At 42.2% G+C, this 70,499-nt stretch overlaps 8 protein-coding genes and 2 pseudogenes across 10 annotated transcripts in view; all 10 read right to left on the bottom strand.

Moving 5' to 3' along the window:
* Window positions 1–15,995: 15,995 nt before the first annotated feature.
* On the bottom strand, window positions 15,996–17,227 carry LOC147974253 (uncharacterized). Its single transcript, XM_087519410.1, has 3 exons — window positions 17,165–17,227; window positions 16,921–17,067; window positions 15,996–16,520 (listed from the first exon to the last, which is right to left on the bottom strand). The coding sequence occupies exons 1-3, from the start codon at window positions 17,225–17,227 to the stop codon at window positions 15,996–15,998; spliced, it is 735 nt and encodes a 244-aa protein (XP_087375536.1).
* A 1,051-nt stretch (window positions 17,228–18,278) lies between these two features.
* On the bottom strand, window positions 18,279–18,692 carry LOC147974254 (ethylene-responsive transcription factor ERF043-like). The gene has a single exon (XM_087519411.1). It carries the CDS (start codon window positions 18,690–18,692, stop codon window positions 18,279–18,281), a length of 414 nt encoding a protein of 137 aa, XP_087375537.1.
* A 3,369-nt stretch (window positions 18,693–22,061) lies between these two features.
* Window positions 22,062–23,446, bottom strand: LOC147974255 (senescence-specific cysteine protease SAG39-like; annotated as a pseudogene). The gene is made up of 2 exons (XR_015600077.1): window positions 22,931–23,446; window positions 22,062–22,833 (listed from the first exon to the last, which is right to left on the bottom strand). The product of XR_015600077.1 is annotated as a senescence-specific cysteine protease SAG39-like (transcript).
* Window positions 23,447–30,941: 7,495 nt separating this feature from the next.
* On the bottom strand, window positions 30,942–32,316 carry LOC147974256 (senescence-specific cysteine protease SAG39-like). The gene is made up of 2 exons (XM_087517371.1): window positions 31,802–32,316; window positions 30,942–31,704 (listed from the first exon to the last, which is right to left on the bottom strand). The coding sequence occupies exons 1-2, from the start codon at window positions 32,247–32,249 to the stop codon at window positions 31,130–31,132; spliced, it is 1,023 nt and encodes a 340-aa protein (XP_087373497.1). The 5' UTR covers window positions 32,250–32,316; the 3' UTR covers window positions 30,942–31,129.
* Window positions 32,317–39,813: 7,497 nt separating this feature from the next.
* On the bottom strand, window positions 39,814–41,195 carry LOC125526768 (senescence-specific cysteine protease SAG39-like; annotated as a pseudogene). The gene is made up of 2 exons (XR_015600078.1): window positions 40,679–41,195; window positions 39,814–40,578 (listed from the first exon to the last, which is right to left on the bottom strand). The product of XR_015600078.1 is annotated as a senescence-specific cysteine protease SAG39-like (transcript).
* A 7,494-nt stretch (window positions 41,196–48,689) lies between these two features.
* LOC147974257 (senescence-specific cysteine protease SAG39-like) lies at window positions 48,690–50,015 on the bottom strand. Its single transcript, XM_087519431.1, has 2 exons — window positions 49,553–50,015; window positions 48,690–49,452 (listed from the first exon to the last, which is right to left on the bottom strand). The coding sequence occupies exons 1-2, from the start codon at window positions 49,998–50,000 to the stop codon at window positions 48,944–48,946; spliced, it is 957 nt and encodes a 318-aa protein (XP_087375557.1). The 5' UTR covers window positions 50,001–50,015; the 3' UTR covers window positions 48,690–48,943.
* A 4,176-nt stretch (window positions 50,016–54,191) lies between these two features.
* Window positions 54,192–55,423, bottom strand: LOC147974258 (uncharacterized). Its single transcript, XM_087519412.1, has 3 exons — window positions 55,361–55,423; window positions 55,117–55,263; window positions 54,192–54,716 (listed from the first exon to the last, which is right to left on the bottom strand). Exons 1-3 carry the CDS (start codon window positions 55,421–55,423, stop codon window positions 54,192–54,194), a joined length of 735 nt encoding a protein of 244 aa, XP_087375538.1.
* A 1,051-nt stretch (window positions 55,424–56,474) lies between these two features.
* On the bottom strand, window positions 56,475–56,888 carry LOC147974259 (ethylene-responsive transcription factor ERF043-like). The gene has a single exon (XM_087519413.1). The coding sequence runs from the start codon at window positions 56,886–56,888 to the stop codon at window positions 56,475–56,477; it is 414 nt and encodes a 137-aa protein (XP_087375539.1).
* A 3,396-nt stretch (window positions 56,889–60,284) lies between these two features.
* LOC147974260 (senescence-specific cysteine protease SAG39-like) lies at window positions 60,285–61,659 on the bottom strand. Its single transcript, XM_087517372.1, has 2 exons — window positions 61,144–61,659; window positions 60,285–61,043 (listed from the first exon to the last, which is right to left on the bottom strand). Exons 1-2 carry the CDS (start codon window positions 61,589–61,591, stop codon window positions 60,469–60,471), a joined length of 1,023 nt encoding a protein of 340 aa, XP_087373498.1. The 5' UTR covers window positions 61,592–61,659; the 3' UTR covers window positions 60,285–60,468.
* Window positions 61,660–69,146: 7,487 nt separating this feature from the next.
* The window catches only part of LOC125527158 (senescence-specific cysteine protease SAG39-like), a 1,389-nt gene continuing 36 nt past the window's right edge, over window positions 69,147–70,499 (bottom strand). The window contains exons 1-2 of the mRNA XM_087517373.1: window positions 70,019–70,499; window positions 69,147–69,918 (exon numbers count right to left, since the gene is read on the bottom strand). The exon at window positions 70,019–70,499 is cut by the window's right edge and continues 36 nt beyond it. Coding sequence (XP_087373499.1) covers window positions 69,344–69,918; window positions 70,019–70,466 — 1,023 coding nt within the window. The 5' untranslated portion in view covers window positions 70,467–70,499 and the 3' untranslated portion in view covers window positions 69,147–69,343. The remainder of the gene's footprint in view (window positions 69,919–70,018) is intronic.

The raw sequence follows: 70,499 nt of genomic DNA on the forward strand, positions 1-70,499 counted from the left end.
CATAGGTACTGCTTGAGGCACATTTATGCCAACTTTCAGACACTAGTGCAGAACCGGGCAATAGCACTGGTTCGTAAGGCCCTTTAGTGCCGGTTTAGGAACCGGCACTAAAGTTTCGGCACTAAAGGCCCCCCTTTAGTACCGATTCAGCACGAACCGGTGCTAAAGGGAAACCACGTGGCACGAGCCAGCTCCGGGGGCCGGGAGCCCTTTAGTACCGGTTGGTAACACCAACCGGTACTAAATGGTTGTGGGTTTTTGTTTTATTTTGTATTTTTCAATTAAATTTGTGTTATCAATTTAATTTAGGATTGTTTTACGTTATAATGAGTTGTAGTCGTCGTCATCATCATCATCATCATCATCGCATATTAATAAATAAATAAACTCTAGCTAGCTAAAAATCATCATAGTCGTCTAATTACCACTATTTAATCATCATAGTCATTACCGCTAGCTATCTAATCATCATCAACGCTGGCTAGCTTAAAGAGGAAACATTCACTTTGTAACAGAAGCAAAGATATCATCAAGTTCAACATAATCATCACCAACATCGAAGTTCAGGACACGGACATGAGACAAGTACTAATTAAGAGCATGAACTAGTAGCTACTGATCCTGCTGCTCCCTCTCAGGTAGAATAGCATAGAACATGTATAGCTCCCCTGATTCATCATACTGGAGCATGCAGATGAATCTGTCTCCTAATCTTGGGTTGCGCTTCTCCTTGCTGCCCCCTAGTACTTCTCTGCGATCGTTAACAATTTTGCTCCAATCTTTCACTATTAAGCATTCTTCGCTTTCAGAAATCCTGAATGCACTCATGTGCAATATAGGAAATCTTGGTCGTAAGCTAACCATTGACATGCGACCTTTTGTCTCGATCCACTGAGGCACAACTGTCATCGGAAGTCCCTGTTGAAGAACATCGTATAGTAATTAATATACTAAGCAATGAAAGTTTAGCTTCAAAAATAATGTATGCAAAAGATGCACTAATTAAGGACAAATATTTAAAATCTTACCATCTTTCGATTATAGATGTGATCGTAGTTCAATACGATCACCATTGGTCGCACGTTTTGAGTACTAACATTTCTAAGTCCAGGAAAAAAATTTGTCTTGACAGTATTAAGATCCTCAAGCCATGAAACATAATGACTTATCTCCTCGCAGTTTAGTTGAGCCCCGGGGCAGTAGTAGGTCCTGTCTACCAAGCGCCGGACATGTTTACTTGAACCGAAATAAGCTGACAATACAAATTAGTTGTCAACTATTTTTGAATAAACTCTATCAAAGACATAAACACATATGCATGCATGGTTGAGAAAAACTCACCAAATGGTAGAACTGGAGGCGTTTGCACATCGACCCAGATGTCTATATTACCTTCAATATCATCTTCCGGACGAATATCAAAGGTGATAACCATATCAGGCTCAAATGCATAAGCCTTGCATAGTGTTTGCCAAGTTTTGCATTCAAAATGGGTGTATGTGTCTCCATTATATAATTTGACGTTGAAAGTATACCCATGCTCCGTCTTCAAGTAAACTCTCTTTACCTCCATATCATCTATAGCACTAAAACCTATCTTATCCAAGATAAAAATTCTTGCATGGCAGGGGATGCGCTAGTAGAATAGTGAAAATTTAAAATTATAAGTTGAAGCAAATGAAGCATAAGTTCTGCATTCAAATAATAATTGACAAAGTGACTTACTGTATCAACTTCGAATGTCTCATCCAGCTTGATGCTGAAGCGCCTACCATCAACAAGGAATTTTTTGTCGCACAGGCCGCGCTGGTCTTCACAGTGTTCGCACATAATGAAATCTTTTTCGTCGTCAGATGACATTTTCTATGTTCATATAGGTGAAACATTAAACACCTATATCTAGCCAAAAATATATTCATCTAACATTTGACATTAATATATCTAACTATATTCATCTCTAACAATTGACATTACTTTTCTATCTAATTCATCTAACATTCGACATTAATCTAACATTTATATAAACTCAAATTATATATAAAAAATTAAATGAACAGAAAAACGCGTTAACAAATAATATTTTACTTAGATCATCAAATCTTAGATACCTAAATTTTCTTACTAAAAATAAACTAGTTATATTAATTATTGAATTAGTTCAAATCTCATATACCTAAATAAACTAGTTCGACAATTTTCTTACTAAAAATAAACTAGTTATATTATTTATTCAAGTAGTTCAAATCTCATATACCTAAATAAACTAGTTCGACAATTTTCTTACTAAAAATAAACTAGTTATATTAATTATTCAACTAGTTCAAATCTCTAGTTCGATAATTTTCTATCTATAGCTAATTCATCTAACATTCGATCATCTAATTAACTTGTCTAAAAAACAGAAAATAAGTAAAAAAATGTGTGTGTGTGTATGTGTGTGTACGTATATATGTGTGTACGTATGTGTGTGTGTGTATGTGTGCATGTACATGTACGTATATATGTGTGTGTATATGTGTGTGTGCCCCCGTACGCCGCCGCACCGTACGTACGAGCGGGGGTGCCGGCGTACGGGGCGGGGGCGGCGTACGTACGGGCGGGGGCGTACGGGGCGGCGGCGTACGTGTGCGACGACGACGGTCGACGACGGCGGGGAGAGCGCGAGAGACGTACCGCGAACGACGACGGACGGCGGCGCGCGGCGATCGGGGCGGCGGCGCGAGACGGCAACGACGACGGGCGGCGGCGGGGACGACGACGACGACGATGGACGACGGGCGCGCGCGAGAGGTTGAGACGAAAGAAGTGGAGATCTAACTGAATTTCGCAAGTGTTGTATATATAGGAGATGCCTTTAGTACCGGTTGGAGCCACCAACCGGTACTAAAGGCCAACTTTGGCCAGACAAAGAGGCGGGAAGAGCAGGCCTTTAGTATCGGTTGGTGGCTCCAACCGATACTAAAGGGTAGTCTTTAGTACCGGTTGGAGCCACCAACCGGTACTAAAGGCCTCGCGCTGCCACCCCAAAGTTTAGTCCCACCTCGCCCGGCGAAGGGCAGCCGCACTGGTTTATAAACCCAGCCACGGCTACCTCTTCGAACTCCTCTATATAGCAGGCTTCTGGGCCTAATTAATTAGGGCGCGCTGCCCTGTGAGTCTGCTGGCCCTTCTAGGCCTGCATTTGCACACCCTAAGTCTGGCAGGCCCACTGGGCAGCGCGCCAACAAATTTTTTATATAGTTTTTTCTTTTCTGCATTACTTATTTTCTTCTATTTATTTTTGAGTAGTTTTTTATATAGTTTTTTCTTTTCTGCATTATTTATTTTCTTTTATTTATTTTTGAGTAATTTTTTTGTATAGTTTTTTTATTTTCTACATTATTTATTTTCTTCTATTTATTTTCTTCTGGAAATTGAATGCTGCATACTGAACAATTAGGTAAATGACCGAAAAACAACAAATGATGTCAGAACATGTTGAAATTGATGACATCGCTTTAAATGCTGCATACTGAACACAAAAGAAGCCCGGAGTTCAAATAAGTTTAAAAAACATTGAAGTGGCCATGTAACAGATGAGTTCTCGTCCGAAACCCTGATACTCCGAAAGAGTTTGTCCAGTTTGTACACGAAGTGCGTCCAGCTTTTGCCTGTTGGGGAACGTAGCAGAAATTCAAAATTTTCTACGCATCACCAAGATCAATCTATGGAGTAATCTAGCAACGAGGGGAAGGAGAGTGCATCTACATACCCTTGTAGATCGCTATGCGGAAGCATTCAAGAGAACGGGGTTGATGGAGTCGTACTCGTCGTGATCCAAATCACCGATGATCCTAGTGCCGAACGGACGGCACCTCGCGTTCAACACACGTACAGCCCGATGACGTCTCCCATGCCTTGATCCAGCAAGGAGAGAGGGAGAGGTTGAGGAAGACTCCATCCAGCAGCAGCACAACGGCGTGGTGGTGATGGAGGAGCCTGGCAATCCTGCAGGGCTTCGCCAAGCACCGCGAGATATGAGGAGAAAGAGAGGGAGGGCTGCACCAACAGGCAGAGATCAGATCGCGTGTTATGGGCAGCCCCAGGCCTCACTATATATAGGGGAGAGGGAGGAGGGTGCGCCCCCTCTAGGGTTCCCACCCCTAGGGGGGGCGGCAGCCCTAGATGGGAAAGGGGAGGCGGCCAAGAGGGGGAGAGAGGGAGGCGCCCCCTAGGGTGGGCCTTAGGCCCATCTAAGCCTAGGGTTTCCCCCTTTTTTCTTCTAGCTGCCCCTTGGGCCTTGTGGGAGGCGCACCAGCCCACTCAGGGGCTGGTCCCTTACCACTCTTGGCCCATGCAAGCCTCCGGGGCTTGTGGCCCCACTTGGTGGACCCCCGGGACCCTCCCGGTGGTCCCGGTACGTTACCGATAAACCCCGAAACTTTTCCGGTGACCAAAACAGGACTTCCCATATATAAATCTTTACCTCCGGACCATTCCGGAACTCCTCGTGACGTCCGGGATCTCATCCGGGACTCCGAACAACATTCGGTAACCACATACAAACTTCCTTTATAACCCTAGCGTCATCGAACCTTAAGTGTGTAGACCCTACGGGTTCGGGAGACATGCAGACATGACCGAGACGTTCTCCGGTCAATAACCAACAGTGGGATCTGGATACCCATGTTAGCTCCCACATGTTCCACGATGATCTAATCGGATGAACCACGATGTCAAGGACTTAATCAATCCCGTATACAATTCCCTTTGTCTATCGGTACGATACTTGCCCGAGATTCGATCGTCGGTATCCCAATACCTTGTTCAATCTCGTTACCGGCAAGTCTCTTTACTCGTTCCGTAACACATCATCCCGTGATCAACTCCTTGATCACATTGTGCACATTATGATGATGTCCTACCGAGTGGGCCCAGAGATACCTCTCTGTTTACACGGAGTGACAAATCCCAGTCTCGATTCGTGCCAACCCAACAGACACTTTCGGAGATACCTGTAATATACCTTTATAGCCACCCAGTTACGTTGTGACGTTTGGCACACCCAAAGCATTCCTACGGTATCCGGGAGTTGCACAATCTCATGGTCTAAGGAAATGATACTTAACATTAGAAAAGCTTTAGCATACGAACTACACGATCTTTGTGCTAGGCTTAGGATTGGGTCTTGTCCATCACATCATTCTCCTAATGATGTGATCCCGTTATCAATGACATCCAATGTCCATGGTCAGGAAACCGTGACCATCTATTGATCAACGAGCTAGTCAACTAGAGGCTTACTAGGGACATGGTGTTGTCTATGTATCCACACATGTATTTGAGTTTCCTATCAATACAATTCTAGCATGGATAATAAACGATTATCATGAACAAGGAAATATAATAATAACTAATTTATTATTGCCTCTAGGGCATATTTCCAACAGTCTCCCACTTGCACTAGAGTCAATAATCTAGTTCACATCGCCATGTGATTAACACTCACAGGTCACATCGCCATGTGACCAACATCCAAAGAGTTTACTAGAGTCAATAATCTAGTTCACATCACTATGTGATTAACACTCAAAGAGTTCTGGGTTTGATCATGTTGCTTGTGAGAGAGGTTTTAGTCAACGGGTCTGAACCTTTCAGATCCGTGTGTGCTTTACAAATCTTTATGTCATCTCCTAGATGCAGCTACCACGCTCTATTTAGAGCCATTTCAAATAACTGTTCTACTTGGAGTTATTCTAAATTGTTGCTCCATTATACGTATCCGGTATCTCTACTCAGAGCTATCCGGATAGGTGTTAAGCTTGCATCATCGTAACTCTTTACGTCGAACTCTTCATCACCTCCATAACCGAGAAAATTCCTTAGTCCACTGGTTACTAAGGATAACTTTGACCGCTGTACTGTGATCCATTCTTGGATCACTCTTGTACCCCTTGACTGACTCATGGCAAGGCACACTTCAGGTGCGGTACACAGCATAGCATACTGTAGAGCCTATGTCTTAAGCATAGGGGACGACCTTCGTCCTTTCTCTCTATTCTGCCGTGGTCGAGCTTTAAGTCTTAACTTCATACCTTACAACTCAGGCAAGAACTCCTTCTTTGACTGATCCATCTTGAACACCTTCAAGATCATGTCAAGGTATGTGCTCATTTGAAAGTACCATTAAGCGTTTTGATCTATCCTTATAGATCTTGATGCTCAATGTTCAAGTAGCTTAATCCAGGCTTTCCATTGAAAAACACTTTCCAAATAACTCTATATGCTTTCCAGAAATTCTACATCATTTCTGATCCATAACATATACTCATCAGGAATTCTATAGTGCTCCCACTCACTTCTTTGGAAATACAAGTTTCTCATAAACTTTGTATACACCCAAAATCTTTGATCATCATCAAAGCATACATTCCAACTCCGAGATGCTTACTCCAGTCCTTAGAAGGATTGCTGGAGCTTTGCATACTTATTAGCATCTTTCAGGATTGACAAAACCTTCCGGTTGTATCACATATAACCTTTCCTCAATAAAATCGTCGAGGAAACAATGTTTTGACATCCTATCTGCAAGATTTCATAAATAAAGCAGTAATCGCTAATATAATTCCAACAGACTCTTAGCATCGCTACGAGTGAGAAAGTCTCATCATAGTCAACTCCTTGAACTTGTCGGAAAACATCTTAACGACAAGTCGAGCTTTCTTAATGGTGATACTTACCATCATTGTCCGTCTTCCTTTTAAAATCCATATGTACTTAACAGCCTTACGACCATCAAGTAGTTCTTCCAAAGTCTACACTTTGTTTCCATACATGGATCCTCTCTCGGATTTTATGGCCTCGAGCCATTTATCGGAATCCGGGCCCACCATCGCTTCTCCATGGCTCGTAGGTTCATTGTTGTCTAGCAACATGACTTCCAAAACAGGATTACGTACCACTCTGAAGTAGTGTGCATCCTTGTCATCCTATGAGGTTTGGTAGTGACTTGATCTGAAGTTTCATGATCACTATCATAAGCTTCCACTTCAATTGGTGTAGGTGCCACAGGAACAACTCCCTGTGCTCTGCCACACACTAGTTGAAGAGACGGTTCAATAACCTCATCAAGTCTCCACCACCCTCCCACTCAATTCTTTCGAGAGAAACTTTTCCTCGAGAAAGGACCCGATTCTAGAAACAATCCCTTATTGCTTTCGGATCTGAGATAGGAGGTATACCCAACTATTTTGGGTGTCCTATGAAGATGCATTTATCCGCTTTGGGTTCGAGCTTATCAGCCTGAAACTTTTTCACATAAGCGTTGCAGCCCCAAACTTCTAAGAAATGACAGCTTAGGTTTCTCTAAACCATAGTTCATATGGTGTCATCTCATCGAAATTAGGTGGTGCCCTATTTAAAGTGAATGTGGTTGTCTTTAATGCCTAACCCATAAACTATCGTGGTAATTCGACAAGAGACATCATGGTATGCATCATATCCAATAGGGTGCAGTTATGATGTTCGGACACACCATCACACTATGGTGTTCCAGGCTGTATTAGTTGTGAAACAATTTCCACAATGTCTTAATTCTGTGCCAAATTCGTAATTCAGATATTCATCTCTATGATCATATCATAGATATTTTATCCTCTTGTCACGACGATCTTTCAACTTCACCCTGAAATTACTTGAACCTTTCAATAATTCAGACTCGTGATTCATCAAGTAAATATACTCAACATCTACTCAAATCATCTGTGAAGTAAGAACATAACGATATCCACTACACGCCTCAGCACTCATTGGATTGCACACATCAAAATGTATTACTTCCAACAAGTTGCTTTCTAGTTCCATTTTACTGAAAACGAGGCTTTCAGTTATCTTGCCCATGTGGTATGATTTGCATGTCTCAAGTGATTCAAAATCAAGTGAGTCCAAATGGTCCATTTGCATGGAGTTTCTTCATGCATATACACCAATAGACATGGTTCGCATGTCTCAAACTTTTCAAAAATGAATGAGCCCAAAGATCCATCAAAATGGAGCTTCTTCATGCGTTTTATACCGATATGACTTACGTGGCAGTGCCACAAGTAGGTGGTACTATCATTACTATCTTTTGGCATGAACATGTATATCACTACGATCGAGATTCAATGAACCATTCATTTTAGGTGCAAGACCATTGAAGGTATTATTCAAATAAACAGAGTAACCGTTATTCTCCTTAAATGAATAACCGTATTGCCATAGACATAATCCAATCATATCTATGCTCAACGCAAACACCAATCTCGATGGTAGAGGGAGCGTGCGATGCTTGATCATATCAACATTCGAAACACTTCCAACACATATCGTCAGCTCACCTTTAGCTAGTCTCCGTTTATTCCGTAGCTTTTATTTCGAGTTACTAACACTTAGCAACCGAACCGGTATCTAATACCCTGGTGCTACTAGGAGTACTAGTAAAGTACACATCAACACAATGTATATCCAATAACTTCTATCGACAGTCTTCTCATCTACCAAGTATCTAGGGTAATTCTGCTCCAGTGGCTGTTCCCCTTTATTACAGAAGCACTTAGTCTCGGGTTTGGGTTCAACTTTGGGTTTCTTCACCAGAGCAACAGCTGATTTGCCGTTTCATGAAGTATCCCTTCTTGCCCTTGCCCTTCTTGAAACTAGTGGTTTCACCAACCATCAACAATTGATGCTCCTTCTTGATTTCTACTTTTGTGGTGTCAAACATCGCGAATATCTCAAGGATCATCATATATGTCCCTGATATATTATAGTTCATCACGAAGCTCAAGCAGCTTGGTGGTAATGACTTCGGAGAAACATCACTATCTTATCTGGAAGATCAACTCCCACTCGATTCAAATGATTGTTGTACTCAGACAATCTGAGCACAAGCTCAACAATTGAGCTTTTCTCCTTAGTTTGTAGGCTAAGAAAATCGTCGGAGGTCTTATACCTCTTGACGTGGGCACGAGCCTGAAATCCCAATTTCAGCCCTCAAAACATCTCATATGTTTTGCGACGTTTCAAAAACTGTCTTTGGTGCCTCAATTCTAAACCATTTAGCATTACGCACTGAACTATCATGTAGTCATCAAAACGTGTATGTCAGATGTTCGCAACATCCACAGACGACGTTCGAGGTTCAGCACACTGAGCGGTGCATTAAGGACATAAGCCTTCTAAGAAGCAATGAGGACAATCCTCAATTTACGGACCTAGTCCGCATAATTGCTACTATCAACTTTCAACTAATTTTTCTCTAGGAACATATCTAAACAGTAGAACAGAAGCGCGAGCTACGACATAATTTGCGAAGACCTTTTGACTATGTTCAGGATAATTAAGTTCATCTTATGAACTCCCACTCAGATAGACATCCCTCTAGTCATCTAAGTGATTACATGATCCGAGTCAACTAGGCCGTGTCCGATCATCACGTGAGACGGACTAGTCATCATCGGCGAACATCTTCATGTTGATCGTATCTACCATACGACTCATGCTCGACCTTTCGGTCTTCTGTGTTCCGAGGCCATGTCTATGCACATGCTAGGCTCGTCAAGTTAACCCTAAGTGTTTTGCATGTGTAAAACTGTCTTACACCCGTTGTATGTGAACGTAAGGATCTATCACACCCGATCATCACGTGGTGCTTCGAAACGACGAACTTTAGCAACGGTGCACAGTTAGGGGAGAACACTTCTTGAAATTGTTATGAGGGATCATCTTATTTACTACCGTCGTTCTAAGCAAATAAGATGTATAAACATGATAAACATCACATGCAATCAAATAATAGTGACATGATATGGCCAATATCATATAGCTCCTTTGATCACCATCTTGGGGCTCCATGATCATATTGTCACCGGCATGACACCATGATCTCCATCATCGTGTCTTCTTGAAGTTGTCTCGTCATCTATTACTTCTACTACTATGGCTAACGCTTTAGCAATAAAGTAAAGTAATTACATGACGTTTAAGTTGACACGCAGGTCAAAATAAATAAAGACAACTCCTATGGCTCCTGCCGGTTGTCATACTCATCGACATGCAAGTCGTGATACCTATTACAAGAACATGATCAATCTCATACATCACATATATCATTCATCACATCCTTTTGGCCATATCACATCACATAGCATACCCTGCAAAAACAAGTTAGACGTCCTCTAATTGTTGTTTGCATGTTTTACGTGGCTGCTATGGGTTTCTAGCAAGAACGTTTCTTACCTACGCAAGAACCACAACGTGATATGCCAATTGCTATTTACCCTTCATAAGGACCCTCTTCATCGAATCCGATCCGACTAAAGTGGGAGAGACAGACACCCGCTAGCCACCTTATGCAACTAGTGCATGTCAGTCGGTGGAACCAGTCTCACGTAAGAGTACGTGTAAGGTCGGTCCGGGCCGCTTCATCCCACGATGCCGCCGAATCAAGATAAGACTAGTAACGGCAAGCATATTGAACAAAATCAACGCCCACAACTACTTTGTGTTCTACTCGTGTATAGAAACTACGCATAGACCTAACTCATGATGCCACTGTTGGGGAACGTAGCAGAAATTCAAAATTTTCTACGCATCACCAAGATCAATCTATGGAGTAATCTAGCAACGAGGGGAAGGAGAGTGCATCTACATACCCTTGTAGATCGCTATGCGGAAGCGTTCAAGAGAACGGGGTTGATGGAGTCATACTCGTCGTGATCCAAATCACCGATGATCCTAGTGCCGAACGGACGGCACCTCGCGTTCAACACACGTACAGCCCGATGACGTCTCCCATGCCTTGATCCAGCAAGGAGAGAGGGAGAGGTTGAGGAAGACTCCATCCAGCAGCAGCACAACGGCGTGGTGGTGATGGAGGAGCGTGGCAATCCTGCAGGGCTTCGCCAAGCACCGCGAGATATGAGGAGAAAGAGAGGGAGGGCTGCACCAACAGGCAGAGATCAGATCGCGTGTTATGGGCAGCCCCAGGCCTCACTATATATACGGGAGAGGGAGGAGGGTGCGCCCCCTCTAGGGTTCCCACCCCTAGGGGGGGCGGCAGCCCTAGATGGGAAAGGGGAGGCGGCCAAGAGGGGGAGAGAGGGAGGCGCCCCCTAGGGTGGGCCTTAGGCCCATCTAAGCCTAGGGTTTCCCCCTTTTTTCTTCTAGCTGCCCCTTGGGCCTTGTGGGAGGCGCACCAGCCCACTCAGGGGCTGGTCCCTCACCACTCTTGGCCCATGCAAGCCTCCGGGGCTTGTGGCCCCACTTGGTGGACCCCCGAGACCCTCCCGGTGGTCCCGGTACGTTACCGATAAACCCCGAAACTTTTCCGGTGACCAAAACAGGACTTCCCATATATAAATCTTTACCTCCGGACCATTCCGGAACTCCTCATGACGTCCGGGATCTCATCCGGGACTCCGAACAACATTCGGTAACCACATACAAACTTCCTTTATAACCCTAGCGTCATCGAACCTTAAGTGTGTAGACCCTACGGGTTCGGGAGACATGCAGACATGACCGAGACGTTCTCCGGTCAATAACCAACAGCGGGATCTGGATACCCATGTTAGCTCCCACATGTTCCACGATGATCTCATCGGATGAACCACGATGTCAAGGACTTAATCAATCCCGTATACAATTCCCTTTGTCTATCGGTACGATACTTGCCCGAGATTCGATCGTCGGTATCCCAATACCTTGTTCAATCTCGTTACTGGCAAGTCTCTTTACTCGTTCCGTAACACATCATCCCGTGATCAACTCCTTGATCACATTGTGCACATTATGATGATGTCCTACCGAGTGGGCCTAGAGATACCTCTTTGTTTACACGGAGTGACAAATCCCAGTCTCGATTCGTGCCAACCCAACAGACACTTTCGGAGATACCTGTAATGTACCTTTATAGCCACCCAGTTACGTTGTGACGTTTGGCACACCCAAAGCATTCCTACGGTATCCGGGAGTTGCACAATCTCATGGTCTAAGGAAATGATTCTTGACATTAGAAAAGCTTTAGCATACGAACTACACGATCTTTGTGCTAGGCTTAGGATTGGGTCTTGTCCATCACATCATTCTCCTAATGATGTGATCCCGTTATCAACGACATCCAATGTCCATGGTCAGGAAACCGTGACCATCTATTGATCAACGAGCTAGTCAACTAGAGGCTTACTAGGGACATGGTGTTGTCTATGTATCCACACATGTATCTGAGTTTCCTATCAATACAATTCTAGCATGGATAATAAACGATTATCATGAACAAGGAAATATAATAATAACTAATTTATTATTGCCTCTAGGGCATATTTCCAACATTGCCGTGACCCTCTCTACTCTTTCACGTATGCTATGCAGATGATATGATGATACCATGCAAAGTTTCAACATTTTCAGGATTCATTTTGTAGTGATTTTCAATTTCACGGTCATTTAGCTCTCTAAACAATTAGGTAAATGACCGAAAAACAACAAATGATGTCAGAACATGTTGGAAATTGATGACGTCGCTTTAAATGCTGCATACTGAACACAAACGAAGTCCGGAGTTCAAATAAGTTTAAAAAACATTGAAGTGGCCATGTAACAGATGAGTTCTTGTCCGAAACCCTGATACTCCGAAAGAGTATGTCCAGTTTGTACACGAAGTGCGTCCAGTTTTTGCCGTGACCCTCTCTACTCTTTCGCGCATGCTATGCGGGTGATATGATGATACCATGCCAAGTTTCAACATTTTCAGGATTCATTTTGTAGTGATTTTCAATTTCACGGTCATTTAGCTCTCTAAACAATTAGGTAAATGACCGAAAAACAACAAATGATGTCAGAACATGTTGGAAATTGATGATGTCGCTTTAAATGCTGCATACTGAACACAAAAGAAGTCCGGAGTTCAAATAAGTTTAAAAAACATTGAAGTGGCCATGTAACAGATGAGTTCTCGTCCGAAACCCTGATACTCCGAAAGAGTTTGTCCAGTTTGTACACGAAGTGCGTCTAGTTTTTGCCGTGACCCTCTCTACTCTTTCGCGCATGCTATGCGGGTGATATGATGATACCATGCCAAGTTTCAACATTTTCAGGATTCATTTTGTAGTGATTTTCAATTTTACGGTCATTTAGCTCTCTAAACAATTAGGTAAATGACCGAAAAACAACAAATGATGTCAGAACATGTTGGAAATTGATGACGTCGCTTTAAATGCTGCATACTGAACACAAAAGAAGTCCGGAGTTCAAATAAGTTTAAAAAACATTGAAGTGGCCATGTAACAGATGAGTTCTCGTCCGAAACCCTGATACTCGGAAAGAGTTTGTCCAGTTTGTACACGAAGTGCGTCCAGTTTTTGCCGTGACCCTCTCTACTCTTTCGCGCATGCTATGCGGGTGATATGATGATACCATGCCAAGTTTCAACATTTTCAGGATTCATTTTGTAGTGATTTTCAATTTCACGGTCATTTAGCTCTCTAAACAATTAGGTAAATGACCGAAAAACAACAAATGATGTCAGAACATGTTGGAAATTGATGATGTTGCTTTGAATGCTGCATATTGAACACAAAAGAAGTCCGGAGTTTAAATAAGTTATTAAAAATAAAAAAGAGGTGCAATGCTGGTTAATTTGCTTCAAGCCATTCGGAATAGTGTAGACTGCACTGCACATAGCTCAGTGCAATCTATGCTATTCCGCAAGGCTTGAAGCTAATCAACATGTAGGTGAGCATTGCAACTCTTCGTCATTGTCTGTGCACTAACGGCTTATAAACCACTCATACTGCCTCTCTCTTGGCGAGGTGGGACTAAAAACATCTTGCCATAACCTCATTAGTACTGGTTCGTGGTACGAACCGGCACTAAATGGTGATGGTGGGGCCATAGCCTGACCGCAGGCTGACACAGCCTCTTTAGTACCGGTTTCGTGGCATGAACCGGTACTAAAGGTTCGCCACGAACCGGTACTATTGATCGCCGCCACGAACCGGCACTAATGTGCTTCACGTTTGACCCTTTTTCTACTAGTGAGAGAGCAGGATTCAGAGGAGAAGACTTGAAGAAATGCATGGATGAAGCTGCATATGCTTACACTGAACATGACTTTCAGTTGGCAATGGAGAGCATGAAGGCTGAGTGTAAGGAAGCTTGGGAGTGGATGTCAAGGATTCCTGCAAAAGCTTGGTCAAGACATGCAATGGATACTAACTGCAAAACTGATCTGGTGGTCAATAACTTAAGTGAAGTTTTTAATAAGTACATACTTGATGTAAGGAACAAGCCAATTGTCACCATGATCAATGGGATCAAGGACAAACTTCTGGTAAGGTGTCAGCAAAAGAGAGAGGGTGGACTAGTTGCAAGATGGGAAATTGCACCAACTTATGTTGAGAAGTTAGAGATGAACAAGAGATTTGCAAGGGACTGCAAATCATTGATAGCTAGACCAGGTCTTTTCCAAGTGAGTAGTGGGGACAAGACCTACTCTGTTGACACTAACCTGAAAACATGTGGCTGTAAGAAGTGGGACATCTCTGGAATTCCTTGCAACCATGGTTGTTCTGCCATCTACAGGTCCAAACAACTACCAGAGGACCATGTAAATGTGTTCTTCAAAAAGGCTATGTACTTGGAGTCATACAAGCCTATAATTTACCCAGTTCCTGGTCCTGATTGTTGGGTGAAAACTGCAACTCCTGACATTGACCCACCTCAGTTCAAAGAAGACAAGAAGGGACCAGCAGAAGAAAAAAGGAAGAAAGGCAGGTTTGAGCCTCCTCAAGCAAAGCAGACATCAAGGATGGCTACAATAACTTGTAGTAACTGCAAGTTGCAGGGCCACAAATACACAAGTTGTGCAAAGCCATTGAGGCCAGATCTGCAAATCAGGAAGAACAAACACATGGTATGTTCTTTTTGACTTCCTTCTCTGTCTCCTCATTCATTAAGTATCACTGAAATTTATGCAACAAAAATGATTGCAGGAAAATAGGACAGCCCCTGCATGGCAGTAAGGTGGAAGCTCAACATCTGGTACAACAACTCCTAGGGGTGCAAGCTATGCATCTGCTTCAAGGGGTTCTTCTGCTGCTGCTTCAAGGGGCAAATCTGGTAGAGTTGCTGCTACATCTGCTAGAGCTGCTGCTACAGGCACTAGAGCTACTGGTTCATCTGCTAGAGCTGCAAATTCTTCTCCTTCTGGTGTTGGTACTGCTGCTGCTTCAACAGGTGCAAGAAGAGGTGCAAGAACAGGTGCAAGAAGCTTCAATCCTCCAAGAACTACTGCAGAAGCTTCAACTAGCCAGCCAACAGGAAATAGGTCCAAAAGGACAAGATACATGAGCAAAAGGATGGAGGGGTACTTCTATGCCAGTGGGAACTACTGAGAGTTCTTGTTTGACTATGTATCCAAGTGCATTTGTGCTCCATCAGGCACTAGAGCACTTTATCTATGCCAAGACTAAATTTGAACTTATGTAATGCTATGTTGAACCTATGTGTGGCACTAAGAACTACTGCTGTGTAATGCTATGTTGAACCTATGTGTGGCACTTTATCTATAATTCTGTGCTTGCACTGCTATATTTACTTTGTCCTGCTATGTTGATTGCACTCCCTGATCATCACATTATGTGCATAATAATAATGCCAGAAAGTTCCTGGTATACTCATGGCATAAGTTACTAGTATATCAAATTTTTCTGTGCACAAAAATTTGACTATCACACCAGTTTCACCTGGAGTGAGGTAATTATAATAGAGTACTCAATATAATACAAGAGATAGTACTGCAAATTAAGTTCAAATTCATGCCATAAGTTCAAATTCTAGACTTGCATAATTCAGTACAAATTTAACCATTACAATACCAGTAGAATACCACATTACAATACCATTACAAACTTGTAGTTAGGTCTGGTTATTCAGTGCAACAGAGCACAACTACACCAGTACAATACCACATTACATAATTATAATTCATCACATATCTCCTTCAACTTCTTGATCTTGTCCTTGTAGCCATGCTTCTGTTTCAGCAAATCAGAGATGATGTACTCTAGCTTTTTCTTCTCTTCCTTTAGTTGGTCTCTCTCTGTCAGCACTTGGTCTCTCTCTACCACAAGCTTGTCCCTCTCCTTCTCTGCCTTTGCCCTGAGTAACTGATGTAGGTTTGTGCAACCATGGTCTGCCAGCTTCTTCTTCTCCATCTCCTCTTTCAGATCATTGAGAGCCAACCTAGTTTTGCCCAGCTCAGTAATAGCATCCTCCTTGTCAGCCACCATTTTTGCAAAATCAAGTTTGAAAAATCTCAGCTCTTCTTCCATCTTCCTCTTTTCTCCAACTACTTTGTAATTGTGTTCAGCAAGCTGAACATTGTCTCTCAGTCTGTCCTTGTTTTCTTTGTCATACATGCTCCACAATTCAGTTAGGCAAAACTGCAAAACCAGTGACCACTCAGGGTCTATCCACTTCAGATAGTTGCACTTTAGTTCAGCCTATAATTTAGAAAAAATATTGTCAATCATACTACACAATAAATTGTGTTCATTGAAATGCACAAACAATTAAGAAAGCCTATGAAATTAATATGTGTTGTCAATAAGAATTTTTTGTCACTTTTAACAACATATAAACTAAATATATGTTGTCACTCATTATAACAACAATTGTATTATTTCCACCAAATTATTTAACATAGCATAATTTCCTACTGGCACTAACAATGTTGTACACTACTAAATTATTTGGAACAAATTACACTGTAAGAGCATAATTATATCCAACTGTGGGCAGTGACAATTCTTCACACTAATAAGCAGAGCAAAATTTCCTTCTGGCATTTGAATGGAGCAAAAACTAACAAAGATTAACTAAAGACAGTACTAACCAACATACCTTCTCCTCAGCACAAGCAAGAAAGCGTCGGCTAGTGTCCGTAGAGTCAAATGCTACTAGCCTGAGGCAAGGCTCGCGATGCAGACAGCGAGAGGAGAGCTCATGAGCAATGCCACTCCATTCATAGCATGGGATGGTCCTAGGAAGCTTAAAACCAAAGAGATTGAACAAATGAGCGAGTTGGTAAGAAATCCCCAACTCAAGAACCCTAACCCTAAATGCTGGAATCCCCAAATGAACGTACCTGGCTAGTCACTGACTCGTCATCGGAAGAAGAAGAGCTTGAACCCTCGCTCCAGGAAACCATGGCGTACCGGCGGACGGCGGCGAGACGACGGTGGCGGCGGCGGCGGCGGTCGTCGAGGTCGAGACAGAGTGGTCGGATGTGGATGAGTGCTCTGGTGCGGTCTGGTCGGACCAGCGACCCGCGCGGCTCCTAATACACGTGCGCGGAAACGGCCGTCAACCCTCGTCTAACGTCGTCTGTTAGCCCGCGCCACATCGACCCGACAGGTGGGCCCGACCTGTCGGATTCGCTGTTTCCGCGGCTAAAACGGCCAGTCAGTGCTTCGCGTTACCGATTAGTCCCAGAGTTGGTGGTTTTTTGTGACATGGCTCAAATGTGGTACTGACCTGTTACCCTAGCCCCAAGTGTGGTGGTTTTGGGTAAATAACTCGTCCTCCTGCAATGACGGCGGCTGGGTGGAGAGGATCCGGAGGATCTCAGCCGGAATGTTGCAGCCCGTGTACTACTCGACGAGGCAGCGTCCGGAGGATATCGAATTACATCTTTGATTTTCTATGTACAATATTAAATCACTACATGAACTCATTGGTTACTAACTTGGATCACTTTCGAGATACATCTTCTGTTAGAGGAATAAGAAATAAATACTTTGGTAGCTTTTTGTGTGAGAGAAAGACAATTTGGTAGCTCATGTGGTACTCTTTCAATTATATGATGAATGGATGTAGGGTCATATAGACCAAATATGTGTAGCATAGACATTAGGTAAAGTCAGATGGTTCTTGAGTGGATAAAAGAAATAACAAATACCACTATTAGCGATTAAACATTTCAAATTTGATCCACCGGGGGTGCCCCTCATTACCATAGAATTCCTCGCTGAGGTTCTGGCTCCTCCCTCTCTAGCTAGTTCTCCACGAATAGCCTCTCCGAAGGGCTGCTCTTGCCTGTAGATCTTCTCTGCTACGGCCTAGCTCTGGACGGCGAAGCCCTTGCATTTGAATGTGTGAAATCAGACAGAGGAGGCAGAGTCGCTGGAGCAAAGGACGATGACCTCCCCACCAGACAGCCCCGCCTCGTCAATAGCCCCCTTCTTGTATTACTCGAGACATCAAGAGTCCTTGGTGACAAACCCTTGATGATTCAAGCAGAGCTTGGCCAGGTACTCATCATGGGTGTGCGCCACGTCGAGCCGCTTGAAGGCATCCCAATTCTCCTGCTCCTCGCCGCGGGAGACCACTCGAGGGTCAATGGTGATGAACTCCGGGACCTCCCGGTTGCTGAGGGGGAAGTTGATATTGGTCCAGTTGCCATAGACACCCACTGCCTTCACATTGTACGCCCTCACCGCTAGCTCCTCCGTCTGGAAGGAAACAATCCAGTAACGTTGGATCGTGTCCCTATCCTTGATTTCTGACACCAGCATCCCCCACAGCCACCGCCGCATGTCACGGTTCTTCCTCTTAGGTGGCGGCATGTTGATGAAGCAGTTGGAGGAGGCTGCGCCGCCACGTTTGTGCAGCATGATGCGCACGATGCGTGTCCACGCTTCTAAGTGGCGGCGGGGACCTCAAACGGCTGAATCCCGCCATTTCGGGGGCAACGCCGGTCTATTGAAAGTGCTGGCGTGGGAGCGGTGTGGCTGCGGTGCTGGCGTGCCACGTCAATGCGGTGAGAGAGAGAGAGAGAGAGAGAGAGGCGGCACAGGGGGGGTATTTATCCTCAGATTCAGCCGCATCTCGGTAAATATTAGCGATGGTCAATGGGAGGAATATAACTTTTTAGGTGCTAAACCAGATAAGTGTTTGGCTAGGTCTGGTTTAGCTCCCTAAAACATAATTTTTACTCCTTTAACAGGTTTTGAGGGATCGGGTAGAGATGCTCTTACATTGCTAGTGGTACATGTAGCCATGTCTACGTTAGTTTTCTTGAGTGTGAATGCCATTCATAATTATACCATATATATTCTTGCGCAGTTCACCACGATCTACTTATTATTTGCACTTAAAGTCAAAATCAGTAGCTCAACTTTCATTATAATATATAATTGCACAGCTACTACTACACAATGATCCATCATCCCTAGTTGAACAGTTTCCCTCTTGCCCTTTGTGTGCTCCATCCCGGATGAACTTCTCTTGTCGAGTTGTAACGGTTAGTAGGGACAGAAGAGAGACTAGCTTCCTGGATATACGAGGATGATGGTCATTGGGGTGTATCCATGTGGTTCATGGTGGGATTCAATATTACAGACTGTGAATAGGATGCATCGGCCGGGAATATAGGTCCCAGCCTGAAAAAGAGACTCTGTATGCCTTGGGAGTATGAGTTGAAGCCATAACTGTGGTGTTTCGTGTGCATTGTATATCTTGAGTTTGTATGTGGGATGGAGTTTGTATGTGGGCTTCTTGAGTTTGTATGCGGGCATATTTATATTGTTATCTGCAGCATGGGCGTCTTGTCCGCCTCCATGAAGAATTCATCCTCAATCCACAAGATAAGTGTTGGGTTAAGCTCATCAACTGCTGGGCTGTGTAGTTTAGGGTCATTTTGCTTTTCTGTTTTTGTTGTAATAATGTGTGTGCATGGACATGACATGCGCATGCACGTAGATGGCAGAGTGTGGCGTGCTCGCCCACTCCCCAACTCCTTCCTACTTTCTCTCCCGGTGGACTTGGTGCTTTGGTTCGTGGTCGTGGGATGGCGTGGCCGGCTCGGATCATGGCATTTCCACCGGGAGTTGGTTAGCTAGGCTGTTGTATCTAGCATATAGGAAGGAAGAGAAATAACAGAAAAGCTGTGAGGTTTGACAGCGCAATACTCTCTCTCACTCGCGAGTTCTCCTTCCCCTCTCCCTCAAGCTCGATCCGGCAACGACAATAAGTATGCCCGCATCAGTTGGTCGATGAGCCATCGCTAGTCACTCCTTGCACCTACTTGCATGACTGGAGTTTATACAGGCTCATCTCAACTACTTCTCTACAACGTGAATAGACAATAAAAAATGTCTTATCATTCCCGACGTTCTTTCCACGCTGAAGTTGACATTTCCTAACAAACGGAACAGGGGACTCGGGCAAGACCATGATGTTCTGGCGAAAGATCGTCTAGAATATGCTGAGACGATATTTTTTTTGTAGTGAACTCACATGTACAAAGCTGTCCCTTTGTTATATTACTTGAAACATATAGTACAGTGTCGAAGGTGGCTAGAATATATGGTACAAATAATTGGTCATTCATGGTTCATACTAGATAGTAAAACAATCTCATATTATATCTAGGAGTTCATCAGGCTGTGTTTATTCTATATATAGGAGTAGCATTGACTACTACTAATGATATATATTTTTAATAATTAATTAATGGATCTTGTGCTTCCGTAGGTTCATGCGACAGGGTAAGATGCCAGCTTGTTAACGCCGCAGGCGCCCTTGCCTCTCTGGAGCTTCATGCTGTTAAACACAATATGGTGTAGCGTGACAGCCTTGGCGAGAATATAGACTTGTGCGGCATAATTAGGTAGTTAGATGAGATAACTCAACTATGTAACCATATATTCTTATCTCTATCTTTTCTTCTCCCTCAAGTTGTAATCTCTAACTGTATGCGCTATCCAGGGAGGTGCGCCCCTGTCTATAAACACGCAGCGCGTCCCCTCTCGCTGAGGTAAGACGCTTTCGCCTAAAGCACACATGTAACCTTCTTCTCCCCAGTTTTGGCCCCATGAGTTCCTGATGAGCCAGTAGCTTGTCCCATCCAGCTCGACACCGTAGCCCACCACGGTCACCGCGTGATTTGGTGGGTCTTTCTCGATGTGATTCTGTTGTATCCGCTAAGAAACCCATATTTATATGGGGAAATTTCTGCGTTGGTACTTGTATGTACTATATTAGTGCTACAATATCACATGGTGGCATTTCTTTTTTGTAGGTGGTGGGAGAGATGCGGAAGATTGATATGTTTTTATAGGCCGGTTGCTGTTGATTGATTTGAAAAAGGATTGGCTCTATAATTGAATACCTCAATCGAATTGAAGAGCTTCAAAATTAGGTAAATAGTGACTTAAAATAATTGAATGGGAGAGCTCCTTGAGCAATTGTTGACCCAGTAAAAATTGAGTGACTTAATTTAAATTGAAGACCTTAATTAACTGTGAGGCCTAAAAAATTAGAAAGTACTTCCTCCATTCCAAAATAGATGACCCAACTTTGTACTATAGTTAGTATAAAGTTGAGTCATCTATTTTGGAACGGAGGGAGTAGTGTGTAGTATAAAATAATTGAATGTGAGCGCTTTGAAAAATTGTTGATGGTCAAAATCGGGCGACCCAATTTCAATTGGAGACCTTAATTGATTGTGAGCCCTTTAAAATTAGGGAGCTTAGTGTTATAGAAGATATTAATATTCTCTCCATTTCCGCCCTTCAGATATGGCCTCTTTCAAAGTCTGAATAGCGGACAATACGCTTTGCCATGTGTAAGAGCTTCCCTTTTTCAACTCACAGCTTAAGAGATCACCTTATGGATAGTACTTAGTCCTTAGAACTTGAGCACCAATAGAATCAGGTTCCAAAAGTAAACGCCAACATTGTTTCGATAACATTGGTATATTAAAAGTGAGGGCCCGTATGCGGGTAGTTGGGGATGAGGCATTCCGTCTGATCATTCATGGAATTTTTGCCTGACGGAATTGACATTTTTCATGACGGACCGTGGGTAGTTTGGGTCTGGGGCATCCTATCTTAATTATCATTCCTGATGTTCTTAATTTCCACACTGAAATTGACATTTCCTAGCAAACGGAAGAGGGGCGAAAAATCACCTAGAATATGTTGAGACAATATTTTTTTTTGTAGTGACCTCACATGAAACATACAGTACAGTGTCGAAGGTGGCCAGAATGGATTGTACAAATAATTGCTCATTCATAGTACATATTAGATAGTAAAACAATCTCATGTTACATCAAGGAGTGCCCCTTAATAATCTCTTCAAAGCAAGCACATGCGGTTAATCAGGTTGTGTTTATTCTATATATAGGAGTAGCGTAGTAATAATTTTAATTAATGTATCTTGTGCTTTGGTAGGTTCACGCGACAGGGTAAGATGCCAGCATGTCAACGCCGCAGGCGCCCGTGCCTCTCTGGAGCTTCATGTAGCCTCCTTCTCCCCAGTTTTGGCCCCACGAGTTCTTGATGAGCCAGTAGCTTGTCCCATCCTGCTCGACACCGTAGCCCACCAGGGTGACCGCGTGGTTAATTTCTGTGCCGCAGGCGTCGCCGGTCATGATGCCGCCATTGTACATCTGGAAGCTCGGCTGCTTTCCATCGATGCCGACGGACACGGGCTAGTTAGCGACGGCGGCGGCGAGCGCGTCCTCGTTGTTGGCGGGCACGACCTGGTAGCCGCGGATGGTGGCGGCCGGCTGCGTGGCATCGGAGTCGCACCTGCCTTGGGCCGTGACGTATGGGTAGGCGTCCTCGGTGGTGATGCCTCCGTTGTCCACTATGTACTCGAAGGCAGAGGTCATGAAGCCGCCGCCGCACCCGTGGTTCTCGGTGGTGCAGTCGAGCAGCTGCTGCTCCGAGAGGGAGACCAGCTGGCCGGTGGTGATCTGGTGGATGCCCTCCACGGCAGCCACCGCTGAGAAGGCCCAGCAGCATCCTGTACGTAGCAAACCAAAGGTCGTCGTGTAAGTTTTACTTATCACAGACTACTCACGGTAAGGAACGATGCATGCATGCACTGAGTTGGTACGTACCACACCGTCCTTGGTACTTTACACCGGTAACTGCGCCTGTGGTCCTCCAGTCAACGCCCTGCTCGTCAGCGGCGGAGAGGCTGACGTTCTCGTACTTGAATCCCGGCAGCATTTTGGGTCCCGGCGGCGCGGGCTTGAACCCGGTGTACCTGGCGGCGAACTCCTCGCTGGTCAGGTCGGCGAACTTGTTGACGGCCAGGTGGTACTTCTTGGTGCCGTCGGCGTTGGACCTGGCGACAAGCTCGGAGTTGGCCTTGAACACCTGGAAGCGCAGCGCCTTCTCTGCGTCATCCTTGTACTTGCGCCCGTGCTTGGCCATCCACTCCTCGTGGCGCGCCTGCATCGCCGCCTCCTCGCCGCCGGCCAACTCACGGGCCGCGACCACGCTGCTCATTAGGGCAATGAGGAGCAGCAGCAAGAAAGGGGTGGTCATCTTGGTCCCTGCCATGTACGCAGCTAGCAAGCTAATTAAGTGAGTAACAAGAGTGGTAGTTGTAGTTGTAGTTGGTGCTGAAGCTATCGGAATCGGGTGCTTAAATAGGCGGCCTGCTGAAACGGCTTGATCGTAGGTCACGGCAGATGTGGCTGAATATTCCCAGCCCCAGACAACACGGTGATCCTAGGTCACGGCAGATGTAGCCTAATATTTCCAGCCCCACACAACACGGTGCTAATTTTTGGAGTTGTGTGTGGAAAAATAATACGTAATTCTAAGTTTGAACTTCATCGAGTTTGGCAATTTTAGCCGAATACGGAATACGCTTGTGGACTCATATATATACGGTCACTGGTCTACTGTGACGCACGTCGTATTTATCCACTTGGCAAGATGTTGACACAGTCTGTTTGCAAAAAGAAAACTGTAAGAGACTTCATTGAGCTTTTCCATCGCCCTCTCTAATTTGGTACGTATGAGTTTGACTGCTGACCAGAGATTCAATCGAACCTTCCACAAAGAGTGCCATTGTCCAAGTTCAGCATCCGTTTACTTGCTGCCTGGTAGTACTAGCATAGTATCCTAACGTGTGCGTCGTGCACAATGTCATACCCAAATGACCGTGTCCTCGTTGAGCTAATTAAGGGTATACGATTAAGATAAGTTGAGTATGTAAAATGCTACTCCTTAGTTACAACCTACAAGCTTAGCTTAATGGTCCATCTAATGAGTTAATCCAGAGGGAGAACCAGCCCGTAGCTGGATATTTTTCGCTGGAGCCCACTCTTTTAAAGCCGAATGACGCCCAGCTCACCTTCGTCATGACGCCCTCTCTCCTTTACACCGTACGTTCACCACGCACCGCCAAGGTGGAGTTCCCCGCCACCGTTATCTGGGCGAGGAGGCGTGCGCTGCCCGTGACACCCAAGAAGGCAGATCCAATGTCTCATGAGTCTTTGTCACATTGTAACATATAGTTGAATGTCATGCATTCCGACAAAATAAAAATATGATATCCATTCAATCACGCCACCGTGTCCGTTATTAACTCCTGAGTCAACCTACCAATACTTTTACCCTTCTATACAAAGATAAGAAGTTGTATGATTTGATGAAAAAAAATACAAACCTCTCACTCATGCAATTTACAGCAAAGCCATCTCTAATGAAATGCAATTTGCCACATTTTCCAGAATAGAAAGAATATTCTGCTCAAGACAACTGTTACTGAACAGGACAACTCCAACCCGCACCCCGCTCACTCTCAACCCTTACTCTTATCACAAAATTCCACTAACTCGTGTTCTAAGTTCTAACTGAGCCAGTGATCGACGCCATCAAATGCTTCAAGAAAGTAGGCGGTAGCACCAAAAATAAAGCAAACTTCCTACTGGGTTGGCAACTCATCCAAGTATATTTGCATGGACCATTATAATTAAGGCAAGATAGATAAACTTAAACATAAAAAACAACAATGAACACAGGTCTACTGTTGCTCGAAGATCACTTTCCTTCTCATCCCGAGCAAAAACTTCAGCTTTGTTTTCACATGATCTCTCTATAGCGTAGGTCAGGGCACTTGGTTCTCTACAAACATACAACTTGAATTAGACATCACCGATGCATGCAAATCATTAATGGGAGAAAGTTATTCCGTGCTTTCAACAAATAAAGGTCAGCGGATGTTTTGCTAGAACAACTCTCAGAACTAGCATGAATAGTAGAAGAATGGAATGGTTATATGGCTCTATGTAAATCCACCCATGGAAACCGGACAACAAAGCAAATAATGGAGAGCTAAGAATGACATGTACATCAAATAAGATTTCTAAATTAGCTGTGGAAGATAGTATGTTCTGTTGAACTACTCAATATGGCATTTCATACAATGCAATTAAGAAAAACTGAAAATTTCTTTAAACCTAAATTAAATCATGCTATTCTCTGTTGACTACTGTACTTAACAATTAAGCATTTTAAAAAATGTAAAAATAAAACAGATCATGATTCAAACAACCAGGGTGCTGAGAACTTCTATTCGATGGCAAAGGGGGAAATCAATTTCTAGTAGAAACCATAGTATTTGTTTATGGAAAATAAAAGGAAACATCAACATCATGATCAAACACCAGATCACCGAATGATTAAACGAAAACCATTTTGTTCAGGGCCAAACGCTGACATACACCGTCAAACGACACTGTTGACAACATATATGCAAAAAATATTTCAAAAATGAGAACGGAAGAGGAAAACATAACCAGTTAATTATACTGATATGAACTAAAACCCCCAAACAAGATTAGACTCCATAAATCATAAACCTTAACGAGTAGCGCACTACAGCAACCCATTCTATATAGAATTGTATTCATCATACATGATTCTGGTAATAAGACCTTCCTACATCCAAACCAAGGCTATCTAAAGATAAGATTTCTCAAGGCTCAAGCTGTTCTGAATGGAGTTCTTTTATCAAACCAGCTAGGTTGCCAAAATATCTTTGTTGAATCTGACTGTCTAGAAGTTCTTGGTACGCTACAGGTTAGAGGATTTTCGGCAATAGCAGCATTCAAGTTTCTTCTTTTGTTAAAGTTTTGTATTTCTTTAGCCCGAGAGAAGTCAATTTTGCTATAACAGTTGTATTTGGGTAGATGACAAGGCCACCAGTCGTAGGCATCATCCGAAACTATTGAACAGGAGTAACAAAGACGAATACCGAAGAACAATTATTGCATGCAAAAAGGAAGATAATATCACAAGTGTTATCACTACCCCACGAATTCCACAATGCCATCAAGAGGAAAGTTGAAAAAAGGAAAAAAGATCAGTTTGATTTACTAGATTTACCAATAACTACAGATATTCTATAACATTTGAGGCTACCAACTATGAATTTAGGCACTTCTATTTCTTCTAATACTGCAAAATTAACTACACAGTGGTCAACTAACCTTTCCATCTATATTTCATAGCATTTACAAGAAAATAATGATAAGGCATTGCCAACGGCTCCAAATTGCAATAAGCTAATACTAGTTTTTAATCTTGGGCCACCATATTTTTTTACTCTCTTTAGTTAAAAAACATGGCTTGATGCTCACAATTTTTTGAATTGAACAAAATAAGCATGTAAGAGATCAGTTAGCTCCCTCTAGTGAATGCACACCAGTGGTGTTACGAATAGGTCTTCCTTCTGATCTCTAGTCAAAAGAACAAAAATAAATATCAAGTGGAGGATTACATAAATTGGACTTACTAAGCGAAATAAGAAAACCATTCAATCACTAATATAGATTTGTGTAACCAGCTTCTTGACAAGGCCAATTACCATACAGACTGAATATGTGGACATACATGTACTGATTCTTCATTCTTGTACACACAGATATGCATATAGTAATTAGTACTATTCATGCACAACCAAACTAGAAAAGGATATAAGATTGTCTTCATACATGAAATCCACTTAGCTGTGATCATTTCAATTCTGATAGAGAGAGTAGATATGTCCCAAAAATAATGAGAATACAAGATTACACCTGCCGTAAAATATTGGAATGATCTAAAATTATGTGTGAGATTTCATAAGAAAGCATAATTCATGAAGTGCGATATTTCTCTTGCTTTTATTCTTCTGAAGGGATAGCTCAACATAAGTTGAAAAGAAGCGACTAATGCCATTGAGTATTTTAATCAAACACAATGTGCCCAACTATATATGCCACCAAGTCTAATAAAACTGAACATGGTAAAACATATCCATATTGGTACCGTCCCTAGTAGAAGCTCCATGTAATTTAATGAGAAATGAAATTAGCATGAAAAAGGACCATATCTAGTTCAATTATCTTTAATGGGATATGGAAGCACCCCTATGCATATCCCAAACAAACAATGCCCTATGGCGACACGGAAAATAGCATGCGCGACAGAATAATTTACTTAAAATATTAGAATACAAGTTGTATGGCATCAAATAGAAGAATTTGTTTTGTAACTATGTATTTGCAGGACCTTTAGCGAATATTGTTGTGTTCTGAGTATTCTGATGTGGGCCAAAATGGTGAGCATTTAAACATAAGCCCGAATTAATAAAACTGATAAGTTCTACTTTCAATAAACAGATGAACCTAGATGCAACAAAGCTCTTTCATTAGCCATGGGGATTATCAGTTCATGTGTATTGTGGTCTTTTTGTCGGTTAATGTATTTTCTTGTTGGTGAGGTAGTGTGCATGTTTGTTGTCAGTTCATATCTATGTGTATTGGTGATCACTGCTATTGCTCCTCGCTATCGATCAGACTGTGGTATTACTTCGGCTGCTCCATGTAATTAGCCCTTTGTTGGGTGAATCTCCTACTACTTGCTAGCTTTGGAATTGTAAAAACACAATAAGTTCACAATTTAAAAAGTTGTAAGTTCAACACAACGTCCTAGATAAGTTTTAGGAAAAAGTTGAAACACAAAAAAACCCCAAAGAAATTCAAATGGTAACGTTCAAGTCGCGGGATGAAAGAAGTCCAGAACAGCGTTGAAAATGGTAGAGTTGACACACAATATTTTTTTTAAAGAAAATGTCATTCAGTTCAACGATATAAAACCATGCAAGTTCGGGGACGATAATATCGTAAACCGTTGAAAAGTTACAAAGAAAACGATACCGCAAAAACAGAGTAAAAGTCTAGTATGTGAAAAACACGCTCAGTACAAAACCATACGGCCATGCGTTCAAGTACAATTTTTTGGAACCATTCAAAACTAATGTAAAAAATACCTCAGTACAAACACATACATACAACAGTACAAGTATTTTGTTTTTAGACAGGAAAAAACAACATGTTGTGTTTTACCTTATTCAAAATTACTCTTAAACGGTTGCGAAGTAGAGAAAACGTTCAACATGACTAAGTTTTGCATTTTTGATAGCTATCCAACGGTATATTATTTGCCCCATTTCGACAAACTTTTAGAAAAATCACGTTCAAAATCAAATTTGACCATATACAAATTCGTTTTTAAACAGTAGGGAATTAGAAAAACATTTCTGTACGAAAAAGTTGCGCATTTTCCATAACTTTCCAACGCAGTATCATTTGCGTCAATCCGACAAACCTTTTGCAAAAAAAAGCAAAAATACGTTTCGCCCAGAATTTCACCGTTTTTAAAATTACATTTATATTGTATATAATTTGAAAAAACAGGAGATATATGGAAGGTGCGTATTTTTACCAGCTTTCCAACGCCATCTTATTTGCCCAATTCCGACAAACCGTTTGAAAATTGAGTCCAAAATACGATTTGCATTTTCCGTTTTGAAAAAAACGGTTTTTCAAAACTGCTCTTAAACCATGATGATTTTGCAAAAAAAAATCCTATATATTTGTAATGTAGATGTCAAGAGTTTTCCAACGATATATTACACGCCCCATTCCGACGAAAAACATCAGTTCGACGAGATGAAAATCATCAGTACAACCGCCTGAAACCATCAGTTCAAATATTCTGTTATATGGGACCGTGGGGCTCACTTAAAAAGGCTGGCGTCATATGGGAGCAAGACGTGGATAACCTATGCATATTCAATTGCTATATGACCGTTGCCTCTAAGAATTCTTTTCTTGGATAGCAGAGCAGCCGTAGAGAAGGCATGATTAGAACCTAGTGGCATCTGGCCCATTTTTAAAAAAATCTATTTTCTAAGGCGATTTAAAATGTTAAAATAAATTGAAACAAAATTTGAGTGTATAATTCCACAAAACATGTGTGCTACATAAAGTTTTTGAAAAACATATTGGATGTTTGACACCGAGATACAGCGATTTCCTAGAACACCCAGACAAGGTATAGTCCCTAGCAAGCATCAGACGCCAACTATGGATCTTGATCTTCGCCGGTGCATGTAGTGACTAGATGGCCCTCCATACGGGATTTGACGCTGACCATGCTGGAAATCACACTCATAGTTAGACGATATAACTAAGAAAATCCCATTCTTATTAGAGTGCAATGATAGAAAACCATTCATAATCCCCCTCAGCCAACGAAATTCTTATAATTCTTTCTATGTCCACCTGCCAGAATAATTCTCTGATGAATTCCTTCTACCATGATCAGGTCTCAATACTAATCAATTTCAAAAATTTCCCGTCCTCGTCATAACCGTTTTTGCTTGTGCTGCCATTGGTGTTGTTGGGTTTCTTTGAAACTTTACTCAGTATGTTTCAAAATATAAGACATATTACATTTTTAAAAGTAAACCTTTTTAAGTTTGATCAAATTTGTAGAGAAATATATCAAAATCCATAATAATTAATCGGTATAATTAGATTCATCATGAAATGAATTTCCATTTTTTGTGTTTAAAATTGTGGATGTTGACAATTTTAGCTCTGAACTTGGTCAAAGTTAAAGGAATTTGACTTTCCCAAAAATAATAGTGTGTTTTATTTTTTTCTGGTTTGATGATTTGGTGGGTCTTTCTCAATGTGATTCTATTGTATCCGCTAAGAAACCCATATTTATATGGGGGAAGTTTCTGCGTTGGTACCTGTATGTACTATATTAGTGCTACAATATCACATGGTGGCATTTCTTTTTTGTAGGTGGTGGGAGAGATGCGGAAGATTGATATGTTTTTATAGGCCGGTTGCTGTTGATTGATTTGAAAAAGGATTGGCTCTATAATTGAATACCTCAATCGAATTAAAGAGCTTCAAAATTAGGTAAATAGTGACTTAAAATAATTGAATGGGAGAGCTCCTTGAGCAATTGTTGACCCAGTAAAAATTGAGTGACTTAATTTAAATTGAAGACCTTAATTAACTGTGAGGCCTAAAAAATTAGAAAGTACTCCCTCCGTTCCAAAATAGATGACCCAACTTTGTACTATAGTTAGTATAAAGTTGAGTCATCTATTTTGGAACGGAGGGAGTAGTGTGTAGTATAAAATAATTGAATGTGAGCGCTTTGAAAAATTGTTGATGGTCAAAATCGGGCGACCCAATTTCAATTGGAGACCTTAATTGATTGTGAGCCCTTTAAAATTAGGGAGCTTAGTGTTATAGAGGGTATTAATATTCTCTCCATTTCCGCCCTTCAGATATGGCCTCTTTCAAAGTCTGAATAGCGGACAATACGCTTTGCCATGTGTAAGAGCTTCCCTTTTTCAACTCACAGCTTAAGAGATCACCTTATGGATAGTACTTAGTCCTTAGAACTTGAGCACCAATAGAATCAGGTTCCAAAAGTAAACGCCAACATTGTTTCGATAACATTGGTATATTAAAAGTGAGGGCCCGTATGCGGGTAGTTGGGGATGAGGCATTCCGTCTGATCATTCATGGAATTTTTGCCTGACGGAATTGACATTTTTCATAACGGACCGTGGGTAGTTTGGGTCTGGGGCATCCTATCTTAATTATCATTCCTGATGTTCTTAATTTCCACACTGAAATTGACATTTCCTAGCAAACGGAAGAGGGGCGAAAAATCACCTAGAATATGTTGAGACAATATTTTTTTTTGTAGTGACCTCACATGAAACATACAGTACAGTGTCGAAGGTGGCCAGAATGGATTGTACAAATAATTGCTCATTCATAGTACATATTAGATAGTAAAACAATCTCATGTTACATCAAGGAGTGCCCCTTAATAATCTCTTCAAAGCAAGCACATGCCGTTAATCAGGTTGTGTTTATTCTATATATAGGAGTAGCGTAGTAATAATTTTAATTAATGTATCTTGTGCTTTGGTAGGTTCACGCGACAGGGTAAGATGCCAGCATGTCAACGCCGCAGGCGCCCGTGCCTCTCTGGAGCTTCATGTAGCCTCCTTCTCCCCAGTTTTGGCCCCACGAGTTCTTGATGAGCCAGTAGCTTGTCCCATCCTGCTCGACACCGTAGCCCACCAGGGTGACCGCGTGGTTAATTTCTGTGCCGCAGGCGTCGCCGGTCATGATGCCGCCATTGTACATCTGGAAGCTCGGCTGCTTTCCATCGATGCCGACGGACACGGGCTGGTTAGCGACGGCGGCGGCGAGCGCGTCCTCGTTGTTGGCGGGCACGACCTGGTAGCCGCGGATGGTGGCGGCCGGCTGCGTGGCATCGGAGTCGCACCTGCCTTGGGCCGTGACGTATGGGTAGGCGTCCTCGGTGGTGATGCCTCCGTTGTCCACTATGTACTCGAAGGCAGAGGTCATGAAGCCGCCGCCGCACCCGTGGTTCTCGGTGGTGCAGTCGAGCAGCTGCTGCTCCGAGAGGGAGACCAGCTGGCCGGTGGTGATCTGGTGGATGCCCTCCACGGCAGCCACCGCTGAGAAGGCCCAGCAGCATCCTGTACGTAGCAAACCAAAGGTCGTCGTGTAAGTTTTACTTATCACAGACTACTCACGGTAAGGAACGATGCATGCATGCACTGAGTTGGTACGTACCACACCGTCCTTGGTACTTTACACCGGTAACTGCGCCTGTGGTCCTCCAGTCAACGCCCTGCTCGTCAGCGGCGGAGAGGCTGACGTTCTCGTACTTGAATCCCGGCAGCATTTTGGGTCCCGGCGGCGCGGGCTTGAACCCGGTGTACCTGGCGGCGAACTCCTCGCTGGTCAGGTCGGCGAACTTGTTGACGGCCAGGTGGTACTTCTTGGTGCCGTCGGCGTTGGACCTGGCGACAAGCTCGGAGTTGGCCTTGAACACCTGGAAGCGCAGCGCCTTCTCTGCGTCATCCTTGTACTTGCGCCCGTGCTTGGCCATCCACTCCTCGTGGCGCGCCTGCATCGCCGCCTCCTCGCCGCCGGCCAACTCACGGGCCGCGACCACGCTGCTCATTAGGGCAATGAGGAGCAGCAGCAAGAAAGGGGTGGTCATCTTGGTCCCTGCCATGTACGCAGCTAGCAAGCTAATTAAGTGAGTAACAAGAGTGGTAGTTGTAGTTGTAGTTGGTGCTGAAGCTATCGGAATCGGGTGCTTAAATAGGCGGCCTGCTGAAACGGCTTGATCGTAGGTCACGGCAGATGTGGCTGAATATTCCCAGCCCCAGACAACACGGTGATCCTAGGTCACGGCAGATGTAGCCTAATATTTCCAGCCCCACACAACACGGTGCTAATTTTTGGAGTTGTGTGTGGAAAAATAATACGTAATTCTAAGTTTGAACTTCATCGAGTTTGGCAATTTTAGCCGAATACGGAATACGCTTGTGGACTCATATATATACGGTCACTGGTCTACTGTGACGCACGTCGTATTTATCCACTTGGCAAGATGTTGACACAGTCTGTTTGCAAAAAGAAAACTGTAAGAGACTTCATTGAGCTTTTCCATCGCCCTCTCTAATTTGGTACGTATGAGTTTGACTGCTGACCAGAGATTCAATCGAACCTTCCACAAAGAGTGCCATTGTCCAAGTTCAGCATCCGTTTACTTGCTGCCTGGTAGTACTAGCATAGTATCCTAACGTGTGCGTCGTGCACAATGTCATACCCAAATGACCGTGTCCTCGTTGAGCTAATTAAGGGTATACGATTAAGATAAGTTGAGTATGTAAAATGCTACTCCTTAGTTACAACCTACAAGCTTAGCTTAATGGTCCATCTAATGAGTTAATCCAGAGGGAGAACCAGCCCGTAGCTGGATATTTTTCGCTGGAGCCCACTCCTTTAAAGCCGAATGACGCCCAGCTCACCTTCGTCATGACGCCCTCTCTCCTTTACACCGTACGTTCACCACGCACCGCCAAGGTGGAGTTCCCCGCCACCGTTATCTGGGCGAGGAGGCGTGCGCCGCCCGTGACACCCAAGAAGGCAGATCCAATGTCTCATGAGTCTTTGTCACATTGTAACATATAGTTGAATGTCATGCATTCCAACAAAATAAAAATATGATATCCATTCAATCACGCCACCGTGTCCGTTATTAACTCCTGAGTCAACCTACCAATACTTTTACCCTTCTATACAAAGATAAGAAGTTGTATGATTTGATGAAAAAAAATACAAACCTCTCACTCATGCAATTTACAGCAAAGCCATCTCTAATGAAATGCAATTTGCCACATTTTCCAGAATAGAAAGAATATTCTGCTCAAGACAACTGTTACTGAACAGGACAACTCCAACCCGCACCCCGCTCACTCTCAACCCTTACTCTTATCACAAAATTCCACTAACTCGTGTTCTAAGTTCTAACTGAGCCAGTGATCGACGCCATCAAATGCTTCAAGAAAGTAGGCGGTAGCACCAAAAATAAAGCAAACTTCCTACTGGGTTGGCAACTCATCCAAGTATATTTGCATGGACCATTATAATTAAGGCAAGATAGATAAACTTAAACATAAAAAACAACAATGAACACAGGTCTACTGTTGCTCGAAGATCACTTTCCTTCTCATCCCGAGCAAAAACTTCAGCTTTGTTTTCACATGATCTCTCTATAGCGTAGGTCAGGGCACTTGGTTCTCTACAAACATACAACTTGAATTAGACATCACCGATGCATGCGAATCATTAATGGGAGAAAGTTATTCCGTGCTTTCAACAAATAAAGGTCAGTGGATGTTTTGCTAGAACAACTCTCAGAACTAGCATGAATAGTAGAAGAATGGAATGGTTATATGGCTCTATGTAAATCCACCCATGGAAACCGGACAACAAAGCAAATAATGGAGAGCTAAGAATGACATGTACATCAAATAAGATTTCTAAATTAGCTGTGGAAGATAGTATGTTCTGTTGAACTACTCAATATGGCATTTCATACAATGCAATTAAGAAAAACTGAAAATTTCTTTAAACCTAAATTAAATCATGCTATTCTCTGTTGACTACTGTACTTAACAATTAAGCATTTAAAAAAATTGTAAAAATAAAACAGATCATGATTCAAACAACCAGGGTGCTGAGAACTTCTATTCGATGGCAAAGGGGGAAATCAATTTCTAGTAGAAACCATAGTATTTGTTTATGGAAAATAAAAGGAAACATCAACATCATGATCAAACACCAGATCACCGAATGATTAAACGAAAACCATTTTGTTCAGGGCCAAACGCTGACATACACCGTCAAACGACACTGTTGACAACATATATGCAAAAAATATTTCAAAAATGAGAACGGAAGAGGAAAACATAACCAGTTAATTATACTGATATGAACTAAAACCCCCAAACAAGATTAGACTCCATAAATCATAAACCTTAACGAGTAGCGCACTACAGCAACCCATTCTATATAGAATTGTATTCATCATACATGATTCTGGTAATAAGACCTTCCTACATCCAAACCAAGGCTATCTAAAGATAAGATTTCTCAAGGCTCAAGCTGTTCTGAATGGAGTTCTTTTATCAAACCAGCTAGGTTGCCAAAATATCTTTGTTGAATCTGACTGTCTAGAAGTTCTTGGTACGCTACAGGTTAGAGGATTTTCGGCAATAGCAGCATTCAAGTTTCTTCTTTTGTTAAAGTTTTGTATTTCTTTAGCCCGAGAGAAGTCAATTTTGCTATAACAGTTGTATTTGGGTAGATGACAAGGCCACCAGTCGTAGGCATCATCCGAAACTATTGAACAGGAGTAACAAAGACGAATACCGAAGAACAATTATTGCATGCAAAAAGGAAGATAATATCACAAGTGTTATCACTACCCCACGAATTCCACAATGCCATCAAGAGGAAAGTTGAAAAAAGGAAAAAAGATCAGTTTGATTTACTAGATTTACCAATAACTACAGATATTCTATAACATTTGAGGCTACCAACTATGAATTTAGGCACTTCTATTTCTTCTAATACTGCAAAATTAACTACACAGTGGTCAACTAACCTTTCCATCTATATTTCATAGCATTTACAAGAAAATAATGATAAGGCATTGCCAACGGCTCCAAATTGCAATAAGCTAATACTAGTTTTTAATCTTGGGCCACCATATTTTTTTACTCTCTTTAGTTAAAAAACATGGCTTGATGCTCACAATTTTTTGAATTGAACAAAATAAGCATGTAAGAGATCAGTTAGCTCCCTCTAGTGAATGCACACCAGTGGTGTTACGAATAGGTCTTCCTTCTGATCTCTAGTCAAAAGAACAAAAATAAATATCAAGTGGAGGATTACATAAATTGGACTTACTAAGCGAAATAAGAAAACCATTCAATCACTAATATAGATTTGTGTAACCAGCTTCTTGACAAGGCCAATTACCATACAGACTGAATATGTGGACATACATGTACTGATTCTTCATTCTTGTACACACAGATATGCATATAGTAATTAGTACTATTCATGCACAACCAAACTAGAAAAGGATATAAGATTGTCTTCATACATGAAATCCACTTAGCTGTGATCATTTCAATTCTGATAGAGAGAGTAGATATGTCCCAAAAATAATGAGAATACAAGATTACACCTGCCGTAAAATATTGGAATGATCTAAAATTATGTGTGAGATTTCATAAGAAAGCATAATTCATGAAGTGCGATATTTCTCTTGCTTTTATTCTTCTGAAGGGATAGCTCAACATAAGTTGAAAAGAAGCGACTAATGCCATTGAGTATTTTAATCAAACACAATGTGCCCAACTATATATGCCACCAAGTCTAATAAAACTGAACATGGTAAAACATATCCATATTGGTACCGTCCCTAGTAGAAGCTCCATGTAATTTAATGAGAAATGAAATTAGCATGAAAAAGGACCATATCTAGTTCAATTATCTTTAATGGGATATGGAAGCACCCCTATGCATATCCCAAACAAACAATGCCCTATGGCGACACGGAAAATAGCATGCGCGACAGAATAATTTACTTAAAATATTAGAATACAAGTTGTATGGCATCAAATAGAAGAATTTGTTTTGTAACTATGTATTTGCAGGACCTTTAGCGAATATTGTTGTGTTCTGAGTATTCTGATGTGGGCCAAAATGGTGAGCATTTAAACATAAGCCCGAATTAATAAAACTGATAAGTTCTACTTTCAATAAACAGATGAACCTAGATGCAACAAAGCTCTTTCATTAGCCATGGGGATTATCAGTTCATGTGTATTGTGGTCTTTTTGTCGGTTAATGTATTTTCTTGTTGGTGAGGTAGTGTGCATGTTTGTTGTCAGTTCATATCTATGTGTATTGGTGATCACTGCTATTGCTCCTCGCTATCGATCAGACTGTGGTATTACTTCGGCTGCTCCATGTAATTAGCCCTTTGTTGGGTGAATCTCCTACTACTTGCTAGCTTTGGAATTGTAAAAACACAATAAGTTCACAATTTAAAAAGTTGTAAGTTCAACACAACGTCCTAGATAAGTTTTAGGAAAAAGTTGAAACACAAAAAAACCCCAAAGAAATTCAAATGGTAACGTTCAAGTCGCGGGATGAAAGAAGTCCAGAACAGCGTTGAAAATGGTAGAGTTGACACACAATATTTTTTTTAAAGAAAATGTCATTCAGTTCAACGATATAAAACCATGCAAGTTCGGGGACGATAATATCGTAAACCGTTGAAAAGTTACAAAGAAAACGATACCGCAAAAACAGAGTAAAAGTCTAGTATGTGAAAAACACGCTCAGTACAAAACCATACGGCCATGCGTTCAAGTACAATTTTTTGGAACCATTCAAAACTAATGTAAAAAATACCTCAGTACAAACACATACATACAACAGTACAAGTATTTTGTTTTTAGACAGGAAAAAACAACATGTTGTGTTTTACCTTATTCAAAATTACTCTTAAACGGTTGCGAAGTAGAGAAAACGTTCAACATGACTAAGTTTTGCATTTTTGATAGCTATCCAACGGTATATTATTTGCCCCATTTCGACAAACTTTTAGAAAAATCACGTTCAAAATCAAATTTGACCATATACAAATTCGTTTTTAAACAGTAGGGAATTAGAAAAACATTTCTGTACGAAAAAGTTGCGCATTTTCCATAACTTTCCAACGCAGTATCATTTGCGTCAATCCGACAAACCTTTTGCAAAAAAAAGCAAAAATACGTTTCGCCCAGAATTTCACCGTTTTTAAAATTACATTTATATTGTATATAATTTGAAAAAACAGGAGATATATGGAAGGTGCGTATTTTTACCAGCTTTCCAACGCCATCTTATTTGCCCAATTCCGACAAACCGTTTGAAAATTGAGTCCAAAATACGATTTGCATTTTCCGTTTTGAAAAAAACGGTTTTTCAAAACTGCTCTTAAACCATGATGATTTTGCAAAAAAAAATCCTATATATTTGTAATGTAGATGTCAAGAGTTTTCCAACGATATATTACACGCCCCATTCCGACGAAAAACATCAGTTCGACGAGATGAAAATCATCAGTACAACCGCCTGAAACCATCAGTTCAAATATTCTGTTATATGGGACCGTGGGGCTCACTTAAAAAGGCTGGCGTCATATGGGAGCAAGACGTGGATAACCTATGCATATTCAATTGCTATATGACCGTTGCCTCTAAGAATTCTTTTCTTGGATAGCAGAGCAGCCGTAGAGAAGGCATGATTAGAACCTAGTGGCATCTGGCCCATTTTTAAAAAAATCTATTTTCTAAGGCGATTTAAAATGTTAAAATAAATTGAAACAAAATTTGAGTGTATAATTCCACAAAACATGTGTGCTACATAAAGTTTTTGAAAAACATATTGGATGTTTGACACCGAGATACAGCGATTTCCTAGAACACCCAGACAAGGTATAGTCCCTAGCAAGCATCAGACGCCAACTATGGATCTTGATCTTCGCCGGTGCATGTAGTGACTAGATGGCCCTCCATACGGGATTTGACGCTGACCATGCTGGAAATCACACTCATAGTTAGACGATATAACTAAGAAAATCCCATTCTTATTAGAGTGCAATGATAGAAAACCATTCATAATCCCCCTCAGCCAACGAAATTCTTATAATTCTTTCTATGTCCACCTGCCAGAATAATTCTCTGATGAATTCCTTCTACCATGATCAGGTCTCAATACTAATCAATTTCAAAAATTTCCCGTCCTCGTCATAACCGTTTTTGCTTGTGCTGCCATTGGTGTTGTTGGGTTTCTTTGAAACTTTACTCAGTATGTTTCAAAATATAAGACATATTACATTTTTAAAAGTAAACCTTTTTAAGTTTGATCAAATTTGTAGAGAAATATATCAAAATCCATAATAATTAATCGGTATAATTAGATTCATCATGAAATGAATTTCCATTTTTTGTGTTTAAAATTGTGGATGTTGACAATTTTAGCTCTGAACTTGGTCAAAGTTAAAGGAATTTGACTTTCCCAAAAATAATAGTGTGTTTTATTTTTTTCTGGTTTGATGATTTGGTGGGTCTTTCTCAATGTGATTCTATTGTATCCGCTAAGAAACCCATATTTATATGGGGGAAGTTTCTGCGTTGGTACCTGTATGTACTATATTAGTGCTACAATATCACATGGTGGCATTTCTTTTTTGTAGGTGGTGGGAGAGATGCGGAAGATTGATATGTTTTTATAGGCCGGTTGCTGTTGATTGATTTGAAAAAGGATTGGCTCTATAATTGAATACCTCAATCGAATTAAAGAGCTTCAAAATTAGGTAAATAGTGACTTAAAATAATTGAATGGGAGAGCTCCTTGAGCAATTGTTGACCCAGTAAAAATTGAGTGACTTAATTTAAATTGAAGACCTTAATTAACTGTGAGGCCTAAAAAATTAGAAAGTACTCCCTCCGTTCCAAAATAGATGACCCAACTTTGTACTATAGTTAGTATAAAGTTGAGTCATCTATTTTGGAACGGAGGGAGTAGTGTGTAGTATAAAATAATTGAATGTGAGCGCTTTGAAAAATTGTTGATGGTCAAAATCGGGCGACCCAATTTCAATTGGAGACCTTAATTGATTGTGAGCCCTTTAAAATTAGGGAGCTTAGTGTTATAGAGGGTATTAATATTCTCTCCATTTCCGCCCTTCAGATATGGCCTCTTTCAAAGTCTGAATAGCGGACAATACGCTTTGCCATGTGTAAGAGCTTCCCTTTTTCAACTCACAGCTTAAGAGATCACCTTATGGATAGTACTTAGTCCTTAGAACTTGAGCACCAATAGAATCAGGTTCCAAAAGTAAACGCCAACATTGTTTCGATAACATTGGTATATTAAAAGTGAGGGCCCGTATGCGGGTAGTTGGGGATGAGGCATTCCGTCTGATCATTCATGGAATTTTTGCCTGACGGAATTGACATTTTTCATAACGGACCGTGGGTAGTTTGGGTCTGGGGCATCCTATCTTAATTATCATTCCTGATGTTCTTAATTTCCACACTGAAATTGACATTTCCTAGCAAACGGAAGAGGGGCGAAAAATCACCTAGAATATGTTGAGACAATATTTTTTTTTGTAGTGACCTCACATGAAACATACAGTACAGTGTCGAAGGTGGCCAGAATGGATTGTACAAATAATTGCTCATTCATAGTACATATTAGATAGTAAAACAATCTCATGTTACATCAAGGAGTGCCCCTTAATAATCTCTTCAAAGCAAGCACATGCCGTTAATCAGGTTGTGTTTATTCTATATATAGGAGTAGCGTAGTAATAATTTTAATTAATGTATCTTGTGCTTTGGTAGGTTCACGCGACAGGGTAAGATGCCAGCATGTCAACGCCGCAGGCGCCCGTGCCTCTCTGGAGCTTCATGTAGCCTCCTTCTCCCCAGTTTTGGCCCCACGAGTTCTTGATGAGCCAGTAGCTTGTCCCATCCTGCTCGACACCGTAGCCCACCAGGGTGACCGCGTGGTTAATTTCTGTGCCGCAGGCGTCGCCGGTCATGATGCCGCCATTGTACATCTGGAGAAGCTCGGCTGCTTTCCATCGATGCCGACGGACACGGGCTGGTTAGCGACGGCGGCGGCGAGCGCGTCCTCGTTGTTGGCGGGCACGACCTGGTAGCCGCGGATGGTGGCGGCCGGCTGCGTGGCATCGGAGTCGCACCTGCCTTGGGCCGTGACGTATGGGTAGGCGTCCTCGGTGGTGATGCCTCCGTTGTCCACTATGTACTCGAAGGCAGAGGTCATGAAGCCGCCGCCGCACCCGTGGTTCTCGGTGGTGCAGTCGAGCAGCTGCTGCTCCGAGAGGGAGACCAGCTGGCCGGTGGTGATCTGGTGGATGCCCTCCACGGCAGCCACCGCTGAGAAGGCCCAGCAGCATCCTGTACGTAGCAAACCGAAGGTCGTCGTGGAAGTTTTACTTATCACAGACTACTCACGGTAAGGAACGTGCATGCATGCATGCACTGAGTTGGTACGTACCACACCGTCCTTGGTACTTTACACCGGTAACTGCGCCTGTGGTCCTCCAGTCAACGCCCTGCTCGTCAGCGGCGGAGAGGCTGACGTTCTTGTACTTGAATCCCGGCAGCATTTTGGGTCCCGGCGGCGCGGGCTTGAACCCGGTGTACCTGGCGGCGAACTCCTCGCTGGTTAGGTTGGCGAACTTGTTGACGGCCAGGTGGTACTTCTTGGTGCCGTCGGCGTTGGACCTGGCGACAAGCTCGGAGTTGGCCTTGAACACCTGGAAGCGCAGCGCCTTCTCTGCGTCATCCTTGTACTTGCGCCCGTGCTTGGCCATCCACTCCTCGTGGCGCGCCTGCATCGCCGCCTCCTCGCCGCCGGCCAACTCACGGGCCGCGACCACGCTGCTCATTAGGGCAATGAGGAGCAGCAGCAAGAAAGGGGTGGTCATCTTGGTCCCTGCCATGTACGCAGCTAGCAAGCTAATTAAGTGAGTAACAAGAGTGGTAGTTGTAGTTGTAGTTGGTGCTGAAGCTATCGGAATCGGGTGCTTAAATAGGCGGCCTGCTGAAACGGCTTGATCGTAGGTCACGGCAGATGTGGCTGAATATTCCCAGCCCCAGACAACACGGTGATCCTAGGTCACGGCAGATGTAGCCTAATATTTCCAGCCCCACACAACACGGTGCTAATTTTTGGAGTTGTGTGTGGAAAAATAATACGTAATTCTAAGTTTGAACTTCATCGAGTTTGGCAATTTTAGCCGAATACGGAATACGCTTGTGGACTCATATATATACGGTCACTGGTCTACTGTGACGCACGTCGTATTTATCCACTTGGCAAGATGTTGACACAGTCTGTTTGCAAAAAGAAAACTGTAAGAGACTTCATTGAGCTTTTCCATCGCCCTCTCTAATTTGGTACGTATGAGTTTGACTGCTGACCAGAGATTCAATCGAACCTTCCACAAAGAGTGCCATTGTCCAAGTTCAGCATCCGTTTACTTGCTGCCTGGTAGTACTAGCATAGTATCCTAACGTGTGCGTCGTGCACAATGTCATACCCAAATGACCGTGTCCTCGTTGAGCTAATTAAGGGTATACGATTAAGATAAGTTGAGTATGTAAAATGCTACTCCTTAGTTACAACCTACAAGCTTAGCTTAATGGTCCATCTAATGAGTTAATCCAGAGGGAGAACCAGCCCGTAGCTGGATATTTTTCGCTGGAGCCCACTCCTTTAAAGCCGAATGACGCCCAGCTCACCTTCGTCAGGACGCCCTCTCTCCTTTACACCGTACGTTCACCACGCACCGCCAAGGTGGAGTTCCCCGCCACCGTTATCTGGGCGAGGAGGCGTGCGCCGCCCGTGACACCCAAGAAGGCAGATCCAATGTCTCATGAGTCTTTGTCACATTGTAACATATAGTTGAATGTCATGCATTCCGACAAAATAAAAATATGATATCCATTCAATCACGCCACCGTGTCCGTTATTAACTCCTGAGTCAACCTACCAATACTTTTACCCTTCTATACAAAGATAAGAAGTTGTATGATTTGATGAAAAAAAATACAAACCTCTCACTCATGCAATTTACAGCAAAGCCATCTCTAATGAAATGCAATTTGCCACATTTTCCAGAATAGAAAGAATATTCTGCTCAAGACAACTGTTACTGAACAGGACAACTCCAACCCGCACCCCGCTCACTCTCAACCCTTACTCTTATCACAAAATTCCACTAACTCGTGTTCTAAGTTCTAACTGAGCCAGTGATCGACGCCATCAAATGCTTCAAGAAAGTAGGCGGTAGCACCAAAAATAAAGCAAACTTCCTACTGGGTTGGCAACTCATCCAAGTATATTTGCATGGACCATTATAATTAAGGCAAGATAGATAAACTTAAACATAAAAAACAACAATGAACACAGGTCTACTGTTGCTCGAAGATCACTTTCCTTCTCATCCCGAGCAAAAACTTCAGCTTTGTTTTCACATGATCTCTCTATAGCGTAGGTCAGGGCACTTGGTTCTCTACAAACATACAACTTGAATTAGACATCACCGATGCATGCGAATCATTAATGGGAGAAAGTTATTCCGTGCTTTCAACAAATAAAGGTCAGCGGATGTGTTGCTAGAACAACTCTCAGAACTAGCATGAATAGTAGAAGAATGGAATGGTTATATGGCTCTATGTAAATCCACCCATGGAAACCGGACAACAAAGCAAATAATGGAGAGCTAAGAATGACATGTACATCAAATAAGATTTCTAAATTAGCTGTGGAAGATAGTATGTTCTGTTGAACTACTCAATATGGCATTTCATACAATGCAATTAAGAAAAACTGAAAATTTCTTTAAACCTAAATTAAATCATGCTATTCTCTGTTGACTACTGTACTTAACAATTAAGCATTTTAAAAAATGTAAAAATAAAACAGATCATGATTCAAACAACCAGGGTGCTGAGAACTTCTATTCGATGGCAAAGGGGGAAATCAATTTCTAGTAGAAACCATAGTATTTGTTTATGGAAAATAAAAGGAAACATCAACATCATGATCAAACACCAGATCACCGAATGATTAAACGAAAACCATTTTGTTCAGGGCCAAACGCTGACATACACCGTCAAACGACACTGTTGACAACATATATGCAAAAAATATTTCAAAAATGAGAACGGAAGAGGAAAACATAACCAGTTAATTATACTGATATGAACTAAAACCCCCAAACAAGATTAGACTCCATAAATCATAAACCTTAACGAGTAGCGCACTACAGCAACCCATTCTATATAGAATTGTATTCATCATACATGATTCTGGTAATAAGACCTTCCTACATCCAAACCAAGGCTATCTAAAGATAAGATTTCTCAAGGCTCAAGCTGTTCTGAATGGAGTTCTTTTATCAAACCAGCTAGGTTGCCAAAATATCTTTGTTGAATCTGACTGTCTAGAAGTTCTTGGTACGCTACAGGTTAGAGGATTTTCGGCAATAGCAGCATTCAAGTTTCTTCTTTTGTTAAAGTTTTGTATTTCTTTAGCCCGAGAGAAGTCAATTTTGCTATAACAGTTGTATTTGGGTAGATGACAAGGCCACCAGTCGTAGGCATCATCCGAAACTATTGAACAGGAGTAACAAAGACGAATACCGAAGAACAATTATTGCATGCAAAAAGGAAGATAATATCACAAGTGTTATCACTACCCCACGAATTCCACAATGCCATCAAGAGGAAAGTTGAAAAAAGGAAAAAAGATCAGTTTGATTTACTAGATTTACCAATAACTACAGATATTCTATAACATTTGAGGCTACCAACTATGAATTTAGGCACTTCTATTTCTTCTAATACTGCAAAATTAACTACACAGTGGTCAACTAACCTTTCCATCTATATTTCATAGCATTTACAAGAAAATAATGATAAGGCATTGCCAACGGCTCCAAATTGCAATAAGCTAATACTAGTTTTTAATCTTGGGCCACCATATTTTTTTATTCTCTTTAGTTAAAAAACATGGCTTGATGCTCACAATTTTTTGAATTGAACAAAATAAGCATGTAAGAGATCAGTTAGCTCCCTCTAGTGAATGAACACCAGTGGTGTTACGAATAGGTCTTCCTTCTGATCTCTAGTCAAAAGAACAAAAATAAATATCAAGTGGAGGATTACATAAATTGGACTTACTAAGCGAAATAAGAAAACCATTCAATCACTAATATAGATTTGTGTAACCAGCTTCTTGACAAGGCCAATTACCATACAGACTGAATATGTGGACATACATGTACTGATTCTTCATTCTTGTACACACAGATATGCATATAGTAATTAGTACTATTCATGCACAACCAAACTAGAAAAGGATATAAGATTGTCTTCATACATGAAATCCACTTAGCTGTGATCATTTCAATTCTGATAGAGAGAGTAGATATGTCCCAAAAATAATGAGAATACAAGATTACACCTGTCGTAAAATATTGGAATGATCTAAAATTATGTGTGAGATTTCATAAGAAAGCATAATTCATGAAGTGCGATATTTCTCTTGCTTTTATTCTTCTGAAGGGATAGCTCAACATAAGTTGAAAAGAAGCGACTAATGCCATTGAGTATTTTAATCAAACACAATGTGCCCAACTATATATGCCACCAAGTCTAATAAAACTGAACATGGTAAAACATATCCATATTGGTACCGTCCCTAGTAGAAGCTCCATGTAATTTAATGAGAAATGAAATTAGCATGAAAATGGACCATATCTAGTTCAGTTATCTTTAATGGGATATGGAAGCACCCCTATGCATATCCCAAACGAACAATGCCCTATGGCGACACGGAAAATAGCATGCGCGACAGAATAATTTACTTAAAATATTAGAATACAAGTTGTATGGCATCAAATAGAAGAATTTGTTTTGTAACTATGTATTTGCAGGACCTTTAGCGAATATTGTTGTGTTCTGAGTATTCTGATGTGGGCCAAAATGGTGAGCATTTAAACATAAGCCCGAATTAATAAAACTGATAAGTTCTACTTTCAATAAACATATGAACCTAGATGCAACAAAGCTCTTTCATTAGCCATGGGGATTATCAGTTCATGTGTATTGTGTTCTTTTTGTCGGTTAATGTATTTTCTTGTTTGTGAGGTAGTGTGCATGTTTGTTGTCAGTTCATATCTATGTGTATTGGTGATCACTGCTATTGCTCCTAGCTATCGATCAGACTGTGGTATTACTTCGGCTGCTCCATGTAATTAGCCCTTTGTTGGGTGAATCTCCTACTACTTGCTAGCTTTGGAATTGTAAAAACACAATAAGTTCACAATTTAAAAAGTTGTAAGTTCAACACAACGTCCTAGATAAGTTTTAGGAAAAAGTTGAAACACAAAAAAACCCCAAAGAAATTCAAATGGTAACGTTCAAGTCGCGGGATGAAAGAAGTCCAGAACAGCGTTGAAAATGGTAGAGTTGACACACAATATTTTTTTTAAAGAAAATGTCATTCAGTTCAACGATATAAAACCATGCAAGTTCGGGGACGATAATATCGTAAACCGTTGAAAAGTTACAAAGAAAACGATACCGCAAAAACAGAGTAAAAGTCTAGTATGTGAAAAACACGCTCAGTACAAAACCATACGGCCATGCGTTCAAGTACAATTTTTTGGAACCATTCAAAACTAATGTAAAAAATACCTCAGTACAAACACATACATACAACAGTACAAGTATTTTGTTTTTAGACAGGAAAAAACAACATGTTGTGTTTTACCTTATTCAAAATTACTCTTAAACGGTTGCGAAGTAGAGAAAACGTTCAACATGACTAAGTTTCGCATTTTTGATAGCTATCCAACGGTATATTATTTGCCCCATTTCGACAAACTTTTAGAAAAATCACGTTCAAAATCAAATTTGACCGTATTCAAATTCGTTTTTAAACAGTAGGGAATTAGAAAAACATTTCTGTACGAAAAAGTTGCGCATTTTCCATAACTTTCCAACGCAGTATCATTTGCGTCAACCCGACAAACCTTTTGCAAAAAAAAAGAAAAAATACGTTTCGCCCAGAATTTCACCGTTTTTAAAATTACATTTATATTGTATATAATTTGAAAAAACAGGAGATATATGGAAGGTGTGTATTTTTACCAGCTTTCCAACGCCATCTTATTTGCCCAATTCCGACAAACCGTTTGAAAATTGAGTCCAAAATACGATTTGCATTTTCCGTTTTGAAAAAAACGGTTTTTCAAAACTGCTCTTAAACCATGATGATTTTGCAAAAAAAAATCCTATATATTTGTAATGTAGATGTCAAGAGTTTTCCAACGATATATTAGGCGCCCCATTCCGACGAAAAACATCAGTTCGACGAGATGAAAATCATCAGTACAACCGCCTGAAACCATCAGTTCAAATATTCTGTTATATGGGACCGTGGGGCTCACTTAAAAAGGCTGGCGTCATATGGGAGCAAGACGTGGATAACCTATGCATATTCAATTGCTATATGACCGTTGCCTCTAAGAATTCTTTTCTTGGATAGCAGAGCAGCCGTAGAGAAGGCATGATTAGAACCTAGTGGCATCTGGACCATTTTTAAAAAAATCTATTTTCTAAGGCGATTTAAAATGTTAAAATAAATTGAAACAAAATTTGAGTGTATAATTCCACAAAACATGTGTGCTACATAAAGTTTTTGAAAAACATATTGGATGTTTGACACCGACATACAGCGATTTCCTAGAACACCCAGACAAGGTATAGTCCCTAGCAAGCATCAGACGCCAACTATGGATCTTGATCTTCGCCGGTGCATGTAGTGACTAGATGGCCCTCCATACGGGATTTGACGCCGACCATGCTGGAAATCACACTCATAGTTAGACGATATAACTAAGAAAATCCCATTCTTATTAGAGTGCAATGATAGAAAACCATTCATAATCCCCCTCAGCCAACGAAATTCTTATAATTCTTTCTATGTCCACCTGCCAGAATAATTCTCTGATGAATTCCTTCTACCATGATCAGGTCTCAATACTAATCAATTTCAAAAATTTCCCGTCCTCGTCATAACCGTTTTTGCTTGTGCTGCCATTGGTGTTGTTGGGTTTCTTTGAAACTTTACTCAGTATGTTTCAAAATATAAGACATATTACATTTTTAAAAGTAAACCTTTTTAAGTTTGATCAAATTTGTAGAGAAATATATCAAAATCCATAATAATTAATCGGTATAATTAGATTCATCATGAAATGAATTTCCATTTTTTGTGTTTAAAATTGTGGATGTTGACAATTTTAGCTCTGAACTTGGTCAAAGTTAAAGGAATTTGACTTTCCCAAAAATAATAGTGTGTTTTATTTTTTTCTGGTTTGATGATTTGGTGGGTCTTTCTCAATGTGATTCTGTTGTATCCGCTAAGAAACCCATATTTATATGGGGGAAGTTTCTGCGTTGGTACCTGTATGTACTATATTAGTGCTACAATATCACATGGTGGCATTTCTTTTTTGTAGGTGGTGGGAGAGATGCGGAAGATTGATATGTTTTTATAGGCCGGTTGCTGTTGATTGATTTGAAAAAGGATTGGCTCTATAATTGAATACCTCAATCGAATTAAAGAGCTTCAAAATTAGGTAAATAGTGACTTAAAATAATTGAATGGGAGAGCTCCTTGAGCAATTGTTGACCCAGTAAAAATTGAGTGACTTAATTTAAATTGAAGACCTTAATTAACTGTGAGGCCTAAAAAATTAGAAAGTACTCCCTCCGTTCCAAAATAGATGACCCAACTTTGTACTATAGTTAGTATAAAGTTGAGTCATCTATTTTGGAACGGAGGGAGTAGTGTGTAGTATAAAATAATTGAATGTGAGCGCTTTGAAAAATTGTTGATGGTCAAAATCGGGCGACCCAATTTCAATTGGAGACCTTAATTGATTGTGAGCCCTTTAAAATTAGAGAGCTTAGTGTTATAGAGGATATTAATATTCTCTCCATTTCCGCCCTTCAGATATGGCCTCTTTCAAAGTCTGAATAGCGGACAATACGCTTTGCCATGTGTAAGAGCTTCCCTTTTTCAACTCACAGCTTCAGAGATCACCTTATGGATAGTACTTAGTCCTTAGAACTTGAGCACCAATAGAATCAGGTTCCAAAAGTAAACGCCAACATTGTTTCGATAACATTGGTATATTAAAAGTGAGGGCCCGTATGCGGGTAGTTGGGGATGAGGCATTCCGTCTGATCATTCATGGAATTTTTGCCTGACGGAATTGACATTTTTCATAACGGACCGTGGGTAGTTTGGGTCTGGGGCATCCTATCTTAATTATCATTCCCGATGTTCTTAATTTCCACACTGAAATTGACATTTCCTAGCAAACGGAAGAGGGGCGAAAAATCACCTAGAATATGTTGAGTCAATATTTTTTTTGTAGTGACCTCACATGAAACATACAGTACAGTGTCGAAGGTGGCCAGAATGGATTGTACAAATAATTTCTGATTCATAGTACATATTAGATAGTAAAACAATCTCATGTTACATCAAGGAATGCCCCTTAATAATCTCTTCAAAGCAAGCACATGCGGTTAATCAGGTTGTGTTTATTCTATATATAGGAGTAGCGTAGTAATAATTTTAATTAATGTATCTTGTGCTTTGGTAGGTTCACGCGACAGGGTAAGATGCCAGCATGTCAACGCCGCAGGCGCCCGTGCCTCTCTGGAGCTTCATTTAGCCTCCTTCTCCCCAGTTTTGGCCCCACGAGTTCTTGATGAGCCAGTAGCTTGTCCCATCCTGCTCGACACCGTAGCCCACCAGGGTGACCGCGTGGTTAATTTCTGTGCCGCAGGCGTCGCCGGTCATGATGCCGCCATTGTACATCTGGAAGCTCGGCTGCTTTCCATCGATGCCGACGGACACGGGCTGGTTAGCGACGGCGGCGGCGAGCGCGTCCTCGTTGTTGGCGGGCACGACCTGGTAGCCGCGGATGGTGGCGGCCGGCTGCGTGGCATCGGAGTCGCACCTGCCTTGGGCCGTGACGTATGGGTAGGCGTCCTCGGTGGTGATGCCTCCATTGTCCACTATGTACTCGAAGGCAGAGGTCATGAAGCCGCCGCCGCACCCGTGGTTCTCGGTGGTGCAGTCGAGCAGCTGCTGCTCCGAGAGGGAGACCAGCTGGCCGGTGGTGATCTGGTGGATGCCCTCCACGGCAGCCACCGCTGAGAAGGCCCAGCAGCATCCTGTACGTAGCAAACCAAAGGTCGTCGTGTAAGTTTTACTTATCACAGACTACTCACGGTAAGGAACATGCATGCATGCATGCACTGAGTTGGTACGTACCACACCGTCCTTGGTACTTTACACCGGTAACTGCGCGTGTGGTCCTCCAGTCAACGCCCTGCTCGTCAGCGGCGGAGAGGCTGACGTTCTCGTACTTGAATCCCGGTAGCATTTTGGGTCCCGTCGGCGCGGGCTTGAACCCGGTGTACCTGGCGGCGAACTCCTCGCTGGTCAGGTCGGCGAACTTGTTGACGGCCAGGTGGTACTTCTTGGTGCCGTCGGCGTTGGACCTGGCGACAAGCTCGGAGTTGGCCTTGAACACCTGGAAGCGCAGCGCCTTCTCTGCGTCATCCTTGTACTTGCGCCCGTGCTTGGCCATCCACTCCTCGTGGCGCGCCTGCATCGCCGCCTCCTCGCCGCCGGCCAACTCACGGGCCGCGACCACGCTGCTCATTAGGGCAGTGAGGAGCAGCAGCAAGAAAGGGGTGGTCATCTTGGTCCCTGCCATGTACGCAGCTAGCAAGCTAATTAAGTGAGTAACAAGAGTGGTAGTTGTAGTTTAAATGCTGCATACTGAACACAAAAGAAGTCCGGAGTTAAAATTAGTTTAAAAAACATTGAAGTGGCCATGTAACAGATGAGTTCTCGTCCGAAACCCTGATACTCGGAAAGAGTTTGTCCAGTTTGTACACGAAGTGTGTACAGTTTTTGCCGTGACCCTCTCTACTCTTTCGCGCATGCTATGCGGGTGATATGATGATACCATGCCAAGTTTCAACATTTTCAGGATTCATTTTGTAGTGATTTTCAATTTCACGGTCATTTAGCTCTCTAAACAATTAGGTAAATGACCGAAAAACAACAAATGATGTCAGAACATGTTGGAAATTGATGACGTCGCTTTAAATGCTGCATACTGAACACAAAAGAAGTCCGGAGTTCAAATAAGTTTAAAAAACATTGAAGTGGCCATGTAACAGATGAGTTCTCGTCCGAAACCCTGATACTCGGAAAGAGTTTGTCCAGTTTGTACACGAAGTGCGTCCAGTTTTTGCCGTGACCCTCTCTACTCTTTCGCGCATGCTATGCGGGTGATATGATGATACCATGCCAAGTTTCAACATTTTCAGGATTCATTTTGTAGTGATTTTCAATTTCACGGTCATTTAGCTCTCTAAACAATTAGGTAAATGACCGAAAAACAACAAATGATGTCAGAACATGTTGGAAATTGATGACGTCGCTTTAAATGCTGCATACTGAACATAAAAGAGGTCCGGAGTTCAAATAAGTTTAAGAAACATTGAAGTGGCCATGTAACAGATGAGTTCTTGTCCGAAACCCTGATACTCCAAAAGAGTATGTCCAGTTTGTACACGAAGTGCGTCCAGTTTTTGCCGTGACCCTCTCTACTCTTTCACGCATGCTATGCGGGTGATATGATGATACCATGCCAAGTTTCAACATTTTCAGGATTCATTTTGTAGTGATTTTCAATTTCATGGTCATTTAGCTCTCTAAACAATTAGGTAAATGACCGAAAAACAACAAATGATGTCAGAACATGTTGGAAATTGATGATGTCGCTTTAAATGCTGCATACTGAACACAAAAGAAGTCCAGAGTTCAAATAAGTTTAAAAAACATTGAAGTGGCCATGTAACAGATGAGTTCTCGTCCGAAACCCTGATACTCCGAAAGAGTTTGTCCAGTTTGTACACGAAGTGCGTCTAGTTTTTGCCGTGACCCTCTCTACTCTTTCGCGCATGCTATGCGGGTGATATGATGATACCATGCCAAGTTTCAACATTTTCAGGATTCATTTTGTAGTGATTTTCAATTTTACGGTCATTTAGCTCTCTAAACAATTAGGTAAATGACCGAAAAACAACAAATGATGTCAGAACATGTTAGAAATTGATGACGTCGCTTTAAATGCTGCATACTGAACACAAAAGAAGTCCGGAGTTCAAATAAGTTTAAAAAACATTGAAGTGGCCATGTAACAGATGAGTTCTCGTCCGAAACCCTGATACTTGGAAAGAGTTTGTCCAGTTTGTACACGAAGTGCGTCCAGTTTTTGCCGTGACCCTCTCTACTCTTTCGCGCATGCTATGCGGGTGATATGATGATACCATGCCAAGTTTCAACATTTTCAGGATTCATTTTGTAGTGATTTTCAATTTCACGGTCATTTAGCTCTCTAAACAATTAGGTAAATGACCGAAAAACAACAAATGATGTCAGAACATGTTGGAAATTGATGACGTTGCTTTGAATGCTGCATATTGAACACAAAAGAAGTCCGGAGTTTAAATAAGTTATTAAAAATAAAAAAGAGGTGCAATGCTGGTTAATTTGCTTCAAGCCATTCGGAATAGTGTAGACTGCACTGCACATAGCTCAGTGCAATCTATGCTATTCCGCAAGGCTTGAAGCTAATCAACATGTAGGTGAGCATTGCAACTCTTCGTCATTGTCTATGCACTAACGGCTTATAAACCACTCATACTGCCTCTCTATTGGCGAGGTGGGACTAAAAACATCTTGCCATAACCTCATTAGTACTGGTTCGTGGTACGAACCGGCACTAAATGGTGATGGTGGGGCCATAGCCTGACCGCAGGCTGACACAGCCTCTTTAGTACCGGTTTCGTGGCATGAACCGGTACTAAAGGTTCGCCACGAACCGGTACTATTGATCGCCGCCACGAACCGGCACTAATGTGCTTCACGTTTGACCCTTTTTCTACTAGTGAGAGAGCAGGATTCAGAGGAGAAGACTTGAAGAAATGCATGGATGAAGCTGCATATGCTTACACTGAACATGACTTTCAGTTGGCAATGGAGAGCATGAAGGCTGAGTGTAAGGAAGCTTGGGAGTGGATGTCAAGGATTCCTGCAAAAGCTTGGTCAAGACATGCAATGGATACTAACTGCAAAACTGATCTGGTGGTCAATAACTTAAGTGAAGTTTTTAATAAGTACATACTTGATGTAAGGAACAAGCCAATTGTCACCATGATCAATGGGATCAAGGACAAACTTCTGGTAAGGTATCAGCAAAAGAGAGAGGGTGGACTAGTTGCAAGATGGGAAATTGCACCAACTTATGTTGAGAAGTTAGAGATGAACAAGAGATTTGCAAGGGACTGCAAATCATTGATAGCTGGACCAGGTCTTTTCCAAGTGAGTAGTGGGGACAAGACCTACTCTGTTGACACTAACCTGAAAACATGTGGTTGTAAGAAGTGGGACATCTCTGGAATTCCTTGCAACCATGGTTGTTCTGCCATCTACAGGTCCAAACAACTACCAGAGGACCATGTAAATGTGTTCTTCAAAAAGGCTATGTACTTGGAGTCATACAAGCCTATAATTTACCCAGTTCCTGGTCCTGATTGTTGGGTGAAAACTGCAACTCCTGACATTGACCCACCTCAGTTCAAAGAAGACAAGAAGGGACCAGCAGAAGAAAAAAGGAAGAAAGGCAGGTTTGAGCCTCCTCAAGCAAAGCAGACATCAAGGATGGCTACAATAACTTGTAGTAACTGCAAGTTGCAGGGCCACAAATACACAAGTTGTGCAAAGCCATTGAGGCCAGATCTGCAAATCAGGAAGAACAAACACATGGTATGTTCTTTTTGACTTCCTTCTCTGTCTCCTCATTCATTAAGTATCACTGAAATTTATGCAACAAAAATGATTGCAGGAAAATAGGACAGCCCCTGCATGGCAGTAAGGTGGAAGCTCAACATCTGGTACAACAACTCCTAGGGGTGCAAGCTATGCATCTGCTTCAAGGGGTTCTTCTGCTGCTGCTTCAAGGGGCAAATCTGGTAGAGTTGCTGCTACATCTGCTAGAGCTGCTGCTACAGGCACTAGAGCTACTGGTTCATCTGCTAGAGCTGCAAATTCTTCTCCTTCTGGTGCTGGTACTGCTGCTGCTTCAACAGGTGCAAGAAGAGGTGCAAGAACAGGTGCAAGAAGCTTCAATCCTCCAAGAACTACTGCAGAAGCTTCAACTAGCCAGCCAACAGGAAATAGGTCCAAAAGGACAAGATACATGAGCAAAAGGATGGAGGGGTACTTCTATGCCAGTGGGAACTACTGAGAGTTCTTGTTTGACTATGTATCCAAGTGCATTTGTGCTCCATCAGGCACTAGAGCACTTTATCTATGCCAAGACTAAATTTGAACTTATGTAATGCTATGTTGAACCTATGTGTGGCACTAAGAACTACTGCTGTGTAATGCTATGTTGAACCTATGTGTGGCACTTTATCTATAATTCTGTGCTTGCACTGCTATATTTACTTTGTCCTGCTATGTTGATTGCACTCCCTGATCATCACATTATGTGCATAATAATAATGCCAGAAAGTTCCTGGTATACTCATGGCATAAGTTACTAGTATATCAAATTTTTCTGTGCACAAAAATTTGACTATCACACCAGTTTCACCTGGAGTGAGGTAATTATAATAGAGTACTCAATATAATACAAGAGATAGTACTGCAAATTAAGTTCAAATTCATGCCATAAGTTCAAATTCTAGACTTGCATAATTCAGTACAAATTTAACCATTACAATACCAGTAGAATACCACATTACAATACCATTACAAACTTGTAGTTAGGTCTGGTTATTCAGTGCAACAGAGCACAACTACACCAGTACAATACCACATTACATAATTATAATTCATCACATATCTCCTTCAACTTCTTGATCTTGTCCTTGTAGCCATGCTTCTGTTTCAGCAAATCAGAGATGATGTACTCTAGCTTTTTCTTCTCTTCCTTTAGTTGGTCTCTCTCTGTCAGCACTTGGTCTCTCTCTACCACAAGCTTGTCCCTCTCCTTCTCTGCCTTTGCCCTGAGTAACTGATGTAGGTTTGTGCAACCATGGTCTGCCAGCTTCTTCTTCTCCATCTCCTCTTTCAGATCATTGAGAGCCAACCTAGTTTTGCCCAGCTCAGTAATAGCATCCTCCTTGTCAGCCACCATTTTTGCAAAATCAAGTTTGAAAAATCTCAGCTCTTCTTCCATCTTCCTCTTTTCTCCAACTACTTTGTAATTGTGTTCAGCAAGCTGAACATTGTCTCTCAGTCTGTCCTTGTTTTCTTTGTCATACATGCTCCACAATTCAGTTAGGCAAAACTGCAAAACCAGTGACCACTCAGGGTCTATCCACTTCAGATAGTTGCACTTTAGTTCAGCCTATAATTTAGAAAAAATATTGTCAATCATACTACACAATAAATTGTGTTCATTGAAATGCACAAACAATTAAGAAAGCCTATGAAATTAATATGTGTTGTCAATAAGAATTTTTTGTCACTTTTAACAACATATAAACTAAATATATGTTGTCACTCATTATAACAACAATTGTATTATTTCCACCAAATTATTTAACATAGCATAATTTCCTACTGGCACTAACAATGTTGTACACTACTAAATTATTTGGAACAAATTACACTGTAAGAGCATAATTATATCCAACTGTGGGCAGTGACAATTCTTCACACTAATAAGCAGAGCAAAATTTCCTTCTGGCATTTGAATGGAGCAAAAACTAACAAAGATTAACTAAAGACAGTACTAACCAACATACCTTCTCCTCAGCACAAGCAAGAAAGCGTCGGCTAGTGTCCGTAGAGTCAAATGCTACTAGCCTGAGGCAAGGCTCGCGATGCAGACAGCGAGAGGAGAGCTCATGAGCAATGCCACTCCATTCATAGCATGGGATGGTCCTAGGAAGCTTAAAACCAAAGAGATTGAACAAATGAGCGAGTTGGTAAGAAATCCCCAACTCAAGAACCCTAACCCTAAATGCTGGAATCCCCAAATGAACGTACCTGGCTAGTCACTGACTCGTCATCGGAAGAAGAAGAGCTTGACCCCTCGCTCCAGGAAACCATGGCGTACCGGCGGACGGCGGCGAGACGACGGTGGCGGCGGCGGCGGCGGTCGTCGAGGTCGAGACAGAGTGGTCGGATGTGGATGAGTGCTCTGGTGCGGTCTGGTCGGACCAGCGACCCGCGCGGCTCCTAATACACGTGCGCGGAAACGGCCGTCAACCCTCGTCTAACGTCGTCTGTTAGCCCGCGCCACATCGACCCGACAGGTGGGCCCGACCTGTCGGATTCGCTGTTTCCGCGGCTAAAACGGCCAGTCAGTGCTTCGCGTTACCGATTAGTCCCAGAGTTGGTGGTTTTTTGTGACATGGCTCAAATGTGGTACTGACCTGTTACCCTAGCCCCAAGTGTGGTGGTTTTGGGTAAATAACTCGTCCTCCTGCAATGACGGCGGCTGGGTGGAGAGGATCCGGAGGATCTCAGCCGGAATGTTGCAGCCCGTGTACTACTCGACGAGGCAGCGTCCGGAGGATATCGAATTACATCTTTGATTTTCTATGTACAATATTAAATCACTACATGAACTCATTGGTTACTAACTTGGATCACTTTCGAGATACATCTTCTGTTAGAGGAATAAGAAATAAATACTTTGGTAGCTTTTTGTGTGAGAGAAAGACAATTTGGTAGCTCATGTGGTACTCTTTCAATTATATGATGAATGGATGTAGGGTCATATAGACCAAATATGTGTAGCATAGACATTAGGTAAAGTCAGATGGTTCTTGAGTGGATAAAAAAAATAACAAATACCACTATTAGCGATTAAACATTTCAAATTTGATCCACCGGGGGTGCCCCTCATTACCATAGAATTCCTCGCTGAGGTTCTGGCTCCTCCCTCTCTAGCTAGTTCTCCACGAATAGCCTCTCCGAAGGGCTGCTCTTGCCTGTAGATCTTCTCTGCTACGGCCTAGCTCTGGACGGCGAAGCCCTTGCATTTGAATGTGTGAAATCAGACAGAGGAGGCAGAGTCGCTGGAGCAAAGGACGATGACCTCCCCACCAGACAGCCCCGCCTCGTCAATAGCCCCCTTCTTGTATTACTCGAGACATCAAGAGTCCTTGGTGACAAACCCTTGATGATTCAAGCAGAGCTTGGCCAGGTACTCATCATGGGTGTGCGCCACGTCGAGCCGCTTGAAGGCATCCCAATTCTCCTGCTCCTCGCCGCGGGAGACCACTCGAGGGTCAATGGTGATGAACTCCGGGACCTCCCGGTTGCTGAGGGGGAAGTTGATATTGGTCCAGTTGCCATAGACACCCACTGCCTTCACATTGTACGCCCTCACCGCTAGCTCCTCCGTCTGGAAGGAAACAATCCAGTAACGTTGGATCGTGTCCCTATCCTTGATTTCTGACACCAGCATCCCCCACAGCCACCGCCGCATGTCACGGTTCTTCCTCTTAGGTGGCGGCATGTTGATGAAGCAGTTGGAGGAGGCTGCGCCGCCACGTTTGTGCAGCATGATGCGCACGATGCGTGTCCACGCTTCTAAGTGGCGGCGGGGACCTCAAACGGCTGAATCCCGCCATTTCGGGGGCAACGCCGGTCTATTGAAAGTGCTGGCGTGGGAGCGGTGTGGCTGCGGTGCTGGCGTGCCACGTCAATGCGGTGAGAGAGAGAGAGAGAGAGAGAGAGAGAGAGAGAGAGAGAGGCGGCACAGGGGGGGTATTTATCCTCAGATTCAGCCGCATCTCGGTAAATATTAGCGATGGTCAATGGGAGGAATATAACTTTTTAGGTGCTAAACCAGATAAGTGTTTGGCTAGGTCTGGTTTAGCTCCCTAAAACATAATTTTTACTCCTTTAACAGGTTTTGAGGGATCGGGTAGAGATGCTCTTACATTGCTAGTGGTACATGTAGCCATGTCTACGTTAGTTTTCTTGAGTGTGAATGCCATTCATAATTATACCATATATATTCTTGCGCAGTTCACCACGATCTACTTATTATTTGCACTTAAAGTCAAAATCAGTAGCTCAACTTTCATTATAATATATAATTGCACAGCTACTACTACACAATGATCCATCATCCCTAGTTGAACAGTTTCCCTCTTGCCCTTTGTGTGCTCCATCCCGGATGAACTTCTCTTGTCGAGTTGTAACGGTTAGTAGGGACAGAAGAGAGACTAGCTTCCTGGATATACGAGGATGATGGTCATTGGGGTGTATCCATGTGGTTCATGGTGGGATTCAATATTACAGACTGAATAGGATGCATCGGCCGGGAATATAGGTCCCAGCCTGAAAAAGAGACTCTGTATGCCTTGGGAGTATGAGTTGAAGCCATAACTGTGGTGTTTCGTGTGCATTGTATATCTTGAGTTTGTATGTGGGATGGAGTTTGTATGTGGGCTTCTTGAGTTTGTATGCGGGCATATTTATATTGTTATCTGCAGCATGGGCGTCTTGTCCGCCTCCATGAAGAATTCATCCTCAATCCACAAGATAAGTGTTGGGTTAAGCTCATCAACTGCTGGGCTGTGTAGTTTAGGGTCATTTTGCTTTTCTGTTTTTGTTGTAATAATGTGTGTGCATGGACATGACATGCGCATGCACGTAGATGGCAGAGTGTGGCGTGCTCGCCCACTCCCCAACTCCTTCCTACTTTCTCTCCCGGTGGACTTGGTGCTTTGGTTCGTGGTCGTGGGATGGCGTGGCCGGCTCGGATCATGGCATTTCCACCGGGAGTTGGTTAGCTAGGCTGTTGTATCTAGCATATAGGAAGGAAGAGAAATAACAGAAAAGCTGTGAGGTTTGACAGCGCAATACTCTCTCTCACTCGCGAGTTCTCCTTCCCCTCTCCCTCAAGCTCGATCCGGCAACGACAATAAGTATGCCCGCATCAGTTGGTCGATGAGCCATCGCTAGTCACTCCTTGCACCTACTTGCATGACTGGAGTTTATACAGGCTCATCTCAACTACTTCTCTACAACGTGAATAGACAATAAAAAATGTCTTATCATTCCCGACGTTCTTTCCACGCTGAAATTGACATTTCCTAGCAAACGGAACAGGGGACTCGGGCAAGACCATGATGTTCTGGCGAAAGATCGTCTAGAATATGCTGAGACGATATTTTTTTTGTAGTGAACTCACATGTACAAAGCTGTCCCTTTGTTATATTACTTGAAACATATAGTACAGTGTCGAAGGTGGCTAGAATATATGGTACAAATAATTGGTCATTCATGGTTCATACTAGATAGTAAAACAATCTCATATTATATCTAGGAGTTCATCAGGCTGTGTTTATTCTATATATAGGAGTAGCATTGACTACTACTAATGATATATATTTTTAATAATTAATTAATGGATCTTGTGCTTCCGTAGGTTCATGCGACAGGGTAAGATGCCAGCTTGTTAACGCCGCAGGCGCCCTTGCCTCTCTGGAGCTTCATGCTGTTAAACACAATATGGTGTAGCGTGACAGCCTTGGCGAGAATATAGACTTGTGCGGCATAATTAGGTAGTTAGATGAGATAACTCAACTATGTAACCATATATTCTTATCTCTATCTTTTCTTCTCCCTCAAGTTGTAATCTCTAACTGTATGCGCTATCCAGGGAGGTGCGCCCCTGTCTATAAACACGCAGCGCGTCCCCTCTCGCTGAGGTAAGACGCTTTCGCCTAAAGCACACATGTAACCTTCTTCTCCCCAGTTTTGGCCCCATGAGTTCCTGATGAGCCAGTAGCTTGTCCCATCCAGCTCGACACCGTAGCCCACCACGGTCACCGCGTGATTTGGTGGGTCTTTCTCAATGTGATTCTGTTGTATCCGCTAAGAAACCCATATTTATATGGGGAAATTTCTGCGTTGGTACTTGTATGTACTATATTAGTGCTACAATATCACATGGTGGCATTTCTTTTTTGTAGGTGGTGGGAGAGATGCGGAAGATTGATATGTTTTTATAGGCCGGTTGCTGTTGATTGATTTGAAAAAGGATTGGCTCTATAATTGAATACCTCAATCGAATTGAAGAGCTTCAAAATTAGGTAAATAGTGACTTAAAATAATTGAATGGGAGAGCTCCTTGAGCAATTGTTGACCCAGTAAAAATTGAGTGACTTAATTTAAATTGAAGACCTTAATTAACTGTGAGGCCTAAAAAATTAGAAAGTACTTCCTCCATTCCAAAATAGATGACCCAACTTTGTACTATAGTTAGTATAAAGTTGAGTCATCTATTTTGGAACGGAGGGAGTAGTGTGTAGTATAAAATAATTGAATGTGAGCGCTTTGAAAAATTGTTGATGGTCAAAATCGGGCGACCCAATTTCAATTGGAGACCTTAATTGATTGTGAGCCCTTTAAAATTAGGGAGCTTAGTGTTATAGAAGATATTAATATTCTCTCCGTTTCCGCCCTTCAGATATGGCCTCTTTCAAAGTCTGAATAGCGGACAATACGCTTTGCCATGTGTAAGAGCTTCCCTTTTTCAACTCACAGCTTAAGAGATCACCTTATGGATAGTACTTAGTCCTTAGAACTTGAGCACCAATAGAATCAGGTTCCAAAAGTAAACGCCAACATTGTTTCGATAACATTGGTATATTAAAAGTGAGGGCCCGTATGCGGGTAGTTGGGGATGAGGCATTCCGTCTGATCATTCATGGAATTTTTGCCTGACGGAATTGACATTTTTCATGACGGACCGTGGGTAGTTTGGGTCTGGGGCATCCTATCTTAATTATCATTCCTGATGTTCTTAATTTCCACACTGAAATTGACATTTCCTAGCAAACGGAAGAGGGGCGAAAAATCACCTAGAATATGTTGAGACAATATTTTTTTTTGTAGTGACCTCACATGAAACATACAGTACAGTGTCGAAGGTGGCCAGAATGGATTGTACAAATAATTGCTCATTCATAGTACATATTAGATAGTAAAACAATCTCATGTTACATCAAGGAGTGCCCCTTAATAATCTCTTCAAAGCAAGCACATGCGGTTAATCAGGTTGTGTTTATTCTATATATAGGAGTAGCGTAGTAATAATTTTAATTAACGTATCTTGTGCTTTGGTAGGTTCACGCGACAGGGTAAGATGCCAGCATGTCAACGCCGCAGGCGCCCGTGCCTCTCTGGAGCTTCATGTAGCCTCCTTCTCCCCAGTTTTGACCCCACGAGTTCTTGATGAGCCAGTAGCTTGTCCCATCCTGCTCGACACCGTAGCCCACCAGGGTGACCGCGTGGTTAATTTCTGTGCCGCAGGCGTCGCCGGTCATGATGCCGCCATTGTACATCTGGAAGCTCGGCTGCTTTCCATCGATGCCGACGGACACGGGCTGGTTAGCGACGGCGGCGGCGAGCGCGTCCTCGTTGTTGGCGGGCACGACCTGGTAGCCGCGGATGGTGGCGGCCGGCTGCGTGGCATCGGAGTCGCACCTGCCTTGGGCCGTGACGTATGGGTAGGCGTCCTCGGTGGTGATGCCTCCGTTGTCCACTATGTACTCGAAGGCAGAGGTCATGAAGCCGCCGCCGCACCCGTGGTTCTCGGTGGTGCAGTCGAGCAGCTGCTGCTCCGAGAGGGAGACCAGCTGGCCGGTGGTGATCTGGTGGATGCCCTCCACGGCAGCCACCGCTGAGAAGGCCCAGCAGCATCCTGTACGTAGCAAACCAAAGGTCGTCGTGTAAGTTTTACTTATCACAGACTACTCACGGTAAGGAACGTGCATGCATGCATGCACTGAGTTGGTACGTACCACACCGTCCTTGGTACTTTACACCGGTAACTGCGCCTGTGGTCCTCCAGTCAACGCCCTGCTCGTCAGCGGCGGAGAGGCTGACGTTCTCGTACTTGAATCCCGGCAGCATTTTGGGTCCCGGCGGCGCGGGCTTGAACCCGGTGTACCTGGCGGCGAACTCCTCGCTGGTCAGGTCGGCGAACTTGTTGACGGCCAGGTGGTACTTCTTGGTGCCGTCGGCGTTGGACCTGGCGACAAGCTCGGAGTTGGCCTTGAACACCTGGAAGCGCAGCGCCTTCTCTGCGTCATCCTTGTACTTGCGCCCGTGCTTGGCCATCCACTCCTCGTGGCGCGCCTGCATCGCCGCCTCCTCGCCGCCGGCCAACTCACGGGCCGCGACCACGCTGCTCATTAGGGCAATGAGGAGCAGCAGCAAGAAAGGGGTGGTCATCTTGGTCCCTGCCATGTACGCAGCTAGCAAGCTAATTAAGTGAGTAACAAGAGTGGTAGTTGTAGTTGTAGTTGGTGCTGAAGCTATCGGAATCGGGTGCTTAAATAGGCGGCCTGCTGAAACGGCTTGATCGTAGGTCACGGCAGATGTGGCTGAATATTCCCAGCCCCAGACAACACGGTGATCCTAGGTCACGGCAGATGTAGCCTAATATTTCCAGCCCCACACAACACGGTGCTAATTTTTGGAGTTGTGTGTGGAAAAATAATACGTAATTCTAAGTTTGAACTTCATCGAGTTTGGCAATTTTAGCCGAATACGGAATACGCTTGTGGACTCATATATATACGGTCACTGGTCTACTGTGACGCACGTCGTATTTATCCACTTGGCAAGATGTTGACACAGTCTGTTTGCAAAAAGAAAACTGTAAGAGACTTCATTGAGCTTTTCCATCGCCCTCTCTAATTTGGTACGTATGAGTTTGACTGCTGACCAGAGATTCAATCGAACCTTCCACAAAGAGTGCCATTGTCCAAGTTCAGCATCCGTTTACTTGCTGCCTGGTAGTACTAGCATAGTATCCTAACGTGTGCGTCGTGCACAATGTCATACCCAAATGACCGTGTCCTCGTTGAGCTAATTAAGGGTATACGATTAAGATAAGTTGAGTATGTAAAATGCTACTCCTTAGTTACAACCTACAAGCTTAGCTTAATGGTCCATCTAATGAGTTAATCCAGAGGGAGAACCAGCCCGTAGCTGGATATTTTTCGCTGGAGCCCACTCCTTTAAAGCCGAATGACGCCCAGCTCACCTTCGTCATGACGCCCTCTCTCCTTTACACCGTACGTTCACCACGCACCGCCAAGGTGGAGTTCCCCGCCACCGTTATCTGGGCGAGGAGGCGTGCGCCGCCCGTGACACCCAAGAAGGCAGATCCAATGTCTCATGAGTCTTTGTCACATTGTAACATATAGTTGAATGTCATGCATTCCGACAAAATAAAAATATGATATCCATTCAATCACGCCACCGTGTCCGTTATTAACTCCTGAGTCAACCTACCAATACTTTTACCCTTCTATAGAAAGATAAAAAGTTGTATGATTTGATGAAAAAAAAATACAAACCTCTCACTCATGCAATTTACAGCAAAGCCATCTCTAATGAAATGCAATTTGCCACATTTTCCAGAATAGAAAGAATATTCTGCTCAAGACAACTGTTACTGAACAGGACAACTCCAACCCGCACCCCGCTCACTCTCAACCCTTACTCTTATCACAAAATTCCACTAACTCGTGTTCTAAGTTCTAACTGAGCCAGTGATCGACGCCATCAAATGCTTCAAGAAAGTAGGCGGTAGCACCAAAAATAAAGCAAACTTCCTACTGGGTTGGCAACTCATCCAAGTATATTTGCATGGACCATTATAATTAAGGCAAGATAGATAAACTTAAACATAAAAAACAACAATGAACACAGGTCTACTGTTGCTCGAAGATCACTTTCCTTCTCATCCCGAGCAAAAATTTCAGCTTTGTTTTCACATGATCTCTCTATAGCGTAGGTCAGGGCACTTGGTTCTCTACAAACATACAACTTGAATTAGACATCACCGATGCATGCGAATCATTAATGGGAGAAAGTTATTCCGTGCTTTCAACAAATAAAGGTCAGCGGATGTGTTGCTAGAACAACTCTCAGAACTAGCATGAATAGTAGAAGAATGGAATGGTTATATGGCTCTATGTAAATCCACCCATGGAAACCGGACAACAAAGCAAATAATGGAGAGCTAAGAATGACATGTACATCAAATAAGATTTCTAAATTAGCTGTGGAAGATAGTATGTTCTGTTGAACTACTCAATATGGCATTTCATACAATGCAATTAAGAAAAACTGAAAATTTCTTTAAACCTAAATTAAATCATGCTATTCTCTGTTGACTACTGTACTTAACAATTAAGCATTTTAAAAAATGTAAAAATAAAACAGATCATGATTCAAACAACCAGGGTGCTGAGAACTTCTATTCGATGGCAAAGGGGGAAATCAATTTCTAGTAGAAACCATAGTATTTGTTTATGGAAAATAAAAGGAAACATCAACATCATGATCAAACACCAGATCACCGAATGATTAAACGAAAACCATTTTGTTCAGGGCCAAACGCTGACATACACCGTCAAACGACACTGTTGACAACATATATGCAAAAAATATTTCAAAAATGAGAACGGAAGAGGAAAACATAACCAGTTAATTATACTGATATGAACTAAAACCCCCAAACAAGATTAGACTCCATAAATCATAAACCTTAACGAGTAGCGCACTACAGCAACCCATTCTATATAGAATTGTATTCATCATACATGATTCTGGTAATAAGACCTTCCTACATCCAAACCAAGGCTATCTAAAGATAAGATTTCTCAAGGCTCAAGCTGTTCTGAATGGAGTTCTTTTATCAAACCAGCTAGGTTGCCAAAATATCTTTGTTGAATCTGACTGTCTAGAAGTTCTTGGTACGCTACAGGTTAGAGGATTTTCGGCAATAGCAGCATTCAAGTTTCTTCTTTTGTTAAAGTTTTGTATTTCTTTAGCCCGAGAGAAGTCAATTTTGCTATAACAGTTGTATTTGGGTAGATGACAAGGCCACCAGTCGTAGGCATCATCCGAAACTATTGAACAGGAGTAACAAAGACGAATACCGAAGAACAATTATTGCATGCAAAAAGGAAGATAATATCACAAGTGTTATCACTACCCCACGAATTCCACAATGCCATCAAGAGGAAAGTTGAAAAAAGGAAAAAAGATCAGTTTGATTTACTAGATTTACCAATAACTACAGATATTCTATAACATTTGAGGCTACCAACTATGAATTTAGGCACTTCTATTTCTTCTAATACTGCAAAATTAACTACACAGTGGTCAACTAACCTTTCCATCTATATTTCATAGCATTTACAAGAAAATAATGATAAGGCATTGCCAACGGCTCCAAATTGCAATAAGCTAATACTAGTTTTTAATCTTGGGCCACCATATTTTTTTATTCTCTTTAGTTAAAAAACATGGCTTGATGCTCACAATTTTTTGAATTGAACAAAATAAGCATGTAAGAGATCAGTTAGCTCCCTCTAGTGAATGAACACCAGTGGTGTTACGAATAGGTCTTCCTTCTGATCTCTAGTCAAAAGAACAAAAATAAATATCAAGTGGAGGATTACATAAATTGGACTTACTAAGCGAAATAAGAAAACCATTCAATCACTAATATAGATTTGTGTAACCAGCTTCTTGACAAGGCCAATTACCATACAGACTGAATATGTGGACATACATGTACTGATTCTTCATTCTTGTACACACAGATATGCATATAGTAATTAGTACTATTCATGCACAACCAAACTAGAAAAGGATATAAGATTGTCTTCATACATGAAATCCACTTAGCTGTGATCATTTCAATTCTGATAGAGAGAGTAGATATGTCCCAAAAATAATGAGAATACAAGATTACACCTGTCGTAAAATATTGGAATGATCTAAAATTATGTGTGAGATTTCATAAGAAAGCATAATTCATGAAGTGCGATATTTCTCTTGCTTTTATTCTTCTGAAGGGATAGCTCAACATAAGTTGAAAAGAAGCGACTAATGCCATTGAGTATTTTAATCAAACACAATGTGCCCAACTATATATGCCACCAAGTCTAATAAAACTGAACATGGTAAAACATATCCATATTGGTACCGTCCCTAGTAGAAGCTCCATGTAATTTAATGAGAAATGAAATTAGCATGAAAAAGGACCATATCTAGTTCAATTATCTTTAATGGGATATGGAAGCACCCCTATGCATATCCCAAACAAACAATGCCCTATGGCGACACGGAAAATAGCATGCGCGACAGAACAATTTACTTAAAATATTAGAATACAAGTTGTATGGCATCAAATAGAAGAATTTGTTTTGTAACTATGTATTTGCAGGACCTTTAGCGAATATTGTTGTGTTCTGAGTATTCTGATGTGGGCCAAAATGGTGAGCATTTAAACATAAGCCCGAATTAATAAAACTGATAAGTTCTACTTTCAATAAACAGATGAACCTAGATGCAACAAAGCTCTTTCATTAGCCATGGGGATTATCAGTTCATGTGTATTGTGGTCTTTTTGTCGGTTAATGTATTTTCTTGTTGGTGAGGTAGTGTGCATGTTTGTTGTCAGTTCATATCTATGTGTATTGGTGATCACTGCTATTGCTCCTAGCTATCGATCAGACTGTGGTATTACTTCGGCTGCTCCATGTAATTAGCCCTTTGTTGGGTGAATCTCCTACTACTTGCTAGCTTTGGAATTGTAAAAACACAATAAGTTCACAATTTAAAAAGTTGTAAGTTCAACACAACGTCCTAGATAAGTTTTAGGAAAAAGTTGAAACACAAAAAAACCCCAAAGAAATTCAAATGGTAACGTTCAAGTCGCGGGATGAAAGAAGTCCAGAACAGCGTTGAAAATGGTAGAGTTGACACACAATATTTTTTTTAAATAAAATGTCATTCAGTTCAACGATATAAAACCATGCAAGTTCGGGGACGATAATATCGTAAACCGTTGAAAAGTTACAAAGAAAACGATACCGCAAAAACAGAGTAAAAGTCTAGTATGTGAAAAACACGCTCAGTACAAAACCATACGGCCATCCGTTCAAGTACAATTTTTTGGAACCATTCAAAACTAATGTAAAAAATACCTCAGTACAAACACATACATACAACAGTACAAGTATTTTGTTTTTAGACAGGAAAAAACAACATGTTGTGTTTTACCTTATTCAAAATTACTCTTAAACGGTTGCGAAGTAGAGAAAACGTTCAACATGACTAAGTTTCGCATTTTTGATAGCTATCCAACGGTATATTATTTGCCCCATTTCGACAAACTTTTAGAAAAATCACGTTCAAAATCAAATTTGACCATATACAAATTCGTTTTTAAACAGTAGGGAATTAGAAAAACATTTCTGTACGAAAAAGTTGCGCATTTTCCATAACTTTCCAACGCAGTATCATTTGCGTCAATCCGACAAACCTTTTGCAAAAAAAAGCAAAAATACGTTTCGCCTAGAATTTCACCGTTTTTAAAATTACATTTATATTGTATATAATTTGAAAAAACAGGAGATATATGGAAGGTGCGTATTTTTACCAGCTTTCCAACGCCATCTTATTTGCCCAATTCCGACAAACCGTTTGAAAATTGAGTCCAAAATACGATTTGCATTTTCCGTTTTGAAAAAAACGGTTTTTCAAAACTGCTCTTAAACCATGATGATTTTGCAAAAAAAAATCCTATATATTTGTAATGTAGATGTCAAGAGTTTTCCAACGATATATTACACGCCCCATTCCGACGAAAAACATCAGTTCGACGAGATGAAAATCATCAGTACAACCGCCTGAAACCATCAGTTCAAATATTCTGTTATATGGGACCGTGGGGCTCACTTAAAAAGGCTGGCGTCATATGGGAGCAAGACGTGGATAACCTATGCATATTCAATTGCTATATGACCGTTGCCTCTAAGAATTCTTTTCTTGGATAGCAGAGCAGCCGTAGAGAAGGCATGATTAGAACCTAGTGGCATCTGGCCCATTTTTAAAAAAATCTATTTTCTAAGGCGATTTAAAATGTTAAAATAAATTGAAACAAAATTTGAGTGTATAATTCCACAAAACATGTGTGCTACATAAAGTTTTTGAAAAACATATTGGATGTTTGACACCGAGATACAGCGATTTCCTAGAACACCCAGACAAGGTATAGTCCCTAGCAAGCATCAGACGCCAACTATGGATCTTGATCTTCGCAGGTGCATGTAGTGACTAGATGGCCCTCCATACGGGATTTGACGCTGACCATGCTGGAAATCACACTCATAGTTAGACGATATAACTAAGAAAATCCCATTCTTATTAGAGTGCAATGATAGAAAACCATTCATAATCCCCCTCAGCCAACGAAATTCTTATAATTCTTTCTATGTCCACCTGCCAGAATAATTCTCTGATGAATTCCTTCTACCATGATCAGGTCTCAATACTAATCAATTTCAAAAATTTCCCGTCCTCGTCATAACCGTTTTTGCTTGTGCTGCCATTGGTGTTGTTGGGTTTCTTTGAAACTTTACTCAGTATGTTTCAAAATATAAGACATATTACATTTTTAAAAGTAAACCTTTTTAAGTTTGATCAAATTTGTAGAGAAATATATCAAAATCCATAATAATTAATCGGTATAATTAGATTCATCATGAAATGAATTTCCATTTTTTGTGTTTAAAATTGTGGATGTTGACAATTTTAGCTCTGAACTTGGTCAAAGTTAAAGGAATTTGACTTTCCCAAAAATAATAGTGTGTTTTATTTTTTTCTGGTTTGATGATTTGGTGGGTCTTTCTCAATGTGATTCTGTTGTATCCGCTAAGAAACCCATATTTATATGGGGGAAGTTTCTGCGTTGGTACCTGTATGTACTATATTAGTGCTACAATATCACATGGTGGCATTTCTTTTTTGTAGGTGGTGGGAGAGATGCGGAAGATTGATATGTTTTTATAGGCCGGTTGTTGTTGATTGATTTGAAAAAGGATTGGCTCTATAATTGAATACCTCAATCGAATTAAAGAGCTTCAAAATTAGGTAAATAGTGACTTAAAATAATTGAATGGGAGAGCTCCTTGAGCAATTGTTGACCCAGTAAAAATTGAGTGACTTAATTTAAATTGAAGACCTTAATTAACTGTGAGGCCTAAAAAATTAGAAAGTACTCCCTCCGTTCCAAAATAGATGACCCAACTTTGTACTATAGTTAGTATAAAGTTGAGTCATCTATTTTGGAACGGAGGGAGTAGTGTGTAGTATAAAATAATTGAATGTGAGCGCTTTGAAAAATTGTTGATGGTCAAAATCGGGCGACCCAATTTCAATTGGAGACCTTAATTGATTGTGAGCCCTTTAAAATTAGGGAGCTTAGTGTTATAGAGGATATTAATATTCTCTCCATTTCCGCCCTTCAGATATGGCCTCTTTCAAAGTCTGAATAGCGGACAATACGCTTTGCCATGTGTAAGAGCTTCCCTTTTTCAACTCACAGCTTAAGAGATCACCTTATGGATAGTACTTAGTCCTTAGAACTTGAGCACCAATAGAATCAGGTTCCAAAAGTAAACGCCAACATTGTTTCGATAACATTGGTATATTAAAAGTGAGGGCCCGTATGCGGGTAGTTGGGGATGAGGCATTCCGTCGGATCATTCATGGAATTTTTGCCTGACGGAATTGACATTTTTCATAACGGACCGTGGGTAGTTTGGGTCTGGGGCATCCTATCTTAATTATCATTCCCGATGTTCTTAATTTCCACACTGAAATTGACATTTCCTAGCAAACGGAAGAGGGGCGAAAAATCACCTAGAATATGTTGAGACAATATTTTTTTTTGTAGTGACCTCACATGAAACATACAGTACAGTGTCGAAGGTGGCCAGAATGGATTGTACAAATAATTGCTCATTCATAGTACATATTAGATAGTAAAACAATCTCATGTTACATCAAGGAGTGCCCCTTAATAATCTCTTCAAAGCAAGCACATGCGGTTAATCAGGTTGTGTTTATTCTATATATAGGAGTAGCGTAGTAATAATTTTAATTAATGTATCTTGTGCTTTGGTAGGTTCACGCGACAGGGTAAGATGCCAGCATGTCAACGCCGCAGGCGCCCGTGCCTCTCTGGAGCTTCATGTAGCCTCCTTCTCCCCAGTTTTGGCCCCACGAGTTCTTGATGAGCCAGTAGCTTGTCCCATCCTGCTCGACACCGTAGCCCACCAGGGTGACCGCGTGGTTAATTTCTGTCCCGCAGGCGTCGCCGGTCATGATGCCGCCATTGTACATCTGGAAGCTCGGCTGCTTTCCATCGATGCCGACGGACACGGGCTGGTTAGCGACGGCGGCGGCGAGCGCGTCCTCGTTGTTGGCGGGCACGACCTGGTAGCCGCGGATGGTGGCGGCCGGCTGCGTGGCATCGGAGTCGCACCTGCCTTGGGCCGTGACGTATGGGTAGGCGTCCTCGGTGGTGATGCCTCCGTTGTCCACTATGTACTCGAAGGCAGAGGTCATGAAGCCGCCGCCGCACCCGTGGTTCTCGGTGGTGCAGTCGAGCAGCTGCTGCTCCGAGAGGGAGACCAGCTGGCCGGTGGTTATCTGGTGGATGCCCTCCACGGCAGCCACCGCTGAGAAGGCCCAGCAGCATCCTGTACGTAGCAAACCAAAGGTCGTCGTGTAAGTTTTACTTATCACAGACTACTCACGGTAAGGAACGTGCATGCATGCATGCACTGAGTTGGTACGTACCACACCGTCCTTGGTACTTTACACCGGTAACTGCGCCTGTGGTCCTCCAGTCAACGCCCTGCTCGTCAGCGGCGGAGAGGCTGACGTTCTCGTACTTGAATCCCGGCAGCATTTTGGGTCCCGGCGGCGCGGGCTTGAACCCGGTGTACCTGGCGGCGAACTCCTCGCTGGTTAGGTCGGCGAACTTGTTGACGGCCAGGTGGTACTTCTTGGTGCCGTCGGCGTTGGACCTGGCGACAAGCTCGGAGTTGGCCTTGAACACCTGGAAGCGCAGCGCCTTCTCTGCGTCATCCTTGTACTTGCGCCCATGCTTGGCCATCCACTCCTCGTGGCGCGCCTGCATCGCCGCCTCCTCGCCGCCGGCCAACTCACGGGCCGCGACCACGCTGCTCATTAGGGCAATGAGGAGCAGCAGCAAGAAAGGGGTGGTCATCTTGGTCCCTGCCATGTACGCAGCTAGCAAGCTAATTAAGTGAGTAAC

Source organism: Triticum urartu, chromosome 4A, assembly GCF_056163025.1.
Source record: "Triticum urartu cultivar PI428250 chromosome 4A, HENAU_Tu73, whole genome shotgun sequence".
In the NCBI taxonomy this organism is placed as follows: domain Eukaryota; kingdom Viridiplantae; phylum Streptophyta; class Magnoliopsida; order Poales; family Poaceae; genus Triticum; species Triticum urartu.

Excerpts from the sequence above, each read along its gene's own strand:
- LOC147974253 (XM_087519410.1), bottom strand. The coding sequence starts at position 17,227 with ATGGTTTCCTGGAGCGAGGGTTCAAGCTCTTCTTCTTCCGATGACGAG. Across the intron at positions 17,068-17,164 it reads ACGAGTCAGTGACTAGCCAG|CTTCCTAGGACCATCCCATG; the intron begins GTACGTTCATTT and ends TTTGGTTTTAAG. Across the intron at positions 16,521-16,920 it reads TTGCTTGTGCTGAGGAGAAG|GCTGAACTAAAGTGCAACTA; the intron begins GTATGTTGGTTA and ends TCTAAATTATAG.
- LOC147974254 (XM_087519411.1), bottom strand. The coding sequence starts at position 18,692 with ATGCTGCACAAACGTGGCGGCGCAGCCTCCTCCAACTGCTTCATCAAC.
- LOC147974256 (XM_087517371.1), bottom strand. The coding sequence starts at position 32,249 with ATGGCAGGGACCAAGATGACCACCCCTTTCTTGCTGCTGCTCCTCATT. Across the intron at positions 31,705-31,801 it reads AAAGTACCAAGGACGGTGTG|GATGCTGCTGGGCCTTCTCA; the intron begins GTACGTACCAAC and ends TGCTACGTACAG.
- LOC147974257 (XM_087519431.1), bottom strand. The coding sequence starts at position 50,000 with ATGGCAGGGACCAAGATGACCACCCCTTTCTTGCTGCTGCTCCTCACT. Across the intron at positions 49,453-49,552 it reads AAAGTACCAAGGACGGTGTG|GATGCTGCTGGGCCTTCTCA; the intron begins GTACGTACCAAC and ends TGCTACGTACAG.
- LOC147974258 (XM_087519412.1), bottom strand. The coding sequence starts at position 55,423 with ATGGTTTCCTGGAGCGAGGGGTCAAGCTCTTCTTCTTCCGATGACGAG. Across the intron at positions 55,264-55,360 it reads ACGAGTCAGTGACTAGCCAG|CTTCCTAGGACCATCCCATG; the intron begins GTACGTTCATTT and ends TTTGGTTTTAAG. Across the intron at positions 54,717-55,116 it reads TTGCTTGTGCTGAGGAGAAG|GCTGAACTAAAGTGCAACTA; the intron begins GTATGTTGGTTA and ends TCTAAATTATAG.
- LOC147974259 (XM_087519413.1), bottom strand. The coding sequence starts at position 56,888 with ATGCTGCACAAACGTGGCGGCGCAGCCTCCTCCAACTGCTTCATCAAC.
- LOC147974260 (XM_087517372.1), bottom strand. The coding sequence starts at position 61,591 with ATGGCAGGGACCAAGATGACCACCCCTTTCTTGCTGCTGCTCCTCATT. Across the intron at positions 61,044-61,143 it reads AAAGTACCAAGGACGGTGTG|GATGCTGCTGGGCCTTCTCA; the intron begins GTACGTACCAAC and ends TGCTACGTACAG.